At 64.9% G+C, this 65,029-nt stretch overlaps 7 protein-coding genes across 11 annotated transcripts in view; 2 read left to right on the top strand and 5 right to left on the bottom strand.

Annotated features, from left to right (window-relative positions):
* Nucleotides 1–5,182: 5,182 nt before the first annotated feature.
* On the bottom strand, nucleotides 5,183–23,194 carry SENP1 (SUMO specific peptidase 1). 4 transcript variants are annotated; one of them, XM_075445658.1, is made up of 17 exons: nucleotides 23,122–23,193; nucleotides 21,050–21,267; nucleotides 20,287–20,380; nucleotides 20,013–20,172; nucleotides 18,855–19,014; nucleotides 18,437–18,540; nucleotides 18,112–18,359; nucleotides 17,866–17,920; nucleotides 17,487–17,525; nucleotides 17,309–17,393; nucleotides 16,863–17,015; nucleotides 16,477–16,608; nucleotides 15,843–16,046; nucleotides 14,882–14,961; nucleotides 9,367–9,451; nucleotides 8,886–8,981; nucleotides 5,183–6,887 (listed from the first exon to the last, which is right to left on the bottom strand). In XM_075445658.1, the coding sequence occupies exons 2-17, from the start codon at nucleotides 21,155–21,157 to the stop codon at nucleotides 6,825–6,827; spliced, it is 1,866 nt and encodes a 621-aa protein (XP_075301773.1). In that variant the 5' UTR covers nucleotides 21,158–21,267; nucleotides 23,122–23,193; the 3' UTR covers nucleotides 5,183–6,824. The 4 variants fall into 4 exon arrangements, 3 of the variants coding, with proteins under 3 accessions (XP_075301773.1, XP_075301775.1, XP_075301774.1); XM_075445660.1 differs by having other exon boundaries at nucleotides 20,287–20,359; XM_075445659.1 differs by lacking the exon at nucleotides 23,122–23,193 and adding an exon at nucleotides 22,598–22,625.
* A 236-nt stretch (nucleotides 23,195–23,430) lies between these two features.
* Nucleotides 23,431–30,702, top strand: PFKM (phosphofructokinase, muscle). Its single transcript, XM_075445657.1, has 23 exons — nucleotides 23,431–23,546; nucleotides 24,383–24,481; nucleotides 25,148–25,221; nucleotides 25,312–25,389; nucleotides 25,590–25,779; nucleotides 25,998–26,163; nucleotides 26,262–26,306; nucleotides 26,398–26,506; nucleotides 26,578–26,673; nucleotides 26,769–26,861; nucleotides 26,943–27,068; nucleotides 27,916–27,980; nucleotides 28,087–28,150; nucleotides 28,229–28,375; nucleotides 28,638–28,708; nucleotides 28,799–28,886; nucleotides 28,970–29,122; nucleotides 29,209–29,373; nucleotides 29,496–29,557; nucleotides 29,657–29,768; nucleotides 29,881–29,980; nucleotides 30,215–30,320; nucleotides 30,466–30,702. Exons 2-23 carry the CDS (start codon nucleotides 24,391–24,393, stop codon nucleotides 30,611–30,613), a joined length of 2,349 nt encoding a protein of 782 aa, XP_075301772.1. The 5' UTR covers nucleotides 23,431–23,546; nucleotides 24,383–24,390; the 3' UTR covers nucleotides 30,614–30,702.
* A 1,432-nt stretch (nucleotides 30,703–32,134) lies between these two features.
* On the bottom strand, nucleotides 32,135–35,713 carry ASB8 (ankyrin repeat and SOCS box containing 8). Its single transcript, XM_075445683.1, is given in 4 exon segments — nucleotides 32,135–33,120; nucleotides 34,234–34,287; nucleotides 34,290–34,340; nucleotides 35,438–35,713. Coding segments are annotated over 4 exon segments (855 nt in total). The 5' UTR covers nucleotides 35,555–35,713; the 3' UTR covers nucleotides 32,135–32,487.
* Nucleotides 35,714–38,765: 3,052 nt separating this feature from the next.
* LOC142365109 (uncharacterized) lies at nucleotides 38,766–47,306 on the top strand (the record flags this gene model as incomplete). Its single annotated transcript, XM_075445568.1, has 5 exons — nucleotides 38,766–39,282; nucleotides 41,928–42,104; nucleotides 44,175–44,258; nucleotides 44,632–44,733; nucleotides 44,864–47,306. Coding segments are annotated over 5 exons (1,686 nt in total), but the record flags the coding sequence as incomplete, so codon positions are not given.
* A 151-nt stretch (nucleotides 47,307–47,457) lies between these two features.
* PFDN5 (prefoldin subunit 5) lies at nucleotides 47,458–49,400 on the bottom strand. The gene is made up of 6 exons (XM_075445685.1): nucleotides 49,303–49,400; nucleotides 48,601–48,703; nucleotides 48,262–48,293; nucleotides 48,051–48,125; nucleotides 47,830–47,935; nucleotides 47,458–47,734 (listed from the first exon to the last, which is right to left on the bottom strand). The coding sequence occupies exons 1-6, from the start codon at nucleotides 49,372–49,374 to the stop codon at nucleotides 47,667–47,669; spliced, it is 456 nt and encodes a 151-aa protein (XP_075301800.1). The 5' UTR covers nucleotides 49,375–49,400; the 3' UTR covers nucleotides 47,458–47,666.
* A 479-nt stretch (nucleotides 49,401–49,879) lies between these two features.
* On the bottom strand, nucleotides 49,880–61,109 carry ESPL1 (extra spindle pole bodies like 1, separase). Of its 2 annotated transcripts, none has more exons than XM_075445654.1 (30): nucleotides 61,036–61,109; nucleotides 59,836–60,927; nucleotides 59,520–59,624; nucleotides 59,213–59,333; nucleotides 58,842–58,978; nucleotides 58,415–58,608; nucleotides 58,018–58,260; nucleotides 57,659–57,806; nucleotides 57,302–57,446; nucleotides 57,066–57,205; nucleotides 56,842–56,976; nucleotides 56,635–56,754; nucleotides 56,305–56,476; nucleotides 55,966–56,094; nucleotides 55,694–55,850; nucleotides 55,260–55,369; nucleotides 53,770–54,899; nucleotides 53,332–53,692; nucleotides 53,045–53,206; nucleotides 52,297–52,510; nucleotides 51,981–52,165; nucleotides 51,761–51,888; nucleotides 51,570–51,692; nucleotides 51,318–51,473; nucleotides 51,071–51,241; nucleotides 50,883–50,987; nucleotides 50,659–50,771; nucleotides 50,499–50,582; nucleotides 50,250–50,414; nucleotides 49,880–50,147 (listed from the first exon to the last, which is right to left on the bottom strand). In XM_075445654.1, the coding sequence occupies exons 1-30, from the start codon at nucleotides 61,078–61,080 to the stop codon at nucleotides 49,946–49,948; spliced, it is 6,492 nt and encodes a 2,163-aa protein (XP_075301769.1). In that variant the 5' UTR covers nucleotides 61,081–61,109; the 3' UTR covers nucleotides 49,880–49,945. The 2 variants fall into 2 exon arrangements, with proteins under 2 accessions (XP_075301769.1, XP_075301770.1); XM_075445655.1 differs by having other exon boundaries at nucleotides 57,659–57,803.
* A 2,987-nt stretch (nucleotides 61,110–64,096) lies between these two features.
* SLC61A1 (solute carrier family 61 member 1) overlaps nucleotides 64,097–65,029 on the bottom strand; it is a 2,918-nt gene continuing 1,985 nt past the window's right edge. The window contains exon 2 of the mRNA XM_075445668.1: nucleotides 64,097–65,029. This exon is cut by the window's right edge and continues 718 nt beyond it. Coding sequence (XP_075301783.1) covers nucleotides 64,337–65,029 — 693 coding nt within the window. The 3' untranslated portion in view covers nucleotides 64,097–64,336.

Genomic DNA, 65,029 nt, shown 5'->3' with positions numbered 1-65,029 from the left:
TTCCTCCTCCTCCTCCTCCTCCTCCTCCTCCTCCTCCTCCTCCTCCTCCTCCTCGCCGAGGCCGGGATGAAAAGGCGACTCTTTGGGGAAGGCAGAGCCGCACAAAGGGGCCCTTTGAGCCTCCGGCCCCCGCCGCCACGCAGGGGGGTTGGAGGGCGAGCGTGGTGATTTGGGGTTTCTTTATATTTTTTGGGGGGGGTGGGGGTTGGGGGATTCGCACCCTCGTGCCCCACATCTGGGGCAGGGCTTGGGGGAGGGGGGGGCAGCGTTAAGGCCGGGGTCCGGCACGTTCCGCCTAGGGGAAAGCTTTGCCCCAAAGGCAGGGGGTTGGGAGGAGCAGCCCAAATCACAGCCCGTAACCCCCCCCCTTTCCCCCCCCCCCGCTAAGGGGCATCGACCCCCAGAACGTCTGGAGCAGCCCCTCCAAAAATGGGGTGAAGCAACCCCCACCCCCGGCACAACCCTCGTACGAGACCTCAGAGAATCCCCATGGCAAAACCAGCTTCAGGGCTGGGAAAGACCCCAAACCTTGGGGGGGGCACCAAGAGCCCCCAAAACGCTTTTGGGGGTGGCTTCTTCCCCCCCCCCCAAAAACAAGAGGGCAGAAAGCTGCGGGTGCCAGTGCCGGGGGCGGGGGGGGGGCAGGGGGCACTGGCAGGCGCGCGCTCCTGCTAATGAGAGCCGCGATTATCCCTAATTAATGAGGGCTGGAAAGAAGCCAGCGATGTTTGCGGGGCTGAGGGGGGGGATTCGAGGTGTCGCGGGGGGTCGGCGGGGGGATAAAGCCACCCTGGCGCGGGAACAGCCGCTGCGCCTCGGCTTTGGGGCCAAACCCCGCCAGTTTGGGACAGGCGATGCAGAAAGTGCTGTTTTTAACAGTCAAATGATGGAGGTGGCCTCGGTGACCCATTATTGGGGTGCAAATGAAAGGGGGGGGCAGGCTGGGGATATCACCGGCTGCCCCGTAACCCCGCGTGGGGGATGCTCCGCCACCGCCATCCCCGCCTGTCCCCATCCCTGTCCCCTGACACCGGGATCAAGCACCCCGGGAGAGGCAGCCCAAAGGCGAAACCCCTGATTTGGGGGGGTTCAGGGTCCCCGAAGGCCGAGCCCCGCAGCGGGGGGGCGGTCGTGGGGGCCGGATCCGTCCCCGGAGGGGAGCTGCGGTGGTTCGGGAGCTATAAATACCGGCCGCCCGCCGCCGCCGCCCGCCGCAGGGTAAATAAACGGCCAGAAATAGAAACCCCGATTCCGGCCCCGGTTATCTCCCGCGCTGCCGGAGCCGGCCCCGGGGGTCCGACCCCTCTCCGAGCCTGTTGCCCCCCGAATCGCCCACCTGAAGTCCCCTGGGTCGGCCCTTGATGCTGCATCCCTACGGGGAGGGGGGAGACAGGGATGGTTTGGGGGGGCTGGGTGAGATATGGGGTCACCGGCTGCTGGGGGAGGGGGACACAAATCCCCAACCTCCGTCTCCTGGGACTCCCCCCCAGCCGCTCAGAGCCCCCCAAAGCCCACCCCTGCCGCAACACCCCCGTTTATCCACCCCAAACCCAAAGGGGGACCCCAAAAGGCTCCCCAAATCCAGGCAGGGCTGAGGCTGTCGGGGTGCAGCTCCGGGGTCAGCCACCCCCCAGCACCCCCCGAGACCCCTCAGCTCTCAACCCGGAGGGGGATTCACCCCCTTTTTTCCACGCTGGAGCTGGGGGGGGAGGGGAATAGTGAGGGATTCAGCATCCTTTGATGCTGTGGGGTGTCCCCCCCCCCAAATAAAAAAGCCACCTATTTGGGGTGGCAGGGAGCCAGGGCCCCAAGCGCTGCCCCGCGGCATCCTCCGGCCGGCACAAAGCCGCCCTCTGTGTCCCCGGCCGGAGGATGCTGGAAAAAAATGAAGGGGGAAAAAAAAATTAAATAAATCAGAAAAAGAAAAAAAAAAAATCCCTAAAAGCAGCGTTTCTGACGGGGGCCGGCTCGAGGGTCCCGCGGTTTGAACGGAGACCGGGCTCGGGGCGGGACGGGGCCGCGGGGGGCTCGGGGGTTTGGGGCTCGGGGTTTTTATTTGGAAAGGGAGCGGAAAAAAAGCAGCGGGGTCGCGAGGCCTAATGAGGCGCCGGGGCTGGGGGGGATCAGCGGGGTGGGGGGGGTCCGTGGGGGGACCCCGGGAGGGCGGCGGGCGGCAGGGCCCGTCGTTAGCAGAAATTACGATCAGGAGTGTCGTGGAGTGTGCAGCCCCCGCCAGCCCCGACTGGTCCAGTTTGGGGACCAAAACTTGCACGGTGGTGGCACTGGGGGGGGGTTTTGACATCGAGGGGGACCGTGTCCCCCCTCCCCCCGCTGCTGGTGGGTTGGGGGCGAGAGGGGAAACTGAGTCACGGCAGTGGGGCCGGGGTCCTCCGGGCTGAGCCGGCATCGGGCCGAATCCTGCGTCCTGCCTGGCTCGGCGCTGTGCAGTCCCCAGCGCCGGTGGGGGGGGATTCGGGGAACCCTGGCTGCTGGGGGTGGGGGGGTCCCAAGCCTTCCCCCGGAGGGAAGCAAGCGCCCCAGGAAATCAAAGGTGGGGGGACAAGAGGGACGTTGGGATTAACCCCCCCGCCAGGGCCCGAAATGCCAAGAACTGGACCCAAAGCGGAGCTCCCCCTGCCCCCGAGGCTTTGAGCACCCCCACATCGGGGTGGGGGGGACCCCAAAAGCACCCAGCGCTCCGATGGAAACCCTCCCCCCGCCGGTTCGGGGGCTCGCGGTCCAACGCACCCCCGGGGCACCCACCCCCGGTTTCGGGGCATCCACCCCCGGTTTGGGGGTCCAAGGGGCCACGGGCCAGGGATGCCCCCCCCACCCCCCCCCAGCACAAGGGCGCCTGTGTCCGCGCACGCCGTAAATCCGGGCCTCGGCGTTCCCGGAGCTCGGCTGACGATCGCGCCGGCGGCGAGGCGGCCGGGCTGCACAAAGTTTACCCAACAATGCGGCCGCCAAGCGCAACACGCGGCCGCCGGCTGCGGCCCACAAAGGGGCATTTTTGTCCCCAAACGGCGCGGTTCTCGGCCTCTTTTTTTCTTCTTTTTGTTTTTTTTTCACAGCAGCGGCGATGGGTTCGGCGTTCGAGGGGTTTGGGAGATGGACAGACGCTCGTCACCGTTGTCACCCTCGGGGACGCGCCTTGCCCAGGGGGTTTGGGGCGATGGGGTGGGGTGGGATGCCTGGGAGCCACGGGGAGGCTCACGGGGGTCTCCCGGGCGTGCGGGGACCCCCGGGACGCACGGCCGCGCTTGGGCACCCGGCCTTTGGACAGAGAGCATCACCCGAGCGTCCCCACGAGGGACCTCTTGTGGCCAGCACCTCCGGTCGGGGTCCTGCTCTTTGCTCAAGGGGCTGGGGGTCAGCAGCCCCCCAAAACCGCCACAGCCAGAGCTCCGCGCCCGGCTGGGTGCTTCACCCGCAGCGAAAACGCAGCGGAGACCGGACCAGCTCCACAGCTCCAAGCCAGGGCTCCTCCATCGTCCCCAGCGAGACCCCACGGCTTGGGGACCCGTCTGGGCTGGGGAACGCAGCGAGCGGTGGCCCGAGGGACCCCGAGAAGGTCCTGGCCCATCCTCGCGCTTCGCCGAGAGCCGGAGAGCGGCCGCGCGCCCGCCGAGCGGAGCGGGAAGGCTGGAGGCCGCCGGCGAGGTGACCCCAGCCGGCTCTCGGCACGGGGCTCGCTCCCAGTTCGAACCCACCCGGTCCACGCCAATACTGGAGGCAACGCTGGGACCGGCTGCGGAGAGCGGCGTGGGGTCTGGGGCCGCCCCGCCACGGAGGGGAGCCCGGAGAAGGGGACAACTGGGAATTTCCAGCAGATCCGACCCTCGTCATCCTCCCTCCAAGCCAGGAGGGTGCCCGGGCTGGGAGGGAAGGGTGGCCAAGGGGCCCCGGGGAGCAGGGAGCACCCCACCCATGGCAGCCCCCAGCCTTTTCGCCAAGACCCACCAAGGGCTGCGGCCGCGGCGTCGGCCCGGGCACAGCCGCGCTCTCGCAGCGGAGCGGATCGGGACACCGCTCCGAAAGGCCCCGGCGGCACCCGGAGAAGCACCGGCTCCCCGTCCGGCAGCGCTGCTCCTCGCGAGGCTCCGCGTGAAGCCCCCAGCAAACCCCCTGCGCGGGGGGCAGACGGGGGGCCGGGGCGGCGCGAACCGCGCCGGGAGGCACCCGAGCGACGGAGCTCAGCGCGGGGCAGGCGATTCCCGACTTCGAGGCACGGCGCTGGGAGCGGATGAATGGAGCATTGAGGCCCGGGCTGGGAGACAGCGCCGGGGGTATTGACAGAAGCCGCGTGTGCGCGCGCGAGGAATGTCAGAGACGCTCACAACCGGCTCTTTGGAAATGCCGGGCAAAAACCTCGCTCCTGTCTAGGAATAAGGATACGGGAAGGAGGAGAAAAAGTCAATATGACCTGAAAATCCCCAGCCTGGGACAGCCGGGCAGGCTGGGCAATATGATTTATTCTATTAATAAGCCAGAAAGAAGGGCAGGAATAAATGCTGAATGCATTTTTGGTGGCCGCAGAGGGCTGGGAGCCGCGCGGCCGGGGAGGGGCTGGGAGCCTTTCGGGGTACGGGCACAGCCCAGGCACAAGCTGCCTTTGACGGGGGCCATTTTCTCCCCGGCTTTTTCGGGAGCAGGGAGCCAAGGAAAACAAGCGAGTTGTTGATTTTGTTGCCGGGATGGCGTAAGGGGCTCTTTCAGCCCAGAACTACTGTCCAGAGCGGGGCGGCGGGAAGGGACGAAGCCCCAGCGCAGGTTACTGGGACAGAATCCCCGTCCCCAACTCGCCACCTCCAGCTCCAGAAAGCAGCAAGATCGGTGGCGGTGACACCAAACCGGCGGCGGTGACACCAAACCAGCAGCGGTGACACCAAACCAGCGGCGGTGACACCAAACCGGCGGTGGTGACACCAAACTGGTGGCGGTGACACCCAGCACGTGGCTGTCCAGGCCTTTTCACTCCAGCTCGCAGCAGCTCCGGCTCCTTCCTCCGCCAAACTGGGCTCCCGGGCCGCCGCGCTGCGAGCACCCACGAGCGCTGGGTTGGCAGCGGGGGGCGGATGGCACAAAGCGGCTCCGGCCCCCCGTGCGGGGACACGGCTCCTTTTGGCTAACCAGGGGTCACGCCACGCGTACAGACAGAGAAAAAGCTACAGGAGCTGGGTTTTGTTTTTTTTCCTCAGATCTTTACTTGCAATAAAAGATAGAAAAAGGCAGTAAGTGAACTCGGTATAAAACAGATGGCGGGGCGAGGGAAGGGGTACAAACCAGCCGAACGAAGAACACAACCTGGCGGGAGCAAGGGGCGGAAGGGCCAACTTTTGTACAAAACTACTGCTTACAGGTAGAGAAAAACGTATAAAATATCCCCCCCCCCCGATCTGGGGACAAAAATACAAAAGTGGGCATTATTTCGTCCTTTACTTCTCCTCAAAAGGTTATGTACAGGAGAGAGAAGCAGGTTCCGCGGCTTGGGAAGCTCGGCAAGCACTCGCCGCTTCCTCCCACATCGCACTTGAGAATAAATTAAAACAGCTGAAGCATCGGCACGGCAGTGGCGAGCCCGGAGCGGCAGCGGGGGCAACGCGGTCAGGAGCAGCGGGGTCTCCCCCCCCCAGAAACCCCATTTTTGGAAGCGTTTAAGTGCTTCTGGCCCTTGCACTCCTCCCCGCCGCGAGGGACGGGGCCGCGGCTCACGCTCCGGGCGCCCGGAGATCCCTGTGGGAGCTCTTCCCACCGTGCCCGCGCTGCCTTCGCCGCAGCCCCTGACCTCGTGTCAGCCTCTGGCCCCAGGCAAAACACGTGCAAAATCTCGGGGAGAGCGAGGAGCGATTCCTCCTGCTCCGCCGGGGCCCTCCGCACCAGGACAGAGGTGGCAAGAAGCTGCGGCCCCAGCTCCTGCGAGGAGGCAAAGGCAGGGCAGGGGGAAAAGAAACAAAAAAAGAGGAAAAAACCCCCAGACTTTGTTCTCTGTCACTCCGGAGAAGGTGTGGAAACGCACACCAACGCACCCATCGGCGCGCCGGCTCCGCGCGGCAGCTTGGTACCTGAATTTCCGTAAACAGTCAACGCTGAGGAACCGGGAGAGCAACCCCTCGGGAAGCAGAGCGACTCCGCCAGAGCGGCACCCACCCAACCAGATGCTCCCAGCGACCCCCCAGCCCCCACTGCCACCCTCGTGGGACCCCCGGCCAGGCTGGCCCGGGAATCGAGGGTGCTGGGGTACGGCCTCGGGCTTAGGGCAGAGCTTGGGAGGGGCGAGAGAACGCTGGCGTGGAGAGGGGCTAACACGGGAGCAGAGGACACATCAAAAAATTCCCTCTCCACGCAAACGCACCCTACATCCACCCCCAGACGGCTTCTGCCCGCCCGACGCGGAGCTCTCCCAGCGCGCAGAGCATCCGGAGCCATCCAAGCGCCTTCTCCCCCTCCCCGAAGCCCAGCCTCCCCCCGCAGAGTCACGCCATCAGCTCGGCGAAGCCGGCGGCAAGAGCTGCGAAAAGCAGAAAGACAAAGTCCCTCCAATGTCCGAAGCTGCCCCCTCAAGTCTCAGCACCTGAAATTGCTTGTAAAAATAGGTCTGGAAATACAAAAAAACACACAAAAAAAAAAAGGGGGGGGGGGGGAAAGGCAAGTGTGCTTCTGAAAGTTTCTATTGCGCGTTGGTCCGTGAACGGTGTCTTATCAAAAATATGGTACAGAGTTCGCTCGCTGCGTCTCCGGGGGAAGCCCTGGGCAGGGCCCCCGCGCGGGGCAGATCCGGGCACTTCCGAGAGAAGCTCGCCAGGGAGCGGCGCGCGGCGTCATCATAGCAGCTTGCGGTGGAGGATTTCCCAGGCCATTCGCTTTCGGAAGTAGGGCATGTGTTGCTTTGGGGGGGGTGGGAAGAGAGGGGAGAGAAAGAAGACGCCCATCAGCACGGCGCTGAGCACCCCCACACTCACCCCTCCCTAGTTGATGGACTTGCAAGATGGGGATCAGTGGGGCAAAGCTGTTCTCACGGTAAGGGAAGACCAGGTTTGTGACCATATGAGGAACCTGAAAGTACATACACCTATGGGACCTGATGAGATGCATCCCAGAGAGAGATGCATCAAGAGAAGCGTGGCCAGCAGGTCGAGGGAGGGGATTCTGCCCCTCTACTCCGCTCTGGTGAGACCCCAGCTGGAGTCCTGTGTCCAGCTCTGGAGCCCTCAGCACAGAAAAGACATGGAGCTCTTGGAGCGGGTCCAGAGTAGGGCCACAAAGATGATCCGAGGGCTGGAACACCTCTCCTGTGAGGAAAGGCTGAGAGAGTTGGGCTTGTTCAGCCTGGAGAAAAGAAGGCTGCAGGGAGACCTTATAGCAGCCTTCCAGTACCTGAAGGGGGCCCATAGGAAAGATGGGGAAAACATTTACAGCAGGGCTTGTTGCGATAGGACAAGGACTAATGGCTTTAAACTAAAAGAGGGTAGATTTAGACTGGATATAAGCAAGAAATTTTTTACGATGAGGGTGGTGAAACAGTGGAACAGGTTGTCCAGAGAGGTGGTAGATGCCCCATCCCTGGAAACATTCAAAGCCAGGTTGGATGGGGCTCTGAGCAACCTGGTCTAGTTGATGTCCCTGCTCACTGCAGGAGGGTTGGGCTAGATGACCTCTAAAGGTCCCTTCCAACCCAAAGTGTTCTATGATTCTATGATTCTGGGCCGCTGATCACGCAGCCGCTCTCCTGGGTGCAGCTTTGTAACCGGCGCCTTTCTCAGGGCGGAAAAATCTACTTTCCAATTATTGAAAATCACATAGCAGACGAGATCTAGGCAATAACGTAGTTCTGATAATATTCTCTAATAATTAGAAGTAAATTATTCACACACGGGGTATTCCACGGAGCCTGACAGTTAAGTAACACTGAGATTCCCTGGGATTCGGGCTACGACGCCCCACTTTCATTCCCACTGTGAGCAGGTCCCATTCTGGGTTTGTGAGCTTTCCCCATCCGTGATGTGCCCCGTGGATTCGAGCACACCAGGAGACCCCAGGGTGGCTTTAAAGGAACGATTCTGCACGGTGTAAAGCACCGGTGCAGTGCCCGGCGTCTGCCCCGCTCCAGGGAGCAGCAGCACCAGCAGTGTGCCCTGGCTGCCAAGAAAGCCAATGGGATCCTGGGGTGCATCAAGAAGAGTGTGGCCAGCAGGACGAGGGAGGTTCTCCTTCCCCTCTACACTGCCCTGGTGAGGCCCCATCTGGAGTACTGTGTCCAGTTCTGGGCTCCCCAGTTCAAGAAAGATGAGGAGCTACTGGAGAGAGTCCAGCGGAGGGCTGCGAGGATGAGGAGGGGACTGGAACATCTCCTCTGCGAGGAGAGGCTGAGGGAGCTGGGCTTGTTCAGCCTGGAGAAGAGAAGGCTGCGAGGGGACCTTCGAAACGCCTCTAAATATCTGCAGGGTGGGGGTCAGGAGGACGGGGCCAGACTCTTCCCAGTGGTGCCCAGCGACAGGACAAGGGGCAACGGGTACAAACTGAAGCAGAGGAAGCTCCAGCTGAACCCGAGGAAGAACTTCTTCCCTCTGAGGGTGATGGAGCCTTGGCCCAGGCTGCCCAGGGAGGCTGTGGAGTCTCCTTCTCTGGAGATATTCCAGCCCTGCCTGGACGCGGTGCTGTGCAGCCTGCTCTGGGTGACCCTGCTTGGGCAGGGGGCTGGGCTGGGGGACCCCAGAGGTCCCTTCCAACCCCTACTATTCTGTGATTCTGTGATCCCTGCGTGGGCTGGGGGCACTTTAAACCCCCCGAGAAGGAGGCCAAGGGCATTTGGAAAAATCAGAACACACCTAAACAAGTGCCACGTCTCTCCCCGAGCGCAAGGGGCACGCCGGGGCGGGGATTACCTGCGTGAAGTTGATGGGCTTGTCTTTGGTAATGCAGTCGGCGTATTTGCAGGCAAACATCCCGCAGTCGCTGCCGTTCATCTGCTGCGGGATCTCCTGTAACGACAGGACACAACCCCACACGTCACTGCCCGAGGAGCCGGTCCCCAGGCGCTCGCTGCAGGCAAAGGGCCCCTCTCAAACGAGCCCTGGCAAGCCAGGTCCGCAGGGACGGGCGAAGGCCAGGGGAGATGAAGGCAAGCGGGCGGGCAGCAGGAATCGTGGTGGCACTGGGGACCCCGGGCTCACGCAGGCCTTGCTCCTTCCACGGAAAAAAAGCAAAGCAGCCCGCCAGCGAAGATCTGGGGTTTGTTCCCCCTGTAGAGCTACCACGGCAACGTGGCCGTCGGGAGAACCAGCCAGGAAAGGTGCATCAGGGCCGAAAACAAAAGCAAGGGCTAAGGGAGACCCCTTCTCCAAGCCTCTGCCTGCCCACACCTACCTGGCTCCTCTTACTCAGCAGCGACCAGCCGTTCGCGTCAAACTCTTTCCTTTTCTTGTCAAGACTTTCCTGTTTTAAGTATTGCCTGTAGGAATAAGAGAACAGAGAAAGCTTACTCAGAGGAACGGGGGAAACCAGCCAGGACACCATATGTCAGTTTACCTAGGATGTCCTCTGCCATGTTTGCAGAATTAATGCAACATGGAAGTCCAATATTTTCGTCTCGGTATTGGCCATTTTAAAAAGGGCTCTACAGACCCAGGCTTTGAGGCCGTCCAAAGCAGGACCAAGCCGAACTCCAGAACCCATCCAAAAAAAGTACCTGCCAAGCAGAGAGTCAAAACCACAAACAAACCAGCGAGAACAAATCTAATTCATCGGAGAGTGACTCAGGGCAGAGAACAGCTCGGCAGCCACCGGGCTGGCTCAGCAGGCTCCTGCAAGTTACACTCGAGGGGAGACGGGAGAGCTGAGCTCCGACAGCGGCCTGCGAACCGGGGCCTCTTGTCTTCTGAGGATCTTCCTCAGCATGAAGGCAGACAGGAGCAAGTGTGTCGCGACCTTAACAGCACCTCAGCAGCTCTGGAACAACCGTCCGGGGTGTAAAGTGTCCAAAAAGCCACCGCGAAGCTCCTCTCCGGGCTGGGGGTGGGCTCAGCTCGCTGGCAGATCTCCTCCTGCAGCTCTTCTCCCAGCTTTCCCTTCCACTCCCAGTTTAATTTCTTCTTCCCACAGCAGAAGACAGATGGCAAGTGCTTTCAAGCAGAGGTGAACGTGGGAAGATAACCCTGATTCTCTCAAATAAGGTCCAAGGCTTGGGGATGGAGGGAGGCAGCCCTGGGAAAAGCCGCACCACAGTCCTCCCCGAGACGCTTTGACAGGGATGGAGGCAAGCGGGGGGCACAAGCGGGAGAAGGAGCCAGCCGTGGCGGGGGTGGGATGTCAAACACCTCTCACCAGCCTTAGCAGAGGGAGAAAAGCCGCAGAGCCAGTCCCGTTCCACTTCCCAGAACCGGAGAACAAGGAAAGCTCACGGGTCTGGCCCATCTAATCCACACACAGAGCCTGCCACCAGTCTGGCCTCAATTATACCACCGGAAGACCAGGAAATTGGGGGGTTTTTTCCTGCCTCCTTGAAAAAGTTCAGAAACTCTACCAAGACCGTGCCCACAGCATGCCCAGGCAACGGCCACGCTTTTTCCTTTGCGGATACAAACACCTTGAGCCATTCCCTTCACTGGGAAGCACGGAAAGGGGAGCCCAGAAAGGGCACAGACGTAAAGGTGGACCAGAGGAAGCCCAAAACGATGAGCTGACGGGCCCAGGACATTCTTGATGGCCCTAAAGCAGCCCCTCTCTCTTGGTGGCCAACACCATTAAGTGACATTCAGCTTGGCAGACACCCTCTGCCCATCTTGGTTACCAAAAGGACCGGGAAGATCTACAGAAACCATCTCCTCCACGTCTGGCATCTTCTCAAAAGAGCCCGAGGAGCTTTCTCGCTGTCGCGGCTGCGATCAGAAAGTTTGGAAAGGAAAAGCAAGGGATTAGATGCTGCTGGCTGGAGCGGAGGGGTCAGGAGAGCGTCTGGCGCGGAGAGGGAGGCGGGTTTGGCCGCCAGCTCGGGGAGATGTGCCATCTTTTGGAAATCTGATCCACAAAGACTTGGCTAAATCGCATCTCGCTGTTAGCAAACGCCGAAAGGCGACGGGAGAAGCGGGCGACGAGACCCGCAGACCTGCCCTAAAGATGCAGAGTCGAACTCCCTGTCCTGGTGCCAGTCAGGGAACTTGTCTCTACCATAACTTTAAAGAATCATTCAGAGAAAGCTCCCCTGGGCTGAAGAGTCCCTGAAGCACCCAGGGGCCACCGAACCCAGTGCTCAGAGCAGCAGCGGAACCGCTCAGCAACCTCTGAACGCAGACACAGCCCCATCCTAGCGATCACGTCTCTAGAAATTGGCCAGAAATCGGTTTTGCTGGATGTCAGAGTGTCAAGGAGTGGAGTCTCCCTCCTGGCAGGCCCCTGAGACTCGAACAGGTCCAGACAAGCGTTTTCTATCGGCCTTCATTAGCTGGGCGCACGCTCCCAGCCCCGTTCCCCAGCGCAGGGTCTGCCGGCTGCCAGCGACTGCCGTAATTGCTCTTGGGAAGCTCTCTGCTTGGCTGCTTTGACTCGGCTGCAGCTTGGACAAGACAAGATCAGCAGGGGGTAAGTCTCAGGGAAAAAAAACCCTTTCACTGAGCACAAGAAGTCTCCATATCTCATCTCCAAAAATAAAACCTAACAGCTAGAGAAGAAATCCGCTGCAACGAGTTCAAAATGAGGGTGAGCAGAGCCTCCAGCACGGTGGCTGGAGGTAGGGAGCAGACTGTCTGCACCACAAAACAAACACGGTGATGATGTTAATTAATTGAATGGCTCATTTCAATTGCAATAAAAAAAAAAAACCCTGGTAATTACTGCCTATTACAGCACCCACTTGAATCCTCAGCTAAAAAAAGAGCAGCAGCACACGGCCCACTCTCTTCTGCACGTTAGAGACGGGGAGTGAAGCTGTGCAGATAAACCAAAGGATGCACCACACGAGGAACCGGCACGAGCCTCCAAGCCACGTCTCCGCGTGGACGGGGTCTGCACATACGGAGCGGGGGCGGCGAGAGGATCCGAGCGCGAGACTCGGCTGGCAGACAGGGAAGTTTAAACGGTGCCAGAGCTTCAGGGGATAAAGCAACCAGGTGGCTTCTGCACGTCCAGTTTTATCTCCAAGTACCGCAGGCCACACCTGCAACGCCAACACGCGCACGGCAGCCAGCAAACGTCGAGCTGTTTTCTGGAAGAGCGAGGAAATCGCCCACCACGCACAGTTCACATCACCTGTGCGGCTTCCTAAAAGCAGCCCGCAGCAACCCAGCCTGCCCACGGAGATCAGCGCACATCAGGCACGAAGCATAAGAAACGCAGCACGGGTCCTGCCTAGGGAACAGCCTGAACCACCTTGGAGGAGGAGACTGCAAGAAAATGCCTCGACTTCAAATCACGAGACAACTTCGGGAGGCAGAATGGAATTGATGAACTTTGTCAGGACCTCAAGGAGAAAGGTCTGACGCAGAATTCCGAAGCGTAATGACAAGCTAAATCAAAAGCCAACATGCCTGAGACACCCCATCAAACACCGCAGGCTTTTAATCTCATTTTCCTCAATCCAAACATGGATTTTCACATCTACAGTGCTTACACACACACACAAAAACCCGACCAGGTGCCTCAAGGAGCCGTTGCAATCGCCTCCACAGCGTACTGCTAAATGTCTGAGAGCCCTGAAGCAAAGGGCACGCGAAGGGAAGCATTTCGGGCGCTGCTGCTAGCAGGAGATAAGCAGATTTCAAAGGCACGAGTCGCTCTGCACACTCTATCCCCAAAGCTCTCCTCCAGCCCTGGTACACTAGGATCAAGTTTGTAACTAACTTTAACAGGTTGTTTTGTGCCCACTCCAGAACGCAGGCCCTTCCAGCAGAGCTGAGGCAGCGAGTACCACGCTTCCCAAGGAGCGAGCCCGTGAAAGGTGGAGGCAGCTTGCTTAAAATCCTCTCCAGGTCTCACACCCAAGTTCTGTGAATGCCCAGATGCTGAAACAAAGCGTAGCAGCCACCAAACCACGAACATCTGGGGTCCCTGCTCGCCCCTAGCCTGGCCAGCGGACCCTGCATTGAGTCAGCGACCTTTCCTGTGCCTCAGTTTCCCTCCTTTGTGAAGCCTGGCTAAGGGTACAACACTCACCACCTTTAGGAAGCTCTAAAGATTGAAAGCATGAAAGGGTCACTAACCATGAATAGGACCTCCGTCCCTTCTTCCCGGTGTGATCCTCCCACTGCATTCAACCAATAAAAGCCTCCTAAAAGGAAACAGAGGGAAAACAATTACGTCCAGGGCAACAGCGACCTGAAATCCCGGCTCTCTACGACTCTCCCTGCGTGGCCGAAACACCTCGTCTCCTCTGGCCACCAGTCTTTGGACCTGTTCCCTCATCCCAGAGCCCCAAACAAGGTGGGCAGGACTCCTGTGTCCCCCCGCTCACCTCCCAGGTGCCTCACTTCACCAGACATCCGCGCCTTCTTCCTTGGAATCAAAGAAATTCAGGCTGAAAGGAAGCGATTTCACCCAGACCGTCCCTGCCCCAAGGCAGGCCAGCTCTGCTTGCGCCGAACACAGAGGCAGCAGCCACACCGTGAAACGAAGAGACGCTGCCTCGAGCCACTTCCAAAGATTTGATACTTTTCCTTTCCCTTTAGTCCAACTCCACAGAACCGTGTGGAAAAGGGAAACAGCTATTTTTACAGTTATTTAAATGAACCCGGCGCACGCAGACTGCAAAGCACCTGAACTGGAAAACGAAGGTGCTAAATGGGCTGGAAATGGCATCTGTCTGCTGTCTCTCTTTATCGTTACTCACATTCCTTGACTGAATGAGTGACACCTCTGCTGACACACCCAGCCTCACGCCAGGAGCCTCGGGATCGTATTCCCAAGTCAGTGTCAGAGCGAAGCTGAGACAAGAAACAGAACCGACAGCCGACCCAGGGTCAGCGTCGGAGCGACAGAGGAGCTGGCGACTGCTTTGCAAATCACTTTGCCATCTGATTTGTATCAAGCCTGACAGCCCTGCGTGACCAGGGACTTCAGAAAACAGGGGGGTTTTCACCCCTGCCCAGAGAGTAGCTCGTTTTTAATCACACTCCATTCAAGAGCAGCTTCCAAATATGGGAAACCAGCTCTGGATTTGACATGCAAGCCCCTCTCTTCTACAAGAGCTCTGAGAGCAGGCGGGCAGCTCCGCTCCCTCCCGGAGCATCGCTCAGGATGTGAAAACCAAGAACTCCTCCGCAGTTTGAACCCGGGAAGAACAACTCTGCCCCGGCCCCGGGATGGAGGCACGGCACAGGGTGTAACGCAGAGGAGACCCCCGCAAACCTTCATCCACTGCCTGGCGCAAGGGACGCTCCCGCACCCCACACACACCCCTACGCTCTCCAGAATCTCCTTCTGGGAGCAAAGGGCCAAGCTACTGAGCTGTTCTTTGCCACAGGCAGGAAAAGCTCCCATCTGGAGGAAGGAGACGCCATTTCTTCCAGCAGCTGCAGGACAAGGGAAGGATCCCTGTTCCTCAGGGAAGCTGTTTTCCTCCTAAAGATGATGCCCAGGAAGACTCCAAGACTGGTAAAGCCTGATGTCCTTACCAGAACGGGTCTGAAACCTGTCTATGCCCACGACTGACAGATCTGGGAAGAGGCGAAGACGGGGCATCCGCGCAGGACACTCACAGACCAGCTCTGTGACCGCAGACCACGTCAGCAACGCGTGGCGAAAGATGCAGCACGAACAGCGAGGGTGTTCCTTCGAGTCCTCCTTTCAGGACCCACCAAGGGACTGTCCCCACGGAAAGGTTGCGGCTTCCAGAGCAAGACAAGAACCTGTCTGGTTTTTAACAGGCACAACTCAAGTAGGTGTTACTCACAACAGTATCCTGCAGGCTTCGCTGTTTATTCCACCCATGGAGTCATAATAGGTGATCGTTTTTTTCCTGAAGTCTACAACCTACACAAAGAGAGATTCGTTAATCACGCACAACACACAGAGCTCATCTCTTTCCCGGGACACAAGCTCTGCCGCTAGAAAGCGGTAAGTTTAGACCACTTCACAGCAGAGACGGATTTCAGAGGACTTCTAGCACCCTCGGTACAGCCCCCCCCCCCCAAATCCCCCCTTTCTACTGTGTTACTTAAGCACTTCAATCTCTACATCGGGGAAAACACAAGAGCACTCTTTAGCCCCATTGTTCAAGCCGCAGACAGATAGGTTTACGGAGCCTTCGCTCCACCTGACGTGCGCATAACTAAGGGGTTCAAGACCCGAGTTCCCCGGGTGTTTTCTCAGGGCCCCGCACCCCGTTTCCACACCACTGCCCACCCGTGCGAGCGCTGCCTTTCCGGGCAGCTGAACGTCCCCCCGAGGGGGCTGGAGCTCAGGAGGCTGACGCAGGCTTCAGCCACGCGCGATCTGTCACCGCGCAGGTCCAGCAGCCAAGAGAAGGGACTGCCCTACCCGGCGGCAGGAGGCAGAGGAAGCCGCGCGGTATCTGTCCTCTAAATCTCTCCACAACGATCCCGTGGCAACACCTCTAAAGGCGAGTTTGTGGGAACGTGGAAACGAGATCTCTCTCCGGAGAACAAGCTAGCCTAACGTGACCTTCACAGCTGTCCATTTGTTCTTTGAAGACTAGAAACACACCAAAAGAGTTGCAGCTATCTTTTCCCTCGCTCTAGACTTCGATTTTAGCCACAGACACAAATTTTTCCCCCATGCAAACACCTGACAACTGCATCACTCGACCGCCACGGAATTTCAGCCGTAGCCAGGTGGGTTTATAGCACGACCTGCTCCAGCTACGCTCTACCAGGAGTAACTCGAGCACTCACTGCCAGGCACCAATGCACTCCCAGATGAATAGGCACCAAGAGGAGATCCACAGAGAAGATATCCACTTTTTTAGTCCATCGTTTCACAGCTTGGTACCCCGCTGTCTTTAGTTTGGTAAAGAAGAAAGTATTGAACGCATGAACCGCCGGCAAACCCTTCTCTTTGCTCCGCTCCATCAGCAAATTCATGTAGAAATTAATTATCTGGGAAAGAAAAAGCATCCAGGACACGCTAAGAGTGCTGACACTTCTACGTAAGGCGCTCTGGCCCTGTGCAAAATCAGGTAAGAAACTGGTTTCGCCTCCACCTGTCACTCTGCAGACCTGTCCCCAGGGGGTTTACAACAGCTCAACAGCCTTAAAACCTTCCAAAATCCCAAAAAATTCAAGAATGCAGTCTTTTATATTTAAGATTTACTTTTTTTGTTGCCCTGATCATGCCCATGGTCAGTCCCACTCCTCCCAGTATTATTATTTTGAGCACCTGGTCTACACAAGGGTTTCTCCACAGCTCACCACTCCTACTGACCCACTGGCTTCCTTCCGCACGGGGAAGGCAGACACGTTTGTTCACTTCATCCTACTTTAAATTGCCAAAGGAAAGCTGCTTAGGGGCCCAGGGTCGACTCCTCACCTCGTCGTTGAGCCAGTTCAGATTATTGAGGGTCTGAATGTCTTTCCGAGTGATCGTTAACCGAAAAGCTTCACTGAGGACCTCGTCCTGGTTCCCACCTCGGAACACGTTCTTTATTTCCTTTTCCATTTCCTACAGGGAGGACACAGACAGCATTGGAAGGGAGAGTTCCTGCTATTCCCGCCTCAAAGGCTGGATTCAAACCCAGGTTTAGTCTTTGCTCCTCAAGTCTTTGCTCCTCAAAGGAGGAACTTGCTACAAAATGCACGCGGCAAAAGGGAACAGCTATCTGTCTCTACCCACAGAGTTCAGGAAATCGCAGTCCTATTTAGATCTTTCACGCGCACAAGCGTCTGTTTGTCTACACCAGATCCAAGCAGATTTACCTCGGTGATTTCAGGGAACTCCTCTTCGCTGTCAGCTGACTTCGCATCCTCCTTCTCTTCTGGGACCACCGTGACAGGGATCTCCTTCTCAAGGGGCACCCGAAGATTTAAGTCCACCAGATCCTGCACCGAGTGTTCCTGTTCCTGCAACCGCTGGAGGAGAGACCTTCGGATGAGGTGGTGTCCAGGGAGCCACCTCTCCGGGGCTTGCGAGGAAGCTGTGTGGGGCCAGACGCTCCAGGAGATGAAGAAGGGGCGTGGAGGGGGAGCATTTACCCTGGCCACAACACTACTGAGAGCCCTGCCAGGGAAAGGGGAAGCAAGGAAGACACCAGACCCCGAAGGAGGCCATTTTTGTCTTTTTTCCATTTCCAACTTGTTTTCTAGTCTGCAGTTTAAGCCTCCGACTTGCAGAGACTGTTTTTTTGGTAAGTGCTCTCTGTTACCTGGCTTTGCAGCTGCAAGGCCAACGCTTTCTGCTCTTCAATTTGCCGCCACCTCTCCCGAGCTCGGGAATCGTAGACGCTGGTCCTGAAAAGCACAGTTTGTGGGGAAAAAAAACCGTGTTTATTTCTGCACGTGGACACCCACGACAGGAAAACCGAGCGGAAAACGTGTACTTACAGTTCTTTGATCCACAGTTCTGCCTGGAAGAACGGGAGGCTAAGAAGGGGGAGAAAGGAGAGGCGTAAGTGGGCTCCTTCACATGGGGCGTAAGTAAGAGCCTGAAAAGTGATCTGTAAGCATTATCTGAGGACAGCCCCACCGCCACAGCGACAGCAAGAGCCACAGGCAGATCTGCCAGCGATTTACAGCCAGGTCGCAAGAGAGAGGTCGGACACATCACACCCAAGGTCCTGCAGCTACAGCAAGCTGCTCTCTCTTCATGAGCCATTCGGAAAGCCGCTGGGCACCTCCCGCTCTGCCTCCACGCCTCTCCACGGGATTAAAGCAGCTGCTGTCACCCACCCCACCCTCCAGACACCATTTCACAGCCTCTTACCTTGGTGCTGGTGTTCTGGAATCCTTTACCTTGAGCAAAATGACAGAGTCCGACCCTAAAGGGAGTGAAGTTCAGGGAATGCTGTTATCCTCAGGGTTACCACCCACTGCCCCAACTGCCGCAGCAGTCCAGACTCAGATGGGGAGGGGAAAAGTGGCTTTGCCACACACGTTTATGTCCATTGCCAGGTTTTGGGGTTTCGTTTTGGGTCTGGTTTTTGTTTGGTTGGGTGGGTTTTTTTTTTACCTTCAGACTGTGTACTAGATGCTGGTAAGTTTTCTTGCTGATGCTGGGCTGTGGAGTTACTGGACGGAAAGACATCGGAGGGATAGCTGGGCGCGGAGTAGAGCGACGGTTTGTGCGAGGGCTGCTCCTGCGCTCTGAGGACGCTGGTTGCTGAATCCGCTGATGCAACACTGTGAGCTTCAAACAGCTTCGAGTTCTTGCTGGGAGTTTCCTTCACTACGGTTTTGCTGGAATTTGAACACCTGGACCTAGAAACGACAGGAAGGAAGTTCCCAGCGGACACACAGGGAGCCGTCGGCTGGCAAAGAGCCTTTGACATACTCACAGGTGGAAGGGGAATAGCGAAGAGGGTTTGGACGTGGAGAATTGTTTTCCTGTGACCATCTGAAGCAACTGCCTGTAGATCTCTCGCTCCTCCTCTCGAACAGTCTGCGGGGAAATACCCAGATATGTCTAGCCAACGTGATTTCAACAAAGGAAGAGTGAGCAGACACACACGAAGTAGAGATTCTGTGGGCCCAAGCACACCCAGGGGTGTCGCAGAGCTCAACCATCAGCCTTGACCAGACCGACCGCAGCTGAAGTGCGAACGCGAGCAGAGCTGAAGCCAGCTTCTGCCTGGCAGACAGAGCAAATCCAGCACAAGGCAGTCAGTTAGAGCTGCCTCAAGGACTCTGCGCTGCTCAGAAGAGATCTCCTCAGAGCTAACCGCCCACTGAACGGTCTCCCAGCCTCTCCTTTACCTCTTCCGCCGTGCTGACGAACCGCCGGGCAGTCTTCTTGGGGCTAAGCAGGCTGCGGCGACACGGACCACTCCAGGAAGGGCTCTGAGCGGGTTTGATCGGAAAAGCCGACGCATGGCAATGGTGGTTCGATTTTCCTACAAAACTGTTGGACGTCCCACTGCGAGGAGTGAAAGAAACGCTTTTATTTGACTTTACTCTTGTTTTAATCCGCTATCTCACCATCCCCCACCCCCAAACCCAGCCGAGAGCCAGGCTACCCAACTGTGATCAGAAATGAGTATTTTGTCTGCGTTTCAAGGACGCTCTCAGAGCTGGAGGCTGGCTCCAGCCATCAGAGTTCGAGCCGAAGCCTCTGCCGAGGCCCGAGCCGCCAAACCGGTGCCAGCAGATGGCACTGGCGAGGCCGAGGAGCCGCAGCCCTGAGACCCCCGGGAAGGGCCAGACCTTCCCGCCGGATCTACCGCCATCCCTGCACCACAAAATGGCTGCACCACGCCAGGAGACGCCGCTCTCGGCCCTTGGATTTATCGGTAAGAGCAGACGCCCTCCCTCACCTTGCTTCTCCCCACGCCCAGGCTCACCCACCAGCCCACAAAAAAGCTACACAGGTCGGCTGCGTCTTTCTCCCATAGAAATTAATTTTCCCTGTTTGCAAACAAACATTGGCCACTATGGGGATCTTCAGGAGCAACAAAAACCTGACCCGCTGGGGATAGGTCTGAAGCAACACGGCTTTATACCAGCTGCCAAAAGGGCTCCTGCACCCAGCGCCGCGGGCGCTAACCAGCCCGTTCCCACCACCGAACGACGATGTGTTGTTTCTCCCCGATCTCCCAGAGGTGCGGCCATGTTCCCGTTCTCATCCCAGCACTCCCGCCACGCTCGAACCGGATCCGCTGCACCGCCAGCTTCCGCGAGAGGCGGGCCGCGTCTCTCAGAAGCACCGCTCACGCCCTCTACGAAGCATCTTTGTCACAGGGAGGTTTATAAACGCCAAGAGGCACCTATGGGCCCGGCCAGCCTCGACCCACGCAACTGTTTCCACCCTGAACTCACTCTGTACTGATATCGACAGTTTGCGTGGGGTAAAACCGCCACCCGCACTCCCCCCGTTCTCTGCAGGGAGGGTTAAATGTGGCAGGGAGCTGTACGCACCTGGGGGTTTTGCGAGCTTCAAGGTAGGAGCCTCGGCTCACCCTCGGCTTCTGCGGCACGGAGCCCAGAGGGGGAACCAAGCCCCTCCACTGCCCGTTGGCACTGGAGCCAAAGGCTCGAGGCTCGCCCGCCGCCCGGTAGCTCTCAGGGCAGGGCACTTCTGCGGGGGAGAAACACGACAGCAGTGAAGACAGAGCTGCATCTTCCTCCCCGAGCTGCTGAGGGGAGGGAACTGCCAGACAACAGGGGCCCAGGGCAGAACCCAATGTCTTACCTGGGCTGTAGTTGAGAGCGCAGGACGCGTTTCCAGCAGGGCAGGCGAAACCGCTGATCTTGTTGGGCAAAAACTGCGTGAGAAGATCGCAGCTCTGTATCAGGAGACAGCACAGCTCAACGCCAAACCCCAGGCACGATAAAACTATGGGGGGGGGGACACGACGCATTACAGCTCCTCCCCAGTCGCATCGTTATAAATCAGTAATTACTGAAGCAGACCGGTGCGGTAACCCACCGCTGCTGGTCTGACAACGCACCCAAAGCGTCTCTCACTCCCCATCCCCTCCTCCAGCCCGCTCTGCCGGGCATGACGGCGGTTTTAACGAGCATGGAAAAACCAAACGCTGTTTTAATTTTGTCATAGGGCACAAACCACCAGCCTCGCAGCCATGCCGGCGCTGCCGGCTTGTCCAGACGCGACTGCGGCGTCCAGATACGCGCAGGCGCTTGCTGAGGCCGTACGCCGAGCACACCCCCGCAGGGGCTCACCCTCCACGGGCAGCTTCCAGGCACGATGTGGGTGTCCCGAGCCCGTCAGCAACCGACAGCGGGGCTCTCGCCGTGCAGAAGCGTTGGGCGTTGCCGAGACGGGGCTGGCAAAGCCACCCGGGGGGTTTGGCACTCAAAGCTCGGGGAACACCCAGCCCACGGGCGCCTCTGCCCCACGGGGACACCCACGGCGGGTGAAGGCACCCCAACCCCCACGTCCCCCCCCAGTGAGGGAGCAGGGCCGGGGCCCGGGGCCGACGCGGCCTCCGCACCTTGCTGTCGGGCCGGGCGAGCGGCTCCCGTGGGCCGGGCAGCGAGGGCAGGGGAAAGGCCTTGAACGTGGAGCCGTGGGGGACCCGCGCCGCGTCCCGGGCCTCCATCCTCACAGGCTCCGCGGCCGCATCGGAGGGAGCAGAGGCCCCGTCAGCCCCCGGGGGCCGGGCCGGCGGGGAGAACAGCGGGCGGGCGCGGGCGCCTCCGATTTTTCCCTCTAAAAAGGAAAATAACGAGAAAAACGTCAGGGAGCGGAGCCCGAGAGGGGCTGGCGGCGGCGCCGGGGCTGCGGCCGGGCAGAGCGGGCGGCTGGCGGTACCGACCGGGGCCTCCCGGCGCTCACCGCTGCGGCGGGAGCGCTGCCGCGCACACGCCGCGCCCGGCCCGGGGGCCGCCCCGCCCCGCCGCCGCCGCCCGGGGCAGGCCGAGGCTGAGGCCCGAGGCTGAGACCCAACACCGCCGCCGCTCCCGCCAGCCCCCCGGCCCGGCCCGGTCCGACCCGGCCACCCTACCGGAAGCGGAAGCGGCCAGAAGACGCGCGCGCCTTTCCCGGGCTCGGCGGTGGCTGCCGGCAACGAGGCGGACGGAAGCGGAACTCGACGCCGGGCGCGGCGCCGCCGGAAGTGACGGTAGGGACAGGCGGCGGGGAGCCGCGCATGCGCGGCATGCGGGTGGAGCGGAGAGGAGCGAGCCCTCTAGCGGCGCGGCGGTCCCAGGCCAGGGAGAGAGGAGGCCCGGGGGGCAGCGTCACCCTATGGGGTGTCACCCTATGGGGAGGGGAACACCCTATGGGGGGCTGTCACCCTATGGGGTGTCACTCTATGGGGGGCTGTCACCCTAAGGGGTGTCCCCTATGGGGAGGTGTCACCCTATGGGGGGCTGTCACCCTATGGGGTGTCACCGTATGGGAGGCTGTCACCGTATGGGGGGCTGTCACCCTAAGGGGTGTCCCCTACGGGGAGGTGTCACCCTATGGGGTGTCACCCTATGGGGAGGTGTCACCCTATGGGGGGCTGTCACCCTAAGGGGTGTCCCCTATGGGGAGGTGTCACCCTATGGGGGGATGTCACCCTACAGGGTGTAGCGCTGTGGGAAGGGGATCACCGTACGGGAGTGTGTCACCCTACAAGGTGTCACCCTATGAGGAGGGATCACCCTACAGGGGTGTCACTCTGTGGTGTGTCACCCTATGGGGGTGTCACCCAATGGGGGGCTCATGTTGTGGGGCCACGTCAGGTTCTGTGGTGTTCGCCTGTGGGGCAGAGCCTCTCCACGGGGCGGCTGACCCTGGTACAGTCGCTCGCGGTACAGCCGACCCCGGTACAGCCGATCCCGGTACAGCCGATCCCAGTACAGCCAATGCCTACAGCCGATCCTGGTACAGCCGTCCCCGGTACAGCCAATCCCGGTACAGCCAATACCTACAGCTGTTCCTGGTACAGTCAATCCCGGCACAGTCCATCCCAGTACAGCCACAGCCAATACCTACAACCAACCCCGGTACAGCTGATCCCAGTACAGCCGATCCCAGTACAGCCAATACCTACAGCCATTTCTGGTACAGCTGATCCCGGTACAGCCAATCCTGGTACTGACGCTCTTTGCGAGCCCGATCCTGTTACAGCCGGCGGCAGCACAGCCGATCCCGTTCCAGCCCCGATCCCTACAGCCGATCCCAGTACATCCAAACCCGTTACAGCCAGTCCCCACAGCTCACACCATTGCGGCCAAGCCTGTTACAGCCGATCCCTGCAGCCAATCCCTCTACGGGTGATCCCCTTACAGGCGATCCCTACAGCCGATCCCACTGCAGCTGATCCCGGTACAGCCGATCCCTACAGCTCACACAATTACAGCTGATCCCAGTACAGCCGATCCCTACAGCTCACACAATTACAGCTGATCCCGGTACAGCCGATCCCTACAGCTGATCCCATTACAGCCAATTCCGTTACAGCCGATCCCGGTACAGCTGATCCCTGCAACTGATCCTGTTACAGCCGATCCCTATAGCCGATCCCGTTACAGGCAATCCCGTTGCAGCCGATCCCGTTACAGGTGATTCCATTACAGCAAATCCCATTGCAGCCGATCCCGGTACAGCCAATCCCGTTACAGCCAATCCTGGTACAGCTGATCCCTGCAGTTGATCCCATTACAGCCGGTGCCTACAGGCGACCCCATTGCAGCTGATCCCGTTACAGCCGATGCCTGTTAAAACTGATCCCGTTGCAGCCGATCCCGTTGCAGCTGATTCCGGTCACAGCCGATCCGGTTACAGCCGATCCCGTGGCAGCCGATCCGGTTACAGCCGATCCCGGTACAGCCGATCCCGGTACAGCCGCTCAGGCGCCAGCAGCCGGCGGGCGATGGTGCCCGTCCCCGAGCTCTCCCCCGAGGCCTCCCGGCTCCTCTTCTCGGCTGCGCTCTCCCTCGCTGCCGTCCTCCTCTTCCTCTCCTTCCTCCCCCTCGCCCCGAGGGGGGGGCGCCTGCCAGGTCAGTGCCGCTGGTACCAGTAAGGAGGACAGACTGGTACCAGTAAGGAGGACAGACCCGTACCCAAAGGGAATACAGACAGGAACCATTAAGGAGGGCAAACTGGTACCAGAAAAGGGGACACACTGGCACCAGTAAGGAGGACAGACGGGTACCAGTAGGGAGGGCAGACTGGTACCAGTAAACAAGACACACTGGCAGCAGCAAAGAGTACTGACTGGTACCAGTAAGGAGGACAGACCAGTAACCACAGGGAATAATGACTGTTACCAGCAGGGAATATAGACTGGAACCAGCAAGGACGGACTGGTACCAGTAAGGAATACAGACTGGAACCAGTAAGGAGGAGAGACTGGTACCAGCAAGGAAGAAAGACTGGAACTAGAAAGGAAGGCAGACAGATACCAGCAAGGAATACAGACTGGAACTAGCAAGGAGGGCAGACTGGAACCAGTAAGGAGGGCAAACAGACACCAGCAAGGAATACGGACTGGAACCAGTAAGGAGGGCAAACAGACACCAGCAAGGGAATACGGACTGGAACCAGTAAGCAGGGCAGACAGACACCAGTAAGGAGGGCAGACAGACACCAGCAAGGAATACAGACTGGAACCAGTAAGGAGGGCAGACACCAGCAGGGCACACGGACTGGCACCAGCGAGGAGGGGAGCCGGGCAGGCGCAGGGCTGGGCCCCCCCCCCCCCGTCCCCCCCCCGGGGCCGCCCCTCCCTCGGGGCCCAGGCGGGGCGGGGGGCGGCGGGCGCCAGTCTGCGGGTGCCAGCGGGACCGGGCGCACCTCGCCGCCCTCGTTTTGCCCAATTTCCCTCTTTTTCCAGCCAAGAAGATGGCGCAGAGGCCGCCGGGACAGGGCCACGCCGAGAGCCTGGGCGCCGGCAAAGCCATCGCCGTCCTCACCTCCGGCGGGGACGCCCAGGGTAAGGGACACCGCGGTGACCCCAAGGCCAGCGCCTGCGGGAGGGTCTCCCCGTTTTGGGGAGAAACCAGGCGGAAACGGGGCTCTGGCGGCCAGACCCTGCAGGCGGTCGCACGGCGGCTGCAGGGATCTCGGGGTTGCGGTTTTGGGGGTGACCCTGGGGGGACGGCGCGGTGCGAAAGCCACGGGGCAGAGCTGAGGGGAGTTTTGGGGTGCAGGGGGGGGGTCTGGGTGTACGTACCCCATGCCAAAATCGGGGGGGGGGTTACAGGGACGACGGCAGCGCTCCGGCACGAAGCCAGCGCCGGGGAAGCGCTGGGGTTGCCCAAAATAAGAGATTTGGTCCAAAGCTTGTCCAGCGCCCAGGTGGCCCCCGGGATGGGGGTACCCCAGGTTGGGGGGGCCCGTCCAGCCCGTGGGGGTCTCCGCTTGGCTCCCCCCCACCCCCCCCCCCCCGCCGCCATGCTTGTCACCCCGTGTCATGTGGCGCCGCTGCTAAATGTCAACGGGGCAAAAATAACCCGGGCAGCTGCGGGGCCAGACCCACGCCGGGGGGGGCTGGGGGGGCCGAGCCCGGCGCTGGGCGAGTCTGGGGGAGCCGATGGCGTTCGGGGGTCCCCCCCTGTCCCTGGGGGTCCCCCCGGGTGACGCTCTCCTCCTCCCACAGGCATGAACGCGGCCGTCCGTGCCGTGGTGCGCGTGGGCATCTACACCGGCGCCAAGGTCTACTTCGTGCACGAGGTCGGTGCTGACCCCCCCATCTTCCCAGCCCCCCCAGAACTTAGGGGGGGGGCATTGTTTCAACATTAGGTTGTGTCCCCCCACTTCCAGGGTTACCAGGGGCTGGTGGACGGCGGGGACAACATCAAGGAGGCCACGTGGGAGAGCGTCTCCATGATGCTGCAGCTGGTGAGCGGCGGCTGAGCCCGGCCAGCTCGGTGCACCGATGGCGGGGGGCACGCGGTGTAACCCTACGCCGCGGCGCTGGGGTCAAGCCTGAAAATAACCCGAAACCGGAGCCGGGATGGAGGGGTGGGAGGGATGGACAGACAGACACGGGGGTGCTGGGGGGGGGGGACCCAGCACCCACGGTGGGGGGGGTCCCGCAGGGGGGCACGGTCATCGGCAGCGCCCGCTGCCAGGATTTCCGGACGCGCGAGGGCCGCCTGAAAGCCGCCCGTAACCTGGTGAAACGCGGCATCACCAACCTCTGCGTCATCGGCGGCGACGGCAGCCTCACCGGCGCCGACACCTTCCGGGCCGAGTGGAGCAGCCTCCTGGCCGAGCTGGTGAAAGTGGGTACGTGCGTGTGCCCCCCCCCCGCCACGGGACCCCCCAAACTTCACCTGTGGGGTAAAAAGGTGCCAAAATCAGGGGGGTCTGCACCAAAATCAGGGGGGCCGTAGACAAAACAGTGGGGTTTTTCCCCACACTGGGGGTTTGCGGCGGTGCTTGGCCCCGTGGGGATGTTTTGGGGGGAACACGGAGGGAAAAGGGGGTGTCACACCCCGTGGCAGGGGGGATCACGGCGGAGGAGGCGAAGAAGTCGAGTCACCTGAACATCGTGGGCATGGTGGGCTCCATCGACAACGACTTCTGCGGCACCGACATGACCATCGGCACCGACTCGGCGCTGCACCGCATCATGGAGATCGTGGACGCCATCACCACCACGGCCCAGAGGTGACGGGGACCCCCCCCATGCCCCCCACACCGGGGGGGACCCGGGTGTCCGCACCCCACCCCGGCTTGCCGTGGGGTGAAACCCGTGTCTCCCGCAGCCACCAGCGCACCTTCGTGCTGGAAGTGATGGGTCGCCACTGCGGGTACGTCCCCGTGCTGCCACCCGCAGCCGCTCCCCACAAAGAAAATGGGGTAAAAAAAAAACCCTAAATGGCCAATTTTCACCCGTCCCAGCTACCTGGCGCTCATCACTGCCCTGGCCTGCGGCGCCGACTGGGTCTTCATCCCTGAGTCCCCTCCCGAGGACGACTGGGAAGATCATTTGTGCCGGAGGCTGACGGAGGTAGGACAGGCTCCAGCGGGCGCCTCGGCCCCGGCCCCCTGCCCATCGTCACCCCCCGGCTGCCCCCCCAGACCCGCGTGGGCGGCTCGAGGCTGAACATCATCATCGTGGCCGAGGGTGCCATCGACAAGCACGGCAAGGCCATCACCTCCGACGACATCAAATCCGTGAGCGGGGAGGCGGGGGGGAAGCCTTTTCTTTTTTCCCAACCCCTTCCCGGCGCGGCTGCGGGGCCGGATCCAGGTGTGTCCCTGTCTTGCAGCTGGTGGTGAAGCGTTTGGGCTACGACACCCGCGTCACCATCCTGGGCCACGTCCAGCGCGGCGGGACGCCCTCCGCCTTCGACCGCATCCTGGTAGGCAGCTCCCTCCCTCCCAGCCCGCCCGCGGGGAGAGGGGCTCCGGGGGGGGTAACGTGCCCGGTCCTGGCCCCGCAGGGCAGCCGGATGGGTGTTGAAGCAGTCATGGCTCTGCTGGAGGGGACCCCCGACACCCCGGCCTGCGTCGTCAGCCTCTCGGGCAACCAAGCCGTGCGCCTGCCCCTGATGGAGTGCGTCCAGGTGGTGAGTGGGGGGGACGGGACCCCCGGGCTCCCCACGGACGGGTGCGACGCGAAGTCACGCGGCGTGATGCAAGCGCGGCCGGCTGCGATGCAAGCCCACACGGCGCAACGCAAGCGCAGCCGGTGCAGCGTGAACGCATCGAGTGTGCGGTGCAAACCCGGCCGGCGCGGTGCAAACGCAGCCGGGTGCGGTGCAAACCCCCGCGGCGCTCTGCAAACCCGGCCGGCGCGGTGCAAACCCATCAGCCAGCGCGGTGCAAACCCATCCCACGCAACGCAGAGCCACGCGGAGCCACGCAAACCCATCCAATGCGTCGCAAACCCGGCCGGCACGGTGCAAACCCATCAGCCAGCGCGGTGCAAACCCACCCCACGCAACGCAGAGCCACGCGGCGCGGTGCAAACCCCGGCCAAAGCGGTGCAAACCCGGCCGGAGTGGTTGCAAACCCATCCCATGCAACGCAGAGCCACACAAACCCATCCAGTGCATCGCAAACCCATCCAATGCGATGCAAACCCAGCCGGCGTGGCACAAACCCATCAGCCGGCGCGGTGCAAACTCACCCCATGCATCACAAACCCACCCCATGCAACGCAGAGCCACGTGGAGCCATGCAAACCCACCCCATGCATCGCAAACCCACCAGCCGGCGCGGTGCAAACCCACCCCATGCATTGCAAACCCACCCCACGCAACGCAGAGCCACGCGGCGCGGTGCAAACCCAGCCGGCGCGGTGCAAACCCAGCCGGCGCGGTGCTAACCCAGCCGGCGCGGTGCAAAGTCACGCGGCGTGACACAAACCCACCCAACTTCGCGATCCCCCCGCCCTATCTTTGCTCCCTGCAGACCAAGGACGTGACGACGGCGATGAACGAGGGACGCTTCGACGAAGCCCTGAAGCTGCGGGGCCGGTGAGCGTCCGCGCGCCGTCCCCGGCGGGGACCCGGGGCTCCGGCCACCCCCCAGGGCTCCGGCCACCCCCGGGGCTCCCACACCCGCCTTCCCCCCCCTTCACAGGAGTTTCCAGAACAACTGGAACGTGTACAAGCTGCTGGCACACATCCGCCCACCCTCCACCAAGGTAGGGCAGCGGGGAGGGGGTGACGGGGACCCCCCCGAAGCCCACAACCCCCCAACGCCGGCTGCCCTGTCCCCGCAGAGCGGTTACACGCTGGCCGTGCTCAACGTGGGCGCCCCGGCCGCCGGCATGAACGCGGCCGTCCGGTCGACCGTGCGCATCGGCCTCATCCACGGGCACCGGATGCTGGCGGTGCACGACGGCTTTGAAGGGCTGGCCTACGGGAAGGTGGGAACCCCGGGGAAAACGGGGTGCACGGGGTGGGGAACGGCCCCGAAAAGCAGCAGCCACGGCCCCAGAAGGAAGGGGGATCCCCCGGGATGGGGACGCTCGAGCCCCGTCCTCACCCCAGCCCTGCCGTGGCTCATCCCGCCGCCATCCCCCAGCTGGGGGTACCGGGTTACCCCAGTATCGCTCCACCATGGCGGCAGCGAGGCCGCTGCACCCCAAAATCCTTCTCCCATCCCCAACTTGGTGCTTTCCCCCCCAGGTGGAAGATATCAGCTGGGAGAGGGTCGGCAGCTGGACGGGGCTGGGGGGCTCCAAACTGGGGACAAAGAGGTAAATGCTCCCCCGGGGGAATCCGGGGGGGTCCCCAGATAGGGGCCCCCACCCCAGGCGGGCTCAGCCAGGGCGGTTTCACCCCCCCAGGACCCTGCCCAAGAAATACTTTGAGGAAATCAGCGCCAACATCAGCAACTTTGGCATCCACGGGCTGATCATCATCGGCGGCTTCGAGGTGAGCGGGGAAGCGGCGGTGGCAGGGAGCGGGCAGCTGCCGGCACCGCGCCCGCACCGACACCCCGCGCCCGCTGCCCGCAGGCCTTCACGGGCAGCCTGGAGCTGATGGAGGGGAGGGCCAAGTACGAGGAGCTCTGCATCCCACTCTGCATCATCCCCGCCACCGTCTCCAACAACGTCCCCGGCTCCGACTTCAGCATCGGCGCCGACACCGCGCTCAACACCATCACCACGGTGCGGCCCCGCTCCCCCGTTTAATGACAACACCACCCGTTCACTTAAATCCCTTTTTTTCACCCCAATTCTCCCCCCCCCTGCAGACCTGCGACCGCATCAAGCAGTCAGCGGCTGGGACCAAGCGCCGCGTCTTCATCATCGAGACCATGGGCGGCTTCTGCGGCTACTTGGCCACCATGGCGGGGCTGGCAGCCGGCGCCGACGCCGCCTACATCTACGAGGACCCCTTCAACATCCGCGACCTGCAGGTTGGGGACAACCCCCACCCCATGTCCCCCCCACTCCGGGCATCACCGCAGCCCCAGGGCAGCGGGGGACGCATTTATTTCCGCTCCCGAGCCCCCCAACGCCCATTTCGTGCTCCACGTAGGTCAACGTGGAGCATTTAACGGAGAAGATGAAGACGACGGTGAAGAGGGGGCTGGTGCTCAGGTACGACCCCGGGGTGGGATCAGATTGGGGGGGGCGGCTGAGACCTGCCACGCTCGTGCCACCCCCCAACCCCGAGCCCATCTCCCTCGCCCGGCGCAGGAACGAGCGGTGCAACGAGAACTACACCACCGACTTCATCTACAACCTCTACTCGGAGGAAGGGAAGGGCATCTTCGACTGCCGGAAAAACGTGCTGGGCCACATGCAGCAGGTACAGCCCCCCCCCGGGCAGCGGGAACACGGCCCCCCAGGGGAGGGGCTGGGGGACCCTCACCCAGGGCTTTACCCCCACCTTCATTCACCCGGCGGCTTTCCCGGTGCAGGGCGGCACCCCGACCCCCTTCGACAGGAACTTTGGCACCAAAATGGGCGCCAAGGCGGTGGCCTGGATCACCGGGAAGATCAAGGAGTGCTCGCGGCACGGTGGGTGCTGCACTGGGGGGCTGGGGGGTCCCTGCCTTGTTTCCAAAGCCCCCTACCCTTCCCCCGGCCGGGGAGAGGGCAGCTAAAAGCAAAGCCCCATCTCTTTCCCAACGTCCACGTGTGCTCCGACACCATACGAAGGGCTGGTCGGCAGATTTCGGGGGGTGCTTCAGGGGTGCTCTCCCCTCCTGGAGGGTCCGGGACGCTGAGCCCCCTCCCCACCTCCCCTCGCAGGTCGGATCTTCGCCAACACGGACGACTCGGCTTGTCTGCTGGGCATGCGCAAGCGCAGCCTCGTCTTCCAGCCCATCACCGAGCTCAAGCAGCAGACAGACTTCGAGTAGGTGGCCCCCTTCCCCCCCTCCCCACCTCAGAGACCGTGCCCCCACCCCAGGAAGGACAAACAGGGGCTGGGAACGCTCCCCTGGGTGACGCAGCGCCGTTTCCATCCGGGACCACCACCCCGCTCGCTCTCTCCCGCCCAGGCACCGCATCCCCAAGGAGCAGTGGTGGCTGAAGCTTCGCCCCATCCTCAAAATCCTGGCCAAGTACAACATCGAGCTGGACACCTCGGAGAAAGCCCACCTGGAGCACGTCACGCGCAAGAGGATCTCGCTCGAGTCCAACATCTAAGAGGCTTCCCCCACCCCAGAGCGTGTCCCCGTGTCGTAGCTCGCAGCCCCGGGAAGCCGGGCAGCACCTCCACGCCCCGAGGGCACCCGCTGCCTCGGCAAAAGAGCGCTTTTCCCGAAGTGGAGGGTTTCCTCGGGGTAAATTTTGGATTGGTTTAGGTATTTTATGGGCTTTCTAAACAGAAAAGCAGTTCCCCAAGTGTTGCAGCGGGACGTCGCGATAAGCTGAGAGCAAGCGGTCCGGGTAGAGTCCCTAGGGCCTCACTTTAGCGTTAAAAACTCAGAATTACGATGCTTCAATAAACTCGCCACTCGCTCGTGGTGGCAAAAACAAAACTGTGCTCCAACCCTCCGGCGCTGCCCCCCGGGAAGGCGAGCACGGCTCCCACAGCCCCACGCGCACCCGTGGTCCCGACGGCTTCATTCCCCGGCACAACAGGGAGGAATAAAATAAATCTAACCCGATTTGCCTCCCCCAAGTTTCTCCTGTAACGCAATTATCAGTTTCCCTGCCTGCCTTCACTTTCGAAAGCATGACGTGGCTCCTGGGAGCCCTGGGAAGAGCACACGGAGGATGCTGCAGCTCGGGGCGCCCTCGGGATCCCCAAAACCCCCACCCAAGGGCGGAGGTGCGGGTGCGCAGGGCGGGCTGGGAGCAGGGAGGGGCATCGGCGCGGGCAGGCTGCGCTCGGAGGCAAAACTCCCGCAGAACCCCTCAGCGCGAGGGGTCTAATGCGGGGTCACCATGGCCGGAGCGACGTCCCGGGTCCGAGGTGCGACAGGGACTGTGCGCGGCGCCGGGAACAAGCACGGGAACGCAACCACCGCCAGCCGTGCCGAACAGCGAGCGGGCGCTGCCCACGGGGGGTCTGCCCGGAGCCCCGTCGCCAGCGCGTCCTCACCCCTCTGCCCAAAATCTGGATGTACACACAGAGAAATGAACTCAGCACCGGAACAGCAAGGTGACAGCGCAAAACTGAAGCTAAGGAAGAGCTGGGGTGGGTCGTCGCGTGGCAGAGGGGAGGGAAAGCTCTGCTCCGGGGCACGGAGCATCCGGCGCTCGGTGCGGAGCCGCTCCGGAGAGGGAGGGAAATGGAATTACAGCCCCGCAAACTCAGCTTTGGAGGTGCTCTTGTCCCCTTCCACAGCACGGACGCATCTCAAAAATCACAGATCGGCGGGGAAAAGCACACCGCCGTGCGTTGAGGGATGGCCCCGGTCTGCCCGAAGCAGCGGGAGCTGCGGGCACGCGAGCTCTGCCCCGTCGGTGGGGTGCTGTGCCGGGGTGGCCGTGGCTGCGTGCGGGTGTCAGCGCCGAGCGAAGGGACACACCAGCTCGTGACGTGCGCCGAGGGTGGGCTTTCACACCGGCCATCCAGCCAACACATCCCACGGGACGGATTTTCTGCCTCAGGTCCTCCACAGCAGGAGGGTTTCCCCATTCCCCCCCCCCCAACCTGGAAAGCTTTCCTTTCCCCCAGGTCTGCCCCAACGCAAAGAAAAAAGGGAAAACCACCCCAGGTTAAACCAACAGCTGGGAAGCCAGGATATAATTTGCCGTTAAAGGGAGCTCGTTCATCTCCCGAGGCCGAAAGGGAGGGGGGAGCGCGTGGGGGGAGCGGCCGAGCAGGCACTGTGGGCAGAGAGACTGCACGGGGCCGTCTGCGAGCGGCACCGGTGGATCCCCACGCCCTGTGCCGGCTCGGGCAGGAGAGCAGAGCAGGGAGAAAACCGAGATGGCGACCGGGGAGGGGAATCCAGCACCCGCGAGGCCCCAACCAAGCGGTCAACCTCATTCCTGGCGCTGCCACGAGGAAGCGGCGACGAAGGGAGCCGAACGCCAGCAGGGAAGAGCCCCAGCGCCGCGTCGTTGGCTTAGCTGAGGAGCAGCACGTACTCCTTCAGGCAGGTGGGCAAGGGCAGCTGCTTCACCGCCTCCGGCAGGAACCGCACGCCCAGGCTGCGGCGCACGGCGTAACGCGACAGCGTCTGTAGGGTACCGGGGGCCGAGCAGAGCAGGGTGAGCTTTTCGCAGAGCTGCTGATCCCTGGTCACCTCCCAGGGCATGCTGCCGTTTTTTCTCAGCTCAAAATGTCCGATAGCTCGGTGGAGAAGGTCGAAGCAGGAATCCTCGCGCTCCGTACCCAAGCCCCGAACCAGCAACGCCACCAACCGCGAGATGGGGGTCTGCCCTTTCAAATTCACCACGCGGACCTCCGCCCCGAAGTCGAGCAGGATGCTGACGCTCTCCAGGTTCCCCTTCATGGCCGCCCAGCTGAGCGGCGTGTCGTTGTTGTAATCGCGGGCGTTCACCCAGGCGCCGTTCTCCAGAAGCGACCGCACGCACTCGGCGTTGTTCTTGAAGGCGGCCCAGTGGAGCGGGGTGTCCTTGTTGCCGTCCAGGGCGTTGGGGTTGGCCCCGTACTCCAGGAGGATTTCCACGCAGGTTTCGTCCTTTTCCGCCGCGTAGTGAAGGGCTGTTCGGTTGTAGCCATCCAGGGCGTTGACCTGCAGGAGGGGAGGGAGGAGAAAGGATTTGGGGGTCACTGAGGCACCCCAGAATCACAGAATGGTCAGGGTTGGAAGGGACGTCTGGGGGTCCCCCAGCCCAACCCCCTGCCCAAGCAGGGTCACCCAGAGCAGGGGGCACAGCACCGCGGCCAGGTGGGTCTGGAATATCTCCAGAGAAGGAGACTCCACAGCCTCCCTGGGCAGCCTGGGCCAGGGCTCCGGCACCCTCAGAGGAAGAAGTTCTTCCTCGGGTTCAGCTGGAGCTTCCTCTGCTCCAGTTTGTGCCCGTTGCCCCTTGCCCTGTCGCTGGGCACCACTGGAAAGAGTCTGGCCGTGTCCTCCTGACACCCACCCTGCAGAGATTTAGAGGCATTTCGAAGGTCCCCTCGCAGCCTTCTCTTCTCCAGGCTGAACAAGCCCAGCTCCCTCAGCCTCTCCTCGTAGCAGAGAAGCTCCAGTCCCTCCTCATCCTCAGAGCCCTGTGCTGGACTCTCTCCAGCAGCTCCTCATCTTTCTTGAGCTGAGGAGCCCAGCACTGGACACAGCACTGCAGATGGGGCCTCAGCAGGGCAGAGCAGAGGGGGAGGAGAACCTCCCTTGCCCTGCTGCCCACACCCCAGGATCCCACTGGCCTTCTGGGCAGCCAGGGCACGCTGCTGGCTCATGGTTAACCTGTCGTCCACCAAGTTCCCGCCGGCATCAGGGGAAGCTTCCCCGGCGCTGTGTGAAACCGCTTCCACGTCCCATAATTAGCGGATGGGCCGGGAGCGAGGGGTACAACCTGCCAGCGGCCAGAAGGAAGTGCCCAAAATCAGGCAACACACAGCTTTCAATGCTTCCTCCAGGCTCCCGCTGCAAAGCCACCCTCGCTCCTCAGACGGGTGGCACCCCGAGATCTCGAGCACAAACATTTCACCCGTGACTGCGGCGAGAAACCTTCACCTGGCTTCATTCTGCCCTGCGAGGGGGCACAAAACCGGCACCGCTTAAACCACCGGCTCAGACCTTGGCTGTTTACCAGCACCCGCGGCCGCCTCCTCGCTTCCCGGCCCCATTTCAAAGGGACCTTTGCGCTTTTGAACGTGGTTTTTCTTCTTTAAAAGCCTTTACCTCCGCTCCCTTCTGCAGCAGCAGCTCGACGCAGTCGGCGTCAGCCACCCATGCAGGGCGCAGTGCAGCGGTTTCAGGGTGCCGTGTGTGCAGTTCACATCCGCGCCTGCGAGAAGACAGGAAACCGCAGCCGGGATTAGCAAACCCAGCCGTTCTTGGCCGTTTTCCACCCCCAAGCCAGCAGCTGACACGCCTCCATTTGCATCGTTAGAAGAGGTTTATTAACAGATCTCCGACACGATGCGCCCACACAAGCCCTGGGGTTTGTTTTGAGGCCAGACACTGCGGTCGCACAGAGCTCCCCGCGGGGCAGAAGCGCTCAGCAGCGCGTGTCCCTGCTCTCAGCCGTGATTTTAATTAATTTATCGTCACTAAACGATGCCTGAAGATACCCGGGTGCCATGGAGGTCTGGTATAACCCCTGCAGCCACTCGCTGCCCGCATGCCGGCTCTCTTCGCTGCCCGCATGCCGGCTCTCTGCTCCGGCAGGATCGCGAGGAATGGCTGTCGGGAGGCCGGCAGCGGGCCCAGCGCGGGGGTTTGGGAAGGTCAACGGCGCGCTTTGCCCCCTGCTGAACAAACCGGCAGCCGTTCAAAAGCCACCAGCAAGGCTCTGGCACGGCCTGAGCTGTCCTGGGAGCATCCCCCGGGGTGGCGACGCAGCCCCGGGATGAATGCGGGGGTTCCTCGGCTTGGGAAGGGCGTCTCCCTCGCACCCCTGAAACAGCTCCCCAGCTGCCCAGATCCTTCAGGCTTAGCCAGGGCTCCCGCTGCCCTGCGAGCGACCCGGGCTGAGGCGAAGCTCCCAGAGCACCCTCCGCGCGTGGGGCCACGGGTGGAAGTGGGGGGGAAGGGGCAGGGGGACTGAGGAAGGGGGGGGCTGAGGAATGGCCAGGGGCAATGGGGCTGGGGCATGGGGGCAGGGGAAAGGGCACAGGGGGGCTGAGGAAGGGGCAGGGGCGATGGGGAATGAGCAAGGGGGCTGGGGCAGTGATACAAGGGGGGCTGGGAAGGGGCCACGGGCGGGCCCAGCCGCCAGCACCTCGCCCGGGAGGGGGTGTCCAGCAGCGGGGAGCGATGCGCCCTGCCCGACCCGGCCCTCCAGCCGCGAAACCGGGCGGGGGGCGGGGGAACCCCTGGGCCCCCTCCCCTGCCGACCCCCGTCTCCTCCGCGCCGGGCCGGGCGGGCCCCCGGGCCGCTCACCCTGCCGATCAGATCCTCCACGTTGTCCCGCGGGAAGGAGCGGATGGCGGCGATGGTGCGGATGAGCCGCTCCGACAGCGAGTACTTGCTCTGGATGCCCTGCATGATGTACCACATAGTGCGGGCCGGCCGGCCGCCGCATGCCCCGCCAAGCCGCCGCGCCCAGGCCCCGCCGCTGCGCAGGGGAGGGGCGGGAAGGGCTGCCCGAGCCGCACCGAGCGCGGCGGGGAGGAGCGGAGGGGCCCGGGGGGGGGCCCGGGGATCTGCGCGGCCTCGGCGCCGCCGCTCCAGGCCCAGCGGGAGGCGGAAGCCGCCTCCAGCCGGAAGTGACGACGTTGCGCAGCAGCGCATGCGCGGCCACAGGCTGCGCGCACCTCTCCGCCAATCCGACCGGTGGAGTCCCTCGAGGCTCCGCCTCCTCCCAGTTTTTCCTCCCCCGCCTTCCGAGGTCCCGCCCCTCCTCTTTGCGCTCCTCCATTCGCCAGCCGCTCCCGCCCGCAAGCCCCGCCCCTCCCGGGCTCTCCACCAATCCGCCCTGCGCACCCGCTGGGTTCCGGTGGCCCTACCTGAGCGCTGAGGGGGGGGAAAACCCTGGGGTCGCCATGGCAACGGGGCCTGAGCCCGTGGGGGGACACTGCACGGGGTGACACCGGGGTGTCTGTGGGGTGACAGCGGGTGTCCCTGCACTGGATGACACTGGGTGACCCCGTGAGGGTGACACCGGGGTGTGCCTGCACTGGGTGACCCGTGAGGGTGACACTGGGTGTCCCTGCACTGGGTGACCCCATGAGGGTGACACTGGGTGTCCCTGCACCGGGTGACAGCAGGTGACCCTGTGAGGGGTGACACCGGGGTGTCCCTGCACTGAGTGACCCGTGAGGGTGACACTGGGTGTCCCTGCACCGGGTGACAACGGGTGACTCTGTGAGGGTGACACCAGGGTGCCACCATGCTGGGTGACACTGGGGCCTCACCGAGGGGACGGCGTTGGGGTGCTTGTCCAGCTGCTGGGGACAGCCGGGCAGCGGCTGAGCTGGGGACAGGTCTGCGCCTGGGTGCGATGGCCCCTTGGCAGGGTGACAGCCAGGCTTGGGGGTGACCCAGCACCCCAGCACGGTGACAACTAGGGGATCACCCAACACCCTGACAGGTGACAGCCAGGCATGGGGGGTGACCCAGCACCCTGACACAGTGATGGCAGGGCCTGGGGGTGACCCAGCACCCTGACGGGTGACACCTGGGCTTGGGGGATCACCCAGCACCCTGGTGGGTGACAGCCCGGTCGGGTGACACTGGCCCTCGCACCCCAAACCCATCCCCTGGGGACACCCCGCCCCCCCCCCCCCGAGCTGCCTGTGCCCTGGCACCGACCCCCCCGCAGCCACCCCCAGTCCAAACCAGTGACTCCCAGTCCCCAGCCAACAGCCCCTCGCTCGGGGCGGGAGGGGTCAGAGCCCCGGAGCTGGGGGTGGGGCAGTTGGGGGTCCCTCCTCTCCCCCCCCCCCCCGGCGGCTTCATCCAGCTGCGAACATCTGGGGGGGGGCTTAGGGGACCCCCGCCCCCCCCAGCTGCCACCCCCCCACAGAAGGGCCCCGACCCCCCCCAAATCCGGACACACCGGTTGGGGGGGTCACACCCCGGACACCCCCCCCCCCCCCCCGCCGTCCCGCCTCCCCGGGGGGGGGCTCCGTGCTGCGGGGGCGGGCGGCTGGACCCCCCCCCAATCCCCCCCAGCTCCCGGCCGTGCGGGAGGGGCCCGGGGCGGCCATGCGGGAGGCCCTTCCGCCGCCCCCCCCCGCTCCGCTCCCGCGCCCGCGCCCGCGCCGCCGCCCCCCCCGCAGCGGTGAGTCGGGGCCGGGCCCCCCCCTCCCGGGCACACACCCTCCCCCCCCCGCCTCTTTCCCCCTTCCGGTGCCCCCCGAGATGGCGGCGATGCTCGAGGGGGGGGTGGGGCGCGGGCAGCGTAGCCCCCCCCCCCTCCGCCCCCCAAGCTTGGGGGGGCCCCTCCGTGAGGGGAGGGGGGGTATGCGGGGGGTGCGGTTGGGATGGGGAGGGGGAGGCTTCGAGCCCCAACCCATGGCCTTGCTGCCCCCCCCTCCAGCATCAGGAGAGGAAACTGAGGCACGGGGGGTGCTGGACCCCCCTTGGGGTGCCCCCTCCTCACCCCATCTCCTTGCCTGCCCCCCCTCCCCCCCCCCCCCCGGGCAGGGCCCCCCCGCCTGAGCGCGCTGGGATGGCGGCGATGGAGCCGGAGGGGCAGCCGCCCGCCCGGGACCCCCGGGACCCCCAGGACGCCGAGGGGCCCTCCGCAGGTGAGCCCCCCCCCGCAGCGGCCCCCCGGGGGTGTCCCCACGCGGGGTGTCCCTTTTGGGGGTCCCCCATGGACCTGCCCCCACCCAGTGATGCGGGGGGTCCCCCGGCCCCGCGGCGTGGGGATCCCCCAGTCCTGGGGGGGACCCCCGTCCCGGAGGGGGTGGGTGGCCCCTTCCCATGGTGTGGGGCTACCCCGATCCCAGGGTTTGGGGGGGCCCCAGGGATGTGGGGGTGTTCCGTTCCCATGGCAGGGGGGTACCCCGATCCTGGGGTGCAGAGATGTCCCAATCCCTGAGGGAGGATGAGGAAGGGGCAGGGGGGATGAGGAGGGGCCAGGGGGGATGAGGAAGGGGCAGGGAGGACGAGGAAGGGGCAGGAGGATGAGGAAGGGGCAGAGGGGCTGGGGAAGAGGCAGGGAGGATGAGGAAGGGGCAGGGAGGATGAGGAAGGGGCGGGAGGATGAGGAAGGGGCGGGAGGATGAGGAAGGGGCAGGAAGACGAGGAAGGGGCAGGAGGATGAGGAAGGGGCAGGGAGGATGAGGAAGGGGCAGGAGGACGAGGAAGGGGCAGGAGGAGGAGGAAGGGGCAGGAGGACGAGGAAGGGGCAGGGAGGACGAGGAAGGGGCAGGAGGATGAGGAAGGGGCAGGAGGAGGAGGAAGGGGCAGGAGGATGAGGAAGGGGCAGGGAGGACGAGGAAGGGGCAGGGAGGACGAGGAAGGGGCAGGGAGGATGAGGAAGGTGCCAATGGGGTGGGCAAGGGGCAGGGGGGATGAGGAAGGGGCAGGAGGACGAGGAAGGGGCAGGGAGGACGAGGAAGGGGCAGGGAGGATGAGGAAGGGGCAGGGAGGAGGAGGAAGGTGCCAACGGGGTGTGAAGGCCTGGAGGGGCCGCCACCCCGGGCCGCCCCCACTGCCCCCCGTGCCCCCGTGCCCCCGTCCCCGCGCCCTGCCCAGCGCCGCTCTCCCCGCAGCGCGCCGCACCCCGCCGCTCCCCGGCACCCAGGCGCCCGCCCGCCCGCCCAGGCGGCCCCGCAAGGCGCCCGCGCGTCGCCCGGCCGAAGCCTCAGCGCCGCGCCCGCCGCGCCCGCTGAAGGAGCTGCTGGGGGGCCGCCCGCGCCCCACCATCTGCGGGGAGTGCGGGAAGGGCTTCAGCCGCAGCTCGGACCTGGCGCGGCACCACATCACCCACACCGGCGAGAAGCCCTACGCCTGCGGCGAGTGCGGCAAAGGCTTCAGCCAGAACTCCAACCTGGCCACCCACCGGCGCACCCACACCGGCGAGAAGCCCTACGGCTGCGGCGCCTGCGGCAAGCGCTTCGGCGAGAGCTCGGCGCTCATCCAGCACCAGCGGACCCACACCGGCGAGAAGCCCTACGGCTGCGGCGAGTGCGGCAAGCGCTTCAGCGTCAGCTCCAACCTCATCCGCCACCGCCGCACCCACAGCGACGAGAAGCCCCACGGCTGCGCCCAGTGCGGCGACGCCTTTCGCCACAAGTCCCAGCTCCGGCGGCATCAGAAGCTGCACGCCGCGTGACGGCGACGGGGACGCCGGGGAGGGGACGCCGGGGTGGGGATGGGGACGCTGGGGTGGGGACGTGGCGATGGCGGGATGGGGATGGTGGGATGGGGATGGGGACACCAGGATGGGGATGGGACACCAGGATGAGGACGCCAGGATGGGGATGGGGATGGTGGGATGAGGATGGGGATGGTGGGATGGGGACACCAGGATGGGGATGGGGACAGGGATGGCGGGATGGGGATGGCAGGATGGGGATGGGGACACCAGGATGGGGATGGGACACCAGGATGAGGACGCCAGGATGGGGATGGGGATGGTGGGATGAGGATGGGGATGGTGGGATGGGGACATGGGGATGGTGGGATGGGGACACCAGGATGGGGATGGGGACGCAGGGATAAGGATGCCAGGATGGGGATGGGGATGGTGGGATGGGGACATGGGATGGGGATGGCAGGATGGGGATGGGGACACTGGGATGAGGACATGGGGATGGCAGGATGGGGATGGGACATCAGGATGGGGATGGGGACACCAGGATGGGGATGGGGACACCAGGATGGGGATGCCGGGATGAGGATGCCAGGATGGAGATGGGGACACTGGGATGGGGACATGGGGATGGTGGGATGGGGATGGGGACACCAGGATGGGGATGGGGACGTCAGGATAAGGACGCCGGGATGGGGATGGTGGGATGGGGACATGGGGATGGGGATGCCAGGATAGGGATGGGGACACTGGGATGGGGACATGGGGATGGCGGGATGGGGATGGGGACATCAGGATGGGGATGGGGACACCAGGATGGGGACAGGGATGGCGGGATGGGGATGGTGGGATGAGGACACCAGGATGGGGATGGGGACAGGGATGGCGGGATGGGGATGGCAGGATGGGGATGGGGACACCAGGATGGGGATGGGACGCCAGGATGAGGATGCCAGGAAGGGGACAGGGATGGCGGGATGGGGATGGGGACGCCGGGATGAGGACGCCAGGATGGGGATGGGATGGTGGGATGGGGATGGGGACACCAGGATGGGGATGGGACGCAGGGATGAGGATGCCAGGAAGGGGACAGGGATGGGGATGGGGATGCCGGGATGAGGACACCAGGATGGGGATGGGGACATGGGGATGGGGACATGGGGATGGGGATGCCAGGATGAGGACACCAGGATGGGGATGGGGACATGGGGATGGGGACATGGGATGGGGACGCCGGGATGGGGATGGGGACACTGGGATGAGGACATGGGTGTGGTGGGATGGGGATGGGGACATCAGGATGGGGATGGGGACATGGGGGTGGCAGGATGGGGACACCAGGATGGGGATGGGGACACCAGGATGGGGATGCCGGGATGAGGACGCCAGGATGGGGATGGGGACACCGGGATGGGGATGGGGACACCAGGATGGGGATGGGGACACCGGGATGGGGACACGGATGGCGGGATGGGGATGGTGGGATGAGGACACCAGGATGGGGATGGGGACACTGGGATGAGGATGCCAGGATGGGGACAGGGATGGCAGGATGGGGATGAGGACACCAGGATGGTGATGGGGACGCCGGGATGGGGACACTGGGATGGGGACACCAGGATGGGGACATGGGGATGGGGACACTGGGATAGGGATGAGGATGCCGGGATGGGGAGACCAGGATGGGGACGCCGGGATGGGGACGCCTTTCGGGGTCCACCCGCGCCAAGGAGGACGGCACCGCCCCGGCGAGCGCCGGGGACCGCGGCGGGCGGGATCGGGGCTGGAAGCTCCCGCAGCGGAGCCGGGGTTCGGCGCCCCGAGCACCCCCGCAGCCGGGCAGCGTCGGGGCGCGGCGCTGGGGCACGGCCGTGCCGAGGTCAATAAACGCTCCCCGAACAGCGGCGCTGGCTGCGCCTCGTCCCGGGGACCCCCGGGGGGACAAGGCGGCGGCGATGGCGGCGGCGATGGCGGCGGCGATGGCGGCACCGTCCCGGTGACGCCAAGGCCGCCGTGGAAGGTCTCTCCCGTCGTCCCAGCCGGGTGCCCGCGGCGATGGCTCCCACGCCGGCTGCCGCCACGCGCCCGCGCGTCGCCCAACCCAGGGGGACAGGGACCCTCCGCTCCCCGCCCCGACACCCCCAGACCCTGCTGGGGATGGAGGGGGGGGGGCTCCGCAGGGGGATGGGGGGGGTGGGGGCGGAGGGGGGGTGCTGAGGGCACCCCAGAAGCCGGCGCCCGCGGCCGCGCGGCGAAGGCCTCCTTGCATCCCTGCCAACCATTTTTCTGCGCCGGCGGGGAGGGAAACGCGCGGGGCTGGAGCCGCAGCGGTTACACAAAGCTGGGGGGGGGTTAGGGGGGGTTCTGGCTTCTCCTTTTTGCCCCCCCCCATCTCCCCCCAAAACCAGCCTCGTGCCCCCCCCCCCCCCCCCCCAATCCTCCTTTCCAAGCGGCTTGGGGGGGGGGGAGGGGGAAGGAAAAAAAAAACCCACAACAAATTCCCGATTCCCCGTCACGGGAGGGGCCGAGCCGCCCCCCCCGGGCCCCCCCGCTCGGCTGCGGGCTCTGGGGGTGCTGTGCTTGGGGACCCCCCCGCCCCGTTCCCGAGGTTTCGCCCCCATTTTCTCTCGCCGAGCGGAAAAAGGCGCCGGGGAATGGGATGAGGCGGGGACCTTCCTGTGCCCGGCCCCCCCCCGCCGCCAGCCTCGCGCCCGGGGGCCGGCGCCAGCCCTCGGACCCCCCCCCCCCCCCAAACCCCCTCGCCGGGGACCCCCCAACCCCGCCGGCAGCCCCTCCCGCAGCCCCCCCCCCCCGCGCCCCCCCATCCTCGGCCTCGGGGAGGTGAGTGCAGCCTGGCGGGGGGGGGCGGGGGATGAGCCGCTGGCCTCGGGGTTGGCTGGGGGGGGGGGGCAGGGGAGAGGGGATCCCCCCCCTAAACCAAAGGGGAACCCCCCCATCTCGGGTTGGGGCCGGGGGAGCCGCTGGCGAGGAGGGGGAGCGGCGGCGGGTGGAGGGGGGGGGACGTGGGGGGGGGGTCCTGGTGCTTCGGTTTTTCCTTTGTGCCTCGCGACACCCCCCCCCCGGAAAAAAAAATGGGGTGGGGGGAAACTGAGGCAGAGCGAGGGATGGGGTGGGGGGAGGCAAAGGGGGGGCTGGGGGCTGCATCGGCCTCGCGGCGCCCGCGCCCCCCCCCGGGGCGATGCTGCGAGACCCCTTCCCCCCCCTGAGGCGGGTGGGGGGCTCGGCTCGGCCCCCCCCGGCCCCGTTCGCCCCCCGACACGAGGCCGATCGCGGAGGGAGGCGGCTCCTGCCCCTCGTGCACCCCCAATTCGGGTTGGGGGGGGTGGGAGGGTCCTTATGGGGTCCAAGGACACGCGGGGGTGGGGGGGGGAGCCCCGCGCCTCAGTTTCCCCTGCCGCAGGGCCCCCCCCAAACCCCCTGAGCGGGGCCCCGGGCGCGGGCGGGCAGAGCGGGGGGGTCCCGGAGGGGGGGGGGGTCCCTGGGGGACCCCGCACTCCCCGACACCCGGGGGGGGGGGCACTGGGGCTCTGCGTGCCCCCAGCACCTCGGGTGGGGGGTGAGCAGGGGCCCCGGGGGGGCACCGGGCAGTTTTGGGGTGCACTGGGCTCCTTGGTGGGGGGGGGCACTGGGAAACCCGGAGGGCTGCACTGGGCAGCTTTCGGGGAGGGGGGGGGCGGTTTGAGGGGGGCCCCCCGGGTGTTTGAGGGGATCCCGGGCACCTCTGGGGTGCCCCGCGCTCCGTGGCAGGGGGGTGCGGGCGGTTTTGGGGTGCCCGGGGGGGGGAGGGGTGCGGGCACCTTCGGGGTGCACTGACCATGCATTGCGGGGGGGGGGCAGGCATTTTTGGGGTGCCCCAGGCTTCCCGGAGGGGTGCAGGTAGCTTCGGGTGCAGCAGGCACCGGCGGGGCCCCCCGAGGGGGGACTGCGGGCAACTCTGGGGGGCACCGAGCATCTCTGGGGGGGTCCAGGCGCTGCCGGGGGCCCCGGGGGGGGGTGGCAGGTTCTTTTGGGGTGCACCGAGCATCTTTGGGGAGGTCCGGGCCCCGCTGGGCCCCCCCAGTGATGCGGGTGCGGACACTTTTGGGGTGCGGGGGGGGATCTGAGGACACTTTCGGGGTGCAGCCACATTCGGGGTGCGGCAGGACCCCCCCCCCGACGGGGATTCAGGCGCTTTGGGGTGCTCAGGGCCCCCCTGGGGGGGGTACAGGCACCGCTGGGGCACCCGGGGGGGGGGTGGAGACACTTTTGGGGTGCACAGGACAGCCGGGGGGGGTGGATGCAGCCGAATTTAGGGTGCACGGGGCAGCACCGGCACCTTCGGGGTGCAGCGGGTGGACGGGGGGGGTGCGGAACCTTTCGGGGTGCACCGGGCACCCCAGGAGGGGGGTGCGGGGACTTTGGGGTGGGGGGCTCCAGGCACCCTGGGGACCCCCCGCGGGGGTCTCTGCGGTCCGCCCCCCCCCCCCCGCTCCCCCCCCCCCCCCCCGGTGGGGGATGGGCCCGCGTGCAGCCGCCGCCCCCTTGGACCGGGCGGGAGGGGGGTAGGGGGGTTCAGGGCCGCCCCTCCCCATCCCGGGGGTCCCCGTCCCCCCCCAACCCAGTCGCCCCCCTCCCTGCTCTCTCCCGGCCAAGATGGCCCCGGCCCCCCCACCCCGAGCCCACAGAGGGTTCAGGGATCCCCCCGAGATGGATCCCCCCCCCCCCCCCCCCCCCCCCGGTGCTGCAGGACCCCCGAACCCCGGGGGGGGGCCCCTCGGCTGGGAGCAACGGGGGGGGGGACACCCCGGGAGAGGGGGGTGCAGCCTCCCCATTTAGTGTGTGTGGGGGGTACTGGTGTCCCCCCCAGCTGGGGGGCTGTAACCCCCCCGTGCCCGTGTGCCCCCCCCGCAGATCTCGGGGGCCGACGCCAGGGCAGAGCCGCGGAGCCGAGTGCGGAGCAGCAGCGGGGACCCCCCCACACCCCCGGGAGCCCAGGTAACGGGAGGGGGGGGCACGGGGGGGGCACAGAGGGGCTGGGGGGGGGCACGAAGGGATTTGGGGTCACCCAGGGGGATTTAGGGGCAGCACAGAGGAATTTGGGGGTGGCACGAGGGGATTTGGGGGCGGCGCAGGGGGATTTGGGGCAGCGTAAGGGGACCTGGGGGGCACAAAGTCTCCTGACCCCCCCCCCAGCAGCTCCCGACGACCCCCCCGGCTCCGAGCCCGCAGGAACCGGCCGTGGCGCAACCGGAAACGCCAGGCACATTGTCCCCGGGCGGGAGGGGCTGGGGCCGCGTTCGGGGAGCTGGGGGGGGGTCCCCGTGTCACCCTGGGGGGGCTCAGGGCTCTCCCCCCCCCCCCCCCGTAGGACCCCGGGGCCCGGCGGCCGCCCCCATGGAGCAGGAGGAGCCCTGCGTGGTGGAGCTGCACGACTCGGACGAGGGGGACGTGGTCCGGAGGGTCTACATCGGTGAGGAGGGGGCGAAGGCGGTGTGGGAGGGGGGGGGAACGCATTGTGGGGGGGTGCCTGTCCCTGGGGGGGGGTGTATCTGCCCCTGGGGGGGCTGCCAACCCCCTCCCCAACCTCCCCCCCCCCTCAGCTGATGACGGCATCGTGAGCGACTGCGAGGACGAGGTCCTGCCCCACGAGATCATCCAGACCGTCATCCCCCACAGCCCCCTGCCCCCCAAAGCCAAGAAGCGAGGGGCTCAGCCCAGCTCCGGCGCCGCCACATCGGCGGGGACCTACGGCGAGGAAGAGGAGGCCGAAGGCGGGGGGGGCCGGCCCCGGGGCGCCCGCCAGCGCCCCTTTATCTGCAACGAGTGCGGGAAGAGCTTCAGCCACTGGTCGAAGCTGCTGCGGCACCAGCGGACTCACACCGGGGAGCGGCCCAGCACCTGCGGCGAGTGCGGCAAGAGCTTCAGCCAGAACTCGCACCTGGTCCAGCACCGGCGCACGCACACCGGGGAGAAGCCGTATCGCTGCGGGGACTGCGGCAAGAGCTTCAGCTGGAGCTCCAACCTGATCCAGCACCAGCGCATCCACACCGGGGAGAAGCCCTACACCTGCGGGCAGTGCGGGAAGAGCTTCACGCAGAGCAAGAACCTCATCAAGCACCAGCGCACGCACTCGGGCGCGCGGCCGCACCGCTGCGGGCAGTGCGGGCGCGGCTTCGCCCAGAGCACCAACCTGCTGAAGCACCAGCGCGTCCACGCCGCGCGCGCGCAGCCCGCGGCCTGCCCCGAGTGCGGGCTGAGCTGCGGCGACGGGGCCGAGCTGGAGCGGCACCGGGCGCAGGCGCACGGCCACGAGCCCTTCATCTGCGTGGAGTGCGGCGAGAGCTTCGCCCGCAGCGCCACGCTCAACCGCCACAAGCGCGTCCACAAGCCCCTCTTCGTCCGCTGAGGGGGGGGACAGGCGGGGGGGGGACACGGACTGTGCATGGGCAGGGGGACACCGAGCTGGGGGACAGACGGACTGGGCTGCAGGCAGGGGGACAAAGTGACACTGAGCCAAGGGACAGACGGACTGCCGTGGACAGGGTGACAGGGTGACAGTAAGCCAGAAGACAGACAAACTGCCGTGGGCAGGGGGACAAAGTGACACCGAGCCGGGGGACAGACAGACTGCGCTGTGGGCAGGGGGACACCGAGCTGGGGGACAGACAGACTGCTGTGGGCAGGGGGACACCGAGCTGGGGGACACGGACTGTGCATGGGCAGGGGGACACCGAGCTGGGGGACAGACAGACTGCCGTGGGCAGGGTGACAGGGTGACAGTGAGCCAGAAGACAGACAAACTGCCGTGGGCAGGGGGACACCGAGCTGGGGGACAGACGGACTGGGCTGCAGGCAGGGGGACAAAGTGACACCGAGCTGGGGGACAGACAGACTGCGCTGTGGGCAGGGGGACACCGAGCTGGGGGACAGACAGACTGCCGTGGGCAGGGGGACACCGAGCTGGGGGACAGACAGACTGCTGTGGGCAGGGGGACAAAGTGACACCGAGCTGGGGGACAGACAGACTGCGCTGTGGGCAGGGGGACAAAGTGACACCGAGCTGGGGGACAGACGGACTGCCGTGGGCAGGGGGACACCGAGCTGGGGGACAGACAGACTGCTGTGGGCAGGGGGACAAAGTGACACCGAGCTGGGGGACAGACAGACTGCCGTGGGCAGGGGGACACCGAGCTGGGGGACACGGACTGTGCATGGGCAGGGGGACACCGAGCTGGGGGACAGACAGACTGCCGTGGGCAGGGTGACACCGAGCTGGGGAACAGACAGACTGCTGTGGGCAGAGGGACAAAGTGACACCAAGCCAAGGGACAGACAGACTGCGCTGTGGGCAGGGGGACACCGAGCTGGGGGACAGACGGACTGTGCTGCGGGCAGGGGGACAAAGTGACACTGAGCCAAGGGACAGACAGACTGCGCTGTGGGCAGGGGGCACCGAGCCGAGGGACAGACAGACTGCCGTGGGCAGGGGGACAAAGTGACACTGAGCCGGGGGACAGACAGACTGTGCTGCAGCCAGGGGGACACTGAGCCAAGGGACAGACAGACTGCTGTGGGCAGGGGGATAGGGTGACACTGAGCTGGGAGACAGACGGACTGCGCTGTGGGCAGGGGGACAGATGGACTGTACTGCAGGCCAGGGGACAAAGTGACACTGAGCTGGGGGACACACGGACTGGGCCGTGGGCAGAGGGACACTGTGCCAGGGGACAGACAGACTGCCGTGGGCAGGGGGACAGGGTGACACTACACCAAGGGACACGGTGACAGACGGACTGCGCTGCGGGCAGGGGGACAGGGTGACACTGAGCTGGGGGATCGACTGCACTGCGGACAGACCCTCCCACGCCTCGTGTGGGCCCCCCAGGACAGGGGCTGGACCTCGGCACCCCCCCCCCCCGCCGCAGAGGGACCCCCGAGCTGTAGATAAGGTGGGGGAGGGGGGACAGGCGCAGCCCCGCGCCGGGGGAGGGGAGCGCGGCTGGAGGGGGCAGCGGCCCCGCAATAAAGTTCTGTTTGGGGGAACGTGGGGTACTTTGTCTCTGGGGGGTAAAAAGCCCCGGGGGGGGCTCAGAAAGCTGGAGGTGGGGGGAGCAGAGGGATCCTGGGGTGGGGCGCCCTGAATCGCGTGGCTGGGGCCATGCCAGAGCCCCCCCGGCCCCCACGAGCCCCCCGCTTCGAGAACTCTCATTTATTTGCAGCAAGACGCTGCTACAAAAAAGGGGGGGGGGGGCTGTGGGGCAGCACGGTGGGGAAAGAGCTGCCAGAGAATGGGGAGGGGGCGGGATGGGAGCAGGGGGGGCCCCCCCGCGCCCCACGGCTCCCTCCGGCCTCTGCTCCCGGCCCGGCGGCGATGGCGAGGAGGGCGGCCGGCGAGGCCGAAGGCTACACCTTGGTGGTCGCACCCTGCGCGGCGAGCTGCTGGATCTTCTGGCTCATCATCTCCACTACGGCTGCGGAGAGAGAAGGGGGCCGGGGAGTCGGGGGTGGGGGGAAGGGGGGCTGCCAGGGGGCCCCCCCGGGAGCGGGGCGGGGGGCGGGCGCTCACCCTGCTTCATGGCGTGCTTATCCTGCAGCGCCGGCTGGATCTTCTCCATCTGCTTGGTCAGGAAGTCGATTTTCCGCTTGAAAAAGTCTCGGGCGTCGTCTGCCGTCTGATGGGAAGGGGAGGGGGGGGTGAGGGGGGGGCCCTTGCAGTGCCCACACGGGGGGCAGCACCCCAGGAAGGCACCGAGCCACCCCCTGAACCCCCCCCCCCGCGCCCCTCACCTTCTCCACGTAGTAGCCGGTTCCGATGTCGATCAGGACGTGCTCGATGTCCGAGAGCTTCCCGGGGACGTACATCTGGGTGGGGGGGTCAGGGAAAGCGGGGAGCCAGGAGGGGGGGGGACAGGTACCGGCACCGTAGGGGCACGCCGGCACCACCGGCTCGGCACAAACAGCCCCGAGGAGGGAACTTCGGGGGGGCAGGAAAGGATACGGAGCTGGTGAGCGGCACCAGCACGTCCTTCCCTGTGGAAGAGCGAGGGGAGGCGGGTGAGGGGAGCCCCTGGGCCGCAGCTCTGCATCTGGGCAGGGCGTTACCACCTCCCTGTGCCCCCCCCGTGCCCCCCCCCAGCCTCCCAGCCAGGCACGAGGTGCCAGAGCCTGACTGAAAGAGCTGAATGGGGGCTCTGGGCTTGGTGCGTCTCGCCCGTGGGGAGGAAGGAGCCATTCTGGGGAGCAGCCAGGGCGGGGAGGGGGGGTACAGGCTTCTAGGGGGTTGGTACGGCCCCCCCAGGCCCAGCTGGGGTCGGGGGGGGGGGGGGATCCCACTCGCCTTCATTGCTCTTGTTGAGCACGTTGAGGCAGTCCTTGGCTTCCACGTACTTGGTCTGCACCACCTTGAGCTGGGCGATGGAGGACGAGAGGAACTCCACCTCCTGGCGGGGAGCAGGGCCCCGTCAGTGGGGAGGGGGCCCCAGGGCTGGGGTGGGGGGGGGGAGCCGTAATGGCCCCAGAGCCCCACGGACATCATGGAGGGGCCACAGCCCCCCCCCAGCAGCCAGAGCCCTGGGGTGGCCCCGAGCCAGCGTCACATGCGGTGACACGGGGCTGAGGCACCTCAGGTCAGGTCCCCAAGGCTTTGTCACCCTCCCACCTCGGCCAGAAAGCTCCCACCCTGGTGCTCCCCAGGGCCCAGTCTGGCCCAGTCCATCACTACCAGTCCCTCCAGCCCAGCCTGCCCCCCCACATCCCTCCCTCCCCAGTCCCTCCAGCCCAGTCTGGTCCAGTAAACCTCTCCCAGTCCTCCCAGTCCAGCCCGGCCCCCGCATTCCCGCCCAGTCCCCCCAGTCCAGCCTGGCTCCCCACATCCCCTCCGCAGCCCAGGCTGGTCCAGTGCATCCCGCCCCCCCCAGCCCAGTCAGGCCCCACACACCATCTCCCAGCCCCTCAGCCCACACAGCCCGCCCCCAGCCCAGGCCCACGGAGCCCCGAGGGGCGGCCCTGGCCCCACAGACCCCCCCCGGCCCGGCCCCACCTGGTCGAGCTGCCCCTTGAGCAGCTCCAGCTGCGGCAGCCTCAGCTCCCCGACGTTCACCGCCTGCGCCATCTTGGGCCGCCGCGACGCTCTGGCGCCGCCCGCGCCTCTCGTTGCTCCGAGGGACCGCGCCCCCTGGCGGCCGGAGGCCAGCAGCGCTCCGGGGTGGGGGGGGCAGCCGTCCCCCCCAGTCAGGGGCAGCCCCACAGGGAAAAGAGACCCCCCCAAGGGAAAAGGGCCCCCCGCCCAGGGAAAGGACACCCCCTACGGGGAAAAGGGGCTTCTAAGGTTCCCCCCCAGGGGCAAAGACTCCAGCCCAGCACTGCCATGGGGACAGAGCCCTGAGCAAACAGCCCCCCCCCCTTTCCCAGCACCCCTGGGGTCCCCCCAACCCCAAAACCCAAGGGATGGGGGGGGCAGCAGCAAAGGCCGGGGGCTCTGGGTCACCTCTGGCAGCAGAGGAGGAGGACAGGAGCTCGGGGCGGGGGGGGGTCCAGGAGAGACACGGGGGGGACAACAGGGACAGGCCCAAAGCCAGTAGCTTTATTGTCACGGAACGCGCAAATAAAACCAGTTTCATTAAAATAAACTAAAGCAGCCGCAGCCAGAGACCCCCCCCGAGGGGACGGGGACCCCCCCTGCCTCACTGCAGGCAGACGGGCAGCCCATAGACGACAGGGGCCGCCCCGATGAGGTACTTGAGCTTGGGGGCTTGGCGCGCCTGGGTGACGTGGGCCAGGAGCGAGGCGCCCGAGCCCCCCCGCAGCCAGCCCTGCAGCAGCGCCTGGGCGTACCGGTCGATGTCCCGGTCCGTGACGTCCCACAGGTTCCCCAGGATGAAGGGGCTGGGAGGGAGGAGGGCGTTAGATCCGCTCCCACCCCAAAAAAAACCCAGCTCCATACACGCAAAGCCTCCCCCCGCCTCGGAGAGCCCCCCTGTCACTCACCAGCCGGCCATGATGTACTTGAGGATGATGCCGGAGCCCTCCAGGCTGCCCCGGACGGCGAGCGCGGCGCTGCTGCAGCCGAAGAGCAGGGTGACGGCACGGCAATCCAGCCGGGAGATGGTCTGTCCGTCCAGGAAGCGGGCACCCGCTCCGTGCCCCACATAGCTATGGGGAGAAGCCCCCCCGATGAGCCCCAGCTACCCTCGTACCCCCCCCGAGGTGTCCCCAAGCAGCCCCGGTGATGCTCACATGTAGAGGTCGTGCTCCAGGAGGGCTGCCTGCATCTGCTTGGGGCTCGGGACGGCTCCTGTCACCCCCCTCCAGCCGGGCTCACTGCGGGAGAGCTGGTGAGAAGCGGTGGGGGGCACAGAGCCCAGCCCCCCCAAGCCCTCTCGAGGTCTCCACTCACCTCTCGAACCAGCCCCGAAATCGCTCCTCGGTGCCCAGGAGGTTGCTGTGCGGGTTGAGGACGTAGAAGGTGCTGCTGGGGTTCACGCCGTGGCTCAGCACAGACCCTGCCCGCTGCCGAGGAGGGGGGGACGAGTGGGTCTCAGCCCAGCGCAAGGTTTGGGGGGGGTGAGGGGGTTCCCCAAAAGCCAGGGCTGGGGTACGCAGGGTCCCCAGTGCTCTCACCTTCTGCGCCAGGGAGTAGCTGAGCAGGAAGCGCAGGGAAGGGAGCCTGGTTACGGGCACAGCCTTCAGGCACGCCATGCTCTCCCAGGGCAGCTTCTGCAGGTGCTGGGAGGAAGAGGAGGAGGAAGGCGTGAGCAGGAGGAAGGCAGCAGAGCCAGGAGGAGGTGAAGCAGGAGCAGAGGTCTCACTTTATCCAGAACCAGGACGAGGGAGCCGCCGGTCTGCTTGGCGCAGGCTCTTCGCTTCTCCACCGCCTCCTGCAACAGCAGCTGAGCCTTGCGGGGCTGCGCCGAGCAGAGGCCGAAGGCCACGGCTTGCACGTCGTGCGGGGTGAGGAGGGGAGCGGCGTTCAGCACGACCTGCGGGGAGGAGGAAGGGGTGAGCATCGGCAAAGCGGGGGCTCAGCTCCCCCAAATCCTGCCCCAGCCCGGGCACCTTGAGCAGGGTGGGATCCGAGTCCCTCCAGCCGCAGCGGCGGAGCTGGGGGTGCAAGCGGGCGGCTTCCTCTGCCAGCCCGGGCTCGGGGCCGGCGGGGATCAGGGCACCCCTCCAGCAGCCCAGCACCTGCGTCTCCAGGGTCTCGATGAGGCTCTGCAAGAGGTCAGAGAGTCATTGGCGGGGGTACAGATCCCCCCCAACCCCCTCCGAAATGTGCCCCGCAGCGGGGCGCGGGGTGGTGCTCCCCACCTTCATCCTGCGGTCCAGCTCGGAGCGGCGCAGCCACCAGTCCTGCTTGTCCGTGCAGCTGCTGGCCTCCTTCTGCTCCTTCTGGATGGTGTCGAAGTCGCCCAGCACGGAGCGCAGCGGGGCCTGGAGGAGGAAAAGGAGCCGTGACGCCAGCCCTGAACGTGGCTGGGCTCTCCCGTCCCTGCCCTCACCTTGGCGAGCGCGGTGGGGATGCGGATGGCGACGGGAGCCGTGTCCTTCTCCAGCCGTGTCAGCAGCAGCGTGTCCCCGACGCAGCCAGGCTGGACGCCGGCGAGGGTCAGCACGCACACGGTCACCCCTGCAAGGCACACCCAGACCTTAAGGACAGCCCCAAAGGGCACCCTCCCGGGCGCCGAGCTGCCCGGTCCCTGTGCCCACATCAGCCCGTACCGCTGGGGATCTGCTGCAGCTGCGTCCGGAAGCCGTCCCGCACCTCGGGCCCCAGCCCTGCAGAGCTGAACATGAAGAGTCTCTCGAGCTCGGCGAGGTGCTGGCTGCGCTGGGCGGTGCTCCCCTCCTGCAAGGAGAGCCCACGGAGCTGCTCAGCCACGTCCCCCGCTGACTTCTTCTCTTTGCTGCGGAGGGAGAGGCAGTCAGGGGGCAGAAACCACCCCAAAATCACCTTTGCTGGGGCTCTGGTGGTGTTGGACGAGCCCCTTCTCGGCGATGCTCTGGGGATGAGAGGAGCGGCGACGGAGGGACTCACTGGAGCTTCCTGTGGAGGATGCTGAGCAGCTGATGGCGCGTGGTGATGGAGACCGACTCGGAGAGCAGGTAGGCGGTGGAGAGGGGGTCCTGGCTCCCCGTGGCCAGAGCCAGGAGCTGGCAGATCTGGCTGTAGAGTGTGCCGGGAGGGCAGTGGCTGATGCAGCTGAAAGCTTCTTTCAGGAACTCGAGGACCGTGTCCAGCGAGGAGACATCTGGAAGGGACAAAGCAGCAAAACCCCGGGGCAGGATCAGCTGCCAAGCCCTCGGGCAACGCTCCGAGCAGCGGCGAGGGGAGGCAGAGCAGGGAGCAGAGGGGACAGACGCTGTGTCCCCAGCACGGCCACCAGCTCCAGTCCAAGACCAACGCATGGTCCCCCACACCATCCTGCTCTCTAAATTGGAGAGATGTGAAGCGTGGACCCTCGGGGGAGGAAGAACTGGTGGGATGGGCACATCCAGAGAGTAGGGGTCAACAGCTCAGTGTCCAGACGGAGACTGGGGACAAGTGGTGTCCCTCAGGGGTCCATCCTGGGACAAGTGCTGTTTAATATCTTCATCAACGACCTAGACGGGGTGAGCAGTGCCTCCTCCTCCTCAGCTGCTTTGCCCTCTGCCCATACAGCAGTTTTTACCCGTTTTAAATGTTTTTTGCAGAGGTGCCACCAACTTCACCGATGGGCTCAGCTTCAGCTTTCCTCCCCCCACAGCCCCCCAGCCTCCCCACCCACACCATGCTGGGTGCTCACCGCCAGCCGTGGGCAGGGCGGAGGAGAGGGTCCCCTCTGGGTGCAAGGGGTCCCTGCTGCTCAGCCACCGCGCTGCCAGGACGTTCTCGCCGGCCTCTTGCCGCAGGACCTCGTGCTCCCCGTCTGCGCCCTCCTGCCCACGCCGCGGCAGCCGTCTCCTGCCTGCGGGGAGGGACAGAGGCGCCTGGTCCCTGGGACTGGTGGCAGCAGTGGGGACAGCCCGAGACGACTGCTCAGGGGTGCACAAAGGCAAGACCTCCCCCTATCTCTGGGGTAGCCCAGCTCACCTGGGGCTCCCTCCTCTTCCTCGGAGACCCGCAGGACCTCAATGCTGACCTCAAGCTCTTCCTCCACCTTCTCCTCTTCCTCAGCGGCCCTCAGAAGCTCCCGCTCCTCCTCGGCTCTCTTGCTGGGAGCCCTGCGGGTCATCCGCTCCCTCTTCTCCTCCGCAGCCCCTGCTCGGCGGGTGCCTGGCCGCCCTCTCCGGGGCTGGGCACTGCTGCTCCGGCTGCCGAACCCCACCGAGCTCGCCTGGGACCCCACGGATTTGGTGGGCAGAGCTTTCCGGGCGCAGGATGTCTTGCGGGTAGCTGCAGGGGTCCGCCGTGCTTCGGGATCCTCCAAGTCGCTGTCATCGCTGAATGTCACCTGAAGCAGAGGGACAGGAGGGTGTCGGGGCTCGTGCCGGGTGCGCGAGGCTGCCCCTCGCCTCCCGCCCCGCTCACCTTTAGGCGAGACTTGACTTTCCCCAAGACTTTGGGCGCTCGCAGGAGCTGGGACTTGCTGGCCGGCGGGGAGGATTCGCTGAAGATGGTGAAGGGAGTCCTGCGCCCGGGGGCTGCCCGTGCCTTGGCGGAGAGACAGGCTTCCTGGTGCGGGGTGCAGGGCACCGTCACCGGCCGGATGACGATGGGGGGCACCTCGCTGTCCGAGTCAGCCAGAGCAAAGACATCGTCAGCGGCCGGCACAGCCAGAGGCTTCGCTCTCTGGTTCTTCTTCACTCTGGGCTTGGGCACGGTGGGAGCCAACGCTGCCTTGTTTTTTCGCCTTTGGGGTTGAGCCTTGTCTGTCTTTAGGGTCTGGGGCACGGCCGCCACTTCGGGCTCCGCTGGAGTCATCGTGGGCAGCTGCAAAGTCCAAGCGCCGGCGAAGACGCCATCCACAGAGTCGCTGTGCTTGGAGGCCAGGCGGCAAATGGCAGCCACGGCTTTAGTGAGCAGCAGGCTGGTCCTGGAGACCTCCAGGCTGGGCACGTGGGGTCTGCAGGACGCTAGGAAGGTCAGCCCCTTCTCCAGCTCCTCCTGCAGCTTCGCCGTTGGCTGGGGGCTGGCCAGGCTCTGAAGGGCCAACACGGCGTAGCCAGTGGCCACCAGATCATCCAGCAGCTCCAGCGCAGGCAGGTCCCGGCTGACGCAGCCGCCCCACAGCTTGTCTCGCAGCACGGTGGCGAAGCGGGTGGCCACGGCAGCACAGCGCGGCAGCACGGCACGGATCAGAGCCAGCCCCTCGGCCGTGCTGCCCGCTGCCAGCTCGCCCTGGGCACTGGAGAGGAGCCAGCGCAGGCAGAGCGCCGAGAGGGCCAGGTCGGAGCAGAGGTGGCACGGGCAGGCTGCCAGGTGGGTGAGGAAGGCCAGTCTCTTCCTCCTCTCAGGCTTCAGCACCGGTGAGCCGGTGAGAGCATCTGTCTTCTCCAGCCCGCTCACCGTGGCCACAAACTCCAGCGCAGGGCCCTTCAGGAAACCCTCCTCTTCCCTGGGGGGCTCAGAGACGGGGTCCTGTGGCTTCTTGCCCTCGAGTTTGCCCTTCCTGGGCAGGATCTTCGTCTGGCCTTTCTGCTTCTTGCTGGCTTTAAACTCTGCGGGCAGAGGGGAGGGTTATTTCAATGTCCTTCCTGCACAGTCATCTCCCAGCTACCACTGACCACAGCCAGCACAAGGAGGGGTGCGGGAAGCCAGGCTCAACGCCTCTGCTTTCCCCAGTGACACCCTCATCAGCTGGAGGAGTCGCTTGATGAGCCAAAACCTGGCTCAGAGTCACCCCCCCACCTCTGCACCCTCCTTGGTGACAGGGGCCAGCTGCTCCAGCAGCACTGCACAAGGCAGATCTTTCACCCCAGCCCAAAAGCAGGCACAAAAGGGATCGTCTCCGGCACTGCCCAGGTTTGGGGCTCACCTCAGCCTCCCCAGTCCCCTCCAAACCCAGAGCACGGACTCACCGGTGTCAGACTCCAAGAGGAAGAGAGCCTGCTGCAGGTCAAAGTGGCTCAGCTCCAGCTCACGCTGCTGCAGCTCCAGCTGGGCCTTCAGCACCAGGAAGGACGTACACCTTGGGGGGGGAACGAACAGCCCTCAGAGCCTCCCCACGACGGCCGTCGCTCCATCCCCAGGGCCGGGCGGGCGGGAGGCAGGCGGGCGGTGAGGAACGAGCTCACATCCGACCTGCCAAGCTGAATTCATGGGCTGACACACCCCAGAGCAGCCGCTCGCTCCAGACCAAGCTGAGAAGGTGCCAAACCCTCCCCCATCAGGGCCAGTCCCCCACCAAGGGACACAGACACCAACGTCCCCCCTGGCCGCAGGGCAGCTCGTCCCCAACCAAGCATCCCCCAAGCACAGGGCCAGCCTTTCCCCGCCTCCACTGTCAACTCACCACCGCGTGGCTTGGAGTTTCATGGCCAGCTTGACGGCCTCCAAGCAGAAGGCTTTGGCTTTACACACCACCTCCAGCCTGCTGAGGAGAGCCACCAGGTGCTCCGAGCAGGCCAGCATGTCTGCCAGCACTTGCCACTTCAGCAGCAGGTTGTCCCCTGCGAGGGAGGACAGGAAGGTGACCGGAGCCGCTCCGCCCAGAGACGCAGGCAAGTGGCTCGGCTCTCTCCGGAGGAGCCGCTGGGTTTCGGTCCACACGAGCAGCCAGCTCACCGTAATCCACAAACTGGGCGTCGGATGCCGTTGTCTGACAGCCCAGCAAGCTGCTGCCCATCAGCAGGAGGATGATGCTGCGCAAAAGCTTCTGCGATTCGACAAGAGCTGTCTCGGGTGTCTTCCACCCTGCGCAAGGGTGGTCGTGGGTATCAGTACCAACCAAGGCCCCCCCCCCCGGCCCCAGCACAGAGTGGCTCCCCCAAATTCCCCTCTCCTCACCCCAAACGGGCTGGTTTGGAGAAACCCAGAGGTCGATTGTTTGCCCAGAGCTTTGTCCATGACCCCTGTCAGCCTGGTGCTCACCGGCAGGGTTTCAAACATCCCCTGGCAACTCACCTCGCACAAAGATCTGCTGCCGGAGCTCCAGCGAGAGGCGGGCATGGGGCAGGCTCAGGTAGATGGCCACCAGCTGAAGGACATGGGCTCGCAGCAGGTACCAGACCTTGGTGATTTTTTGCAGAGCCGAGTTCTGGAGCACCTCCAGCAACAGGGTGAGACCCTCTTCAATCTGCAGAGGGAGAAAAGGAGTCACCATTCGTGGTCCAGGGTGTCTCCATGCCCAAGGTCCCTAGCAAGAGGTACTGAGACAGCAGAGCGAGCTGCTGCAGTCTCCTCCTGCCCTCTGACACCAATTCTGAAGCAGACATGGGATCTTAGGAGCCCTACCTGGCGGCTGACGCAGCACAGCTGGCTGCGGAGCAGGAGGCAGGTTTGCTGCAGCAGCAGGTAGGAATCCTCGCTGCTGTCGGCTTTCTGCAGGCAGGACTCCATCTCCTGCAGGAAAAGCTGGAAACCAACACGCCAGCATGAGGGCTGCGGCCTGGGGATCGGCTGAGCTCACCCCACGGCCCCTTCCCTCCCTGCCAGACTTGCCTGGGCGTAGCTGGGGCACTCCAGCTGGAAGAGCAGCTTGGTGACCTGGCACAGGGCACTGGCCGTGCCCAGGCTGTCCCCGAGCGCACTGCACAGGCCTCTGACCAGGAGGTAGCTCTCCATGGCTTGCAAGGGCTGAGGGCAGGAAGACCCCCACGGTTACACTCAGAGACCACCGCAGAGGGACTCTGCCGTCCCGCCAGCCACCTCCCCGGCAGTGTTACCTTGGCCATCAGTTTGTAGAGAGCTGCCAGGAGGTGCAGGGAGGCTACAGTCTGCTCGGGGCTGCGCACGGCCGGGACGCCCGGCGACGCCAGGAGCTGCTTCCACAAGGCGAAGGCTTCGTCCAGGCTTTTGGACAAAGCTGAGGGCACAGCACGGGTCTGAGACACCCTGACCTGAAACCAGGCGCTCCTGGAGAGCCTCTTCACAAAGGGCCCGAACCCGCCAGCATCCTCACCAGTTTCTGTTGCCAGGTTGAAGGAGATACCGTCGTACAGGAACCTGTCCTCCAGCAGCCTGCCTTCGTAGTTGAGGTCGTTTGGCTCAAAGTCATCCAGGTTCTTCAGCCCCTGAGCTTTGGCTCTCTGGTCCCTCTCTATGCTCTGCAGTGGGGGAGGAGGCAGCAGTATCACATGTTAAGAGACCCCACAGGGTTTCCACCAAGGTCTGGGCGGCTTTTGGTGGCCCCGGTGCAGAGCTGAGCATTGCCAGCAAGGCTGAGGAGGGCACCCGACACAGGCACAGAGCCCTGTGGTGTTTTCAGATCCGGATCCGTTTCAGCACCCGACAGCCCTGCTCCGCCACCCCCACCCACCTTCTCCAGCCTGGACTCCAGGGTGCAGATGTAGAGCCAGAGCAGAGCCTGCGCCCGGTCATCGAGGAGCTGGTCCCGGTTCTGGGCCGTCCTGGGCACCAACTCCAGCAGCCGCAAGGCTTCACGGACCGAGTCCAGGGAGGAGCTGCTGGAGAGAGGGATTAGAAACAGCCCTCTGCCCCTGAAGCCCCCGGAGCATTTTAAAGGGAAGAATCAATACACCCCAGGACCCAAACAGAACAAGCAGCCAGAGCAAACACACTCCAGACCCTTAAAACTCCCCCTAAAGGCCCTCAAATGCTCCTTGGAGACTTTCAGGGACACAGGGAGGTGATCCCGGCACGCTGGCATCCACTCACCAGTCCGTCTGCTGGGCGTAGCTGTGGTAGCACAAGACCTGGGCCAGCTCCGTCGAGCAGACAGCTCGCTGGTGCAGGCGGCCGCTCTCCTCTGAGCAGATCTCCAGCAGGTCACATAGGACGTTGTAGCGTTCCTGCCCTGTGTCAGCTCGGACCGTCTTGTAGGCCTTCAACTCCGCAAAGAGGATGGTCACCAAGGTCTCCGTGTCCAGGCTGTGCCCCTCCAAGCCTTCCTTCAGGGTCCTGGGGGAAAGGGGAGCTGCAGGGGGGGCTCTGCGTAGAGCGCAGTGGAGCCAGACACATCGCGCAGGGAGAAACAGCCTCATTTTACCAGCTTGGGAGCCGCAGTTCTCAAGACATCCACCCCCCACGCACCGGGCAGCCTTCCAGGTCTTACCGTAACCGTAACTCCTCGGCTCCCTGCTTCGCAGCATCCGTTTTGACCCTGACCCAGAGGGAGACGGGCTCTGCCAGCAGCTCCCCGACCCGGCCCCGCAGCACGGCCAGCCACTGCACCACACACGCCAGGGCTCTCTCCGGCTGCCCCAGCTTGCGGTAGCTTTCCACCTGCAGCCTGAAGCATTTGTGCAGCTGCAGGGAGAGCACAGAGAACCGGCTTCAGCGCCCTGGGGGAGCAAATCCCCTGCCTCCCATGTCCCCTGCCACAGCCCCCTGCCCCGGCTGGGCAAAGGGAAGACCTCAGAGCAGGGAACCGGGGCTGTTCCAGGAGCAAAAGCTGGTCCTGTCCTCTCCTTTGCTCTCCCGGCCCCGGGATCCATTCAGTTCAGCCCCGTTTCCGCCAGAAGCATCAGGCAAGCGCTTACCCTCTCTGGGGGTATCTCTGGACACGCGTAGGCATCTGCTGTCTGCAGCCTCTTGCAGAAGAGCTGGCAGACGGAGCTGGCCTCCTCGTGGAGGTTCTGGCTGTAGAAGATGTAGGCCAGCTTGAACGCACACGATGCTGCCGCAGGTGAAACCCAAGTATTAAAGACATGACAGCGAGAGAACGACCCCCCTCTCCTTGTCCAGCCAGGGACTGTCACCCCCTGCCCTGGCCCCGGCAGCCACGTGCTCTGCACGGCAGAGGAGCCCCTTGTTGCTCCCCACATACACAGACACTGAGCTCTGCACCCATGTTCAATCCAAGCTGGGGCCAAGGAACCAGGATTGGTCCCACCCACCACGTGGCACTGACCGGTGACGTCGAGGTACTTGGCTCGCTCGCTCTCAGGGAGCCCGTCCAGCGCCTCCAGCATCCACGCCACGCTCCTCCTGCAGCCCGCCATCAGCTGCTCCAGACCCGGCCAGCCTGCCGCCTGCGGGGAGAGGGAGGCTGGCAAGAGGCCACCAGGGACCCACAGCCCCCCCAGAACTCCTCGGCGTGGCTTGAGCAGCCCCTTCCATCCCCACCAACATGCCACCTCCGCAGGGAGAAGCTGCCCAGCACCGCGAGGGTCTCACCCACCCCCAGTGCTAGGGACTGGACCCTCCGCCGCCGGTACCTGGGAGCACTGGAAGGCATCGCAGGCCACGCTGGCAAAGAGCTGGAGGCTGCGGTAGAGCAGCTGCTTCACCAAGATCTTCTGTTTGACTCCGTCGGGAGGAACCTGTGGAGGGGAGAGAAGGAGAAAAGCGGCTTCCGTGGGGCCCAGGCAGCACTGGGCACTGCTGCTCAGGACTGGGATGCCGGAGAGGGATGCTCCGCTGATGGATTACGGAGAGCTTCGAGCCTGGAGCAGGGTTAGGAACCCTCCAGCTGCTCACAGAGGCTTTGATCAACCATGCTACGTGGTCGCCCCACTCCCAGCCCAGCCTCACCCTCTCCAGCAGCCGGTGGAGGACGCGGCAGTGCTCCTCGGTGAAGGCACAGAGGCCGAGCACGTCTTCCTGGCTGAAGGGCTGCTGCTTGCTCCTCTTGGCGTACTCGCCGAGGGAGTAGACGACGAACTGGCAGCTCTCAGCCAGCACCCTGAGGAACCGCTCCGAGGCCTCTGCCGCCGCGCCGAGAGCTGCTGCGGCCTGGGATAATGGTGGGCCTGCAGAGCCGGCGCTCTCGGTCAGCACCCGGTTCAGGTGAATCCCGGCCTCCAGGAGGGACAGGGGGTCACCGAAAGATTTTGTGGCGCCCAGGAAACCCCTCGCGTCCTTCATCGCCTCCTCAGCCTTCCTGTACTGGCTGCTCTTGCAGAGATGCCGGCACTGCTCTAGGGTAAGCTCGAAGAAGCAGAGGGATTGCTGGAGGGTGGGTGGCTCCGTCACTTCCTTTCGCAGAGCTGTGAGCAAGCAGTCCCCGAGCTGTCGGCCGAGGAAAGCTGAGGACGGCGCCTGCTGGGCTTCGTACAAGGCAGCAGCGGCAGCTGCCTGCTGCGCCGTCTGCGAGGCGAAGAAGGGGGGCTGCAGCGGCGGCAAGGCCGCCCCGTCCTCCTCCAGCAGCAGGAGGAAGCGCAGGGCTCGCAGACGGACCAAGAGGACAGCTCTACCCTCCTCCTGCGGCTGCTCGGGCTGGGCCAGGGCGTCTGCCCGTCTCCAGAGCACGCTGAAGCTGCTGTAGGCGATGGCTGAGAAGTCCTTGGAGGAGGCCTGGCTGGGGCGGTAGGTCAGCAGCCGGGCACGGAGGAGGTCGGCCACCCTCCAGCAGGCATCGCCGCTCGCCCGGCCGGCCGCGTTCCTCAGCAGGTGGTAGAGGATCTTCTCCAGGTAGAGGGGAGCGGGCTGCGGCACGGCGGTCAGGTAGCCCTGGCACGCCGCCTCGGCCACGGTCACCAGGCCGGTGGCGCGTGCCGGGCAGCCCCCGGGCTCGGCCATGCGCTCGACGCAAACCCGCAGGACTCTGTCGCAGGCCTGGCTTTTCCGCAGCCGGGAGGCCTGGCTGGCGTCCGAGGCATCTCCCCGGCAGCAGGAGAGGCATTCCTGGGGAGGGAAGGGTGTCAGACCCCCGGCGCCCAGCCCAGCACTCTCTAGGGAGGGTCCCCCTCCTCCCCCCGTGGTGCAGGCAGTGGAGCCCCCACCCCGGCTCACCCACAGCTCGGCGAGCAGCCCATCTGTGCCCTCCTCGCTGTCCATCCGGGCGGCGACATCGGCTCCTTGGAGGTGCTTCATACGCGACACCAGGCTGGCGACTTGGGTGGGCTGGGGTGGGCAGGGAAAGGTGTGGGACCCCCACAGCTCCCAGTCCTCCCTCTGCGCTCACAGCCCCCCACACTCATAGGCAACTCCCAGCCCCGCTCCCCAGGCCCCCCCAGTGCTCACAGCCCCTCACCACTCCATCCTCCAGCCCCTTGGGAGCCCCCAGCCCCTCTTTCCAGTAACCCCATGACGCACAGCCCCGCTCCCCAGGCTCCACAGGGCACACAGCTCCCCCCAGCTCCACTCCCCAGCACCCTGGGGCCTCCAGCCCCTCCGGAGCTTCGCCATCCCACCCCCCCAGCCCCACTCCTCAGCCCCTACAGCACACACAGCCTCCCCCAGCCCCAGTTCTCGGCACCCCCGGGGCCCCCAGGCCCATTCCCAGCCCCTCCAGAGTTCCGCAGCCCCCCCCCAGTCCCACTCCTCAGCCCCCACAGTGCACGCAGCCCCCCTAGCCCCATTCCCCGGGGCCCCCAGACCCTACACAGGTCCGCAGCACCCCCCCAGCCCCACTCCCCAGTTGCTCACAGCCCTCCCGTGGCCTACAGCCCCCCTCAGTTGCCCCCTCGCCCCAGCTGTACTCCTCAGCCCCCCCAGGGCCAACTGACAGCCCCCTCCGTGCCCCCAGAGCCCCCTCAGCCCCATTTCTCAGCCCCCATAGGGAACACAGCCCCACCCAGCCCCACTCCCCAGCACCCCGGGGCCTCCAGCCCCTCCGGAGCTTCACCGTCCCCCCCAGCCCCACTCCTCAGCCCCTACAGCGCACACAGCCTCCCCCAGGCCCAGTCCTCGGCGCCCCCAGGGCCCCCAGGCCCATTCCCAGCCTCCCCCCCAGCCCCACTCCCCAGTTGCTCACCGCCCTTTCGCGGCCTAGACCACCCCTCCCCCCCCAGGGCCAACTGACAGCCCCCTCCGTGCCCGCAGAGCCCCCCCAGCCCCACTCCTCGGCCCCCACAGGGCACACAGCCCCCCCAGCCCCAACTCCCCAGAGGCTCCCAGCCTAGAGCCCCCCCGGACCCCCTACCCGGGGCCTGCAGGTCCCCTCAGCCCCTCAGACTCACGCTGCGCCGCCGCTGCCTGGATACAGGCCCCCGCCGCGCGCCCCGTTCAAACAGCCTCCGCAGCCAATCAGCGCGCGGCTCCACCGGGCCGCCCGCGCGGGGCACGCCGGGAGTTGTAGTCCATGAGACAGCGGGTGCGCATGCGCACAGCGCCTCGCGCAGCGGGGACGGCTGCGCAGGGACCCCGGTGCCACGGCGGGGTTTGGGCAAGGACCCCCATGCAGCGGCGGGAGGGTGCACGGGGACTCCCGTGCAACGGGGTGCCGGTGTGCAGAGACCCCCGTGCAACGGGTTCAGCGTGCAAGGACCCCCGAGCAACGGCGGGAGGGCGCGCGGGGCCCCTTGTGCAACGGGACCCGGTGTGCAAGGCCCCTGTGCGATGGTGGCTGCGCAGCCCCCGCTCCACTGCTCTGGCCACGACCGAGTTGTTTTTCTCGGCAGCAGCCTTGGCTCGGGAGCAAAACAGCCGGTGTTTTGGCTGCTGCCTCCGGCTCCCACGGCGCGCAGGGCCCCCCCGGTGTGCAGGGCCCCCCCGCAGCGGGCGCGTGCGTGCAAGGACCTCGTGCAACACGGCCCGGCGCTGTTACGGAGCAGAAGTCTGATTGACCGCGTTCTTCTCTCTGCAGTCTCGTGTCGCACGCGCAGCCCGCGCCGGGGTCTCCCCACCCTTGCTGCTTTCTCCCTTAGCTCCAGGCTAAATCTCCCTTTTTTTGGTTTAAAACCATCACCCCTTGTCCTGTTGCTGCAGGCCGGGCTATAAAGCCTGTCCCCAGCTCTCTCCCGAGCCCCCTTTCCGCACTGGAAGGGTCTCCCCGCGCCCTCCTCGTCCCCAGGCTGAGCAGCCCCAGCCCCCGCAGCCTCTCCTCACGGCAGAGGGGCTCCAGCCCTCGGATTGGTCCCGTGGCCGCCTCCGGCCCCGCTCCAAGAGGCCCTGTTCCAAGAGAACGAGGTCACTTCAGCAGGCACCCAGTCCACCAAGAGTCAAAACCAGTGACGAAGAGGCCGCCGACCAGAATTCAGGGGCTGGAGCTGAGGATCGAGGGCCAGGTAGTACGGGTGTAACTGGGGGGGTGCGAGCCGGGGTGGGGGCCTCTCTCCAGAAGCACCCAGCACGAGCGGGCCCCAGAGAACCAAAGAGGAACAGGAAACCTCCCCTCGGGCCTGACATTACCCAGAGGGATCCCAGGGTCGGACCTTTCTACGCTGGCCGGGGTGTGTAAATCCGTAACAATGTGCAGGGACCTCCCCCCGCAATGGGGGTGGGCGTGCAAGGGCCCCCGTGCAACAGGAGGCTGGTGGTGTGCACGCACGTGGCGTGCAACAGGGTGTTGGTGTGCGGGGCCCAGCGCACAACAGCTTTGTGGTGTGCAGGAGCGGCTGTGCAACGGGGAGCAGGCGTGCAAGGATGCTTGTGCAACGGGGAGTGGGCGTGCAAGGATGCCCGTGCCCCCGGCGTGCAGGGCCCGGCGTGCAACGAGGCCGCAGGCGTGCGGCGAGGTGCCGGGATCGCTGCCCGACGCAGTGCGGGCACGCGGGGAAGCGTGCAAGGGGGTGAGTGCAAGCAGCGTGCAAGGGAGCGCCCGCGGATCAGCGTGCAAGGAGGCAGCAGCACACGGCTCCGTGTAGGGCGGGACGGCCGCGTGTCGGTGCAACGGAAACCCCGGGGGATGCAGAAACGCCCCTGTGCACCGGGGACGATCGTGCAACACAAGCACTGGTGTGCACAGGGACCCTCGTGCACCAGGAACAATTGTGCAAGCGTGGCTCCACGCACCACTGCTGGGGACAAGGTTCCAGCGTGCCCCTTGCACACGCACAGACCCCTGTGCCGGGCAGGGGGGCAGACCCCGAGCAGGCTCCCCGCAAAATCCGTGCAGACGGGGGGTGGGGGTCTGCAGAAACACCATTTATTTTGTTCTTTTTTTTTAAAAAAAGAGCGAATCCGCCTGCCCGCGTGCTTCCAAGCCCCCCTGCCCCCACGGAGGCGGTGGGGACGAGGACATTTTGGGGGTCACCGGCCACCCGGGGTGGGGGGCCACTCACCCTGCAGCAGCGGGTCAGGGTGTCCCCGCGTCCCCTCCGCAGTCCCTCGTCGGGGGCAGGGGGGGGGTGACACCGCAGCGGCCCCCCCGTCACAGCTCGGGCACGGCGTCGGCGGCGTCGGCCTGTCCCGGCGGCGCGGGCAGGCGGAGCTCGGCGTCGTGGCGGCTGACGGCGAAGAGGCGGCCGACAGCCAGCAGCGCCAGCAGCATGACGGCCGCGCAGACGCCGAACATGCTCCTGGTGCCCGTCTGACGGTCGCTGTCGTGCAGAACCAGTAAACCCAGACAGGCCAGTAAGTTCAGGGGGAGGCGAAACCAGTTCATCACCCCCAGGCGATCCTTCTCTGGCACCACTTTCCGTCGGAGGAAACCCATGGCTGGGAAGTAGAGCCCGCAGGCGAGTTCGATGAGGAGGAAGGCGAGGAAGGACTCGGCAGGGCTCTCCTGCCCGGGGCTGGTGGAGAAGGTGAGCATGAAGAGGGAGAAGAAAACCAGGAGGACAGCGAGGGCGAGGAGGTGGACGGGCTGGAGGTGGTACCGCTTGGAGATGGCCAGGCGGTAGAGCGAGGAGCCCAGCATGCTGGCGGCCATGAAGCCAGAGAAGACGACGCCCAGGGGAGCGCCGTGGGGATCTAGGACGGGCGTCCAGAGGAAGATGAAGATGTAGACGACGCTTTCAAACAGAGCCTGGATGGCGCCCAGGAGAAGGACGCGTCGGTCGGAGAGGAGGCATTTCAAACCGTCGCCGCAGGTTTTGGAGAAAGCTCGTTTCTTCCCATAGTT

The sequence above is a fragment of the Opisthocomus hoazin genome, chromosome 32 (assembly GCF_030867145.1).
Source record: "Opisthocomus hoazin isolate bOpiHoa1 chromosome 32, bOpiHoa1.hap1, whole genome shotgun sequence".
In the NCBI taxonomy this organism is placed as follows: Eukaryota; Metazoa; Chordata; class Aves; order Opisthocomiformes; family Opisthocomidae; genus Opisthocomus; species Opisthocomus hoazin.
Note: the sequence above shows the minus strand (reverse complement) of the source record. Positions and strands in the feature narration are given on the sequence as shown.

What these genes read in the sequence shown, in the direction of transcription:
- SENP1 (XM_075445658.1), bottom strand. Translation starts at nt 21,157, where the DNA reads ATGGAGGCCCGGGACGCGGCGCGGGTCCCCCACGGCTCCACGTTCAAG. An exon ending in TGAACTGGCTCAACGACGAG is followed by an intron (nt 16,047 to 16,476) that starts GTGAGGAGTCGA and finishes TTTCTTTCCCAG; the next exon opens with ATAATTAATTTCTACATGAA. An exon ending in GAGTGCATTGGTGCCTGGCA is followed by an intron (nt 14,962 to 15,842) that starts GTGAGTGCTCGA and finishes CTCTTTGTGTAG; the next exon opens with GTTGTAGACTTCAGGAAAAA.
- PFKM (XM_075445657.1), top strand. Translation starts at nt 24,391, where the DNA reads ATGGCGCAGAGGCCGCCGGGACAGGGCCACGCCGAGAGCCTGGGCGCC. An exon ending in GGCCGAGCTGGTGAAAGTGG is followed by an intron (nt 25,780 to 25,997) that starts GTACGTGCGTGT and finishes ACCCCGTGGCAG; the next exon opens with GGGGGATCACGGCGGAGGAG. An exon ending in TGATGGAGTGCGTCCAGGTG is followed by an intron (nt 27,069 to 27,915) that starts GTGAGTGGGGGG and finishes TGCTCCCTGCAG; the next exon opens with ACCAAGGACGTGACGACGGC.
- PFDN5 (XM_075445685.1), bottom strand. Translation starts at nt 49,374, where the DNA reads ATGGCGCAGGCGGTGAACGTCGGGGAGCTGAGGCTGCCGCAGCTGGAG. An exon ending in GCTCAACAAGAGCAATGAAG is followed by an intron (nt 48,294 to 48,600) that starts GCGAGTGGGATC and finishes GCTCTTCCACAG; the next exon opens with GGAAGGACGTGCTGGTGCCG. An exon ending in TGGTGCCGCTCACCAGCTCC is followed by an intron (nt 48,126 to 48,261) that starts GTATCCTTTCCT and finishes CCCCCCACCCAG; the next exon opens with ATGTACGTCCCCGGGAAGCT.
- ESPL1 (XM_075445654.1), bottom strand. Translation starts at nt 61,080, where the DNA reads ATGGACAGCGAGGAGGGCACAGATGGGCTGCTCGCCGAGCTGTGG. An exon ending in AAACTCCAAGCCACGCGGTG is followed by an intron (nt 55,370 to 55,693) that starts GTGAGTTGACAG and finishes TCCCCCCCCAAG; the next exon opens with GTGTACGTCCTTCCTGGTGC. An exon ending in AAGTACATCATGGCCGGCTG is followed by an intron (nt 50,148 to 50,249) that starts GTGAGTGACAGG and finishes CCTCCCTCCCAG; the next exon opens with CCCCTTCATCCTGGGGAACC.